Source organism: Thunnus albacares, chromosome 15 (assembly GCF_914725855.1).
Source record: "Thunnus albacares chromosome 15, fThuAlb1.1, whole genome shotgun sequence".
Lineage (NCBI taxonomy): Eukaryota > Metazoa > Chordata > Actinopteri > Scombriformes > Scombridae > Thunnus > Thunnus albacares.
In genome coordinates, this window is record NC_058120.1 from 2,593,998 (window position 1) to 2,666,086 (window position 72,089).

At 38.1% G+C, this 72,089-nt stretch overlaps 2 long non-coding RNA genes across 2 annotated transcripts; one reads left to right on the forward strand and one right to left on the reverse strand.

Moving 5' to 3' along the window:
- Positions 1-18,430: 18,430 nt before the first annotated feature.
- On the reverse strand, positions 18,431-30,019 carry LOC122997800. The gene is made up of 3 exons (XR_006407273.1): positions 29,801-30,019; positions 21,052-21,057; positions 18,431-18,440 (listed from the first exon to the last, which is right to left on the reverse strand). It is a non-coding gene; the product is annotated as an uncharacterized LOC122997800 (long non-coding RNA).
- A 15,874-nt stretch (positions 30,020-45,893) lies between these two features.
- LOC122998782 lies at positions 45,894-53,374 on the forward strand. Its single transcript, XR_006407503.1, has 3 exons — positions 45,894-46,171; positions 47,843-47,928; positions 52,072-53,374. It is a non-coding gene; the product is annotated as an uncharacterized LOC122998782 (long non-coding RNA).
- The last annotated feature ends 18,715 nt before the right edge of the window (positions 53,375-72,089 follow it).

Genomic DNA, 72,089 nt, shown 5'->3' on the forward strand with positions numbered 1-72,089 from the left:
ATTACATTATATACATTACATTATTTAACCGTTCACTGTTCCTGAAGTGGGCGCCGGTTTTTCAATCTTGTGTCACGCTTAGTCACATGTGACCAAACACTCAGTGAATCCTCAATGTCTTAACAGCAGAGGCAGAACCAAACTTTTGTATAATATAAGTTTATATTTAAATTGTCTTAGCAACATATCTTATAGCTCACACAATATCAAGCTATTTAATATGCTATTAATGAATTTAGCAGTCAGCATATTTCCCACCAGACATTTTGGCCATTGATATTTTCATCTGCTAGACAACTACATGTGATTCTGGTAAAAAGCTGGCATATGCCAGCTAATGTAAACCCTGCTGCAGACAGGCAAGCGTGGCTCTGAGCAGCTGGATGAAAGGAGAGGTCATTATATGTAACGAAACATCCTCGTATCTGAAATACTAGAGTCCAAAGTCTGACTGAAACTAGAATAAAGTAGCCGGTAGATGTCTCAATGAGTCAGTTTCCACCCCTGAACATCTGACTGTTAAATTCAGACACATATGCGCTGTGAAGAAGACTCCGCTCTGTCTGTCTGTCTCTCACTGTGCTGTCCGGCTGCTCCGACACACGGTGCGCTGGATTTATAACACAAGACAAAACAAGAGCATCATTGCAAAATGGAATGTGACAGAATAATCGTTTCATCTCGATTATCTTGTTTTCATAATCATTGGAAGCCAAAATCGTAATTGGAAATAAAATTCAATTAATCGAGCAGCCCTAGTTCATCCTAAGAAATATTGAGAGATTAATCAAGGACACCTTGTAAATTTCAGACGAATCGTATCAAGGAAATGCTACAACTACTGAGTCTTATATAACACTGATGACTCTAAACATTCAAAATCTATAGACTTCAGATCATTTATCATCATCGATGAACCTGATTAAGATTATATCATTTTTACACAGTACTTGGCCTTAAAAATCATCACAGTATCTAGTGGTTTTCCCTTTATCTGTGTGCACTCCTGCGAGGTACCTGCAGTTTTCAGCAGGCAGGCAGAGCTTAGTATAACACTAACCGGGCCACTCTCTGTTCTATGAACTGCTCCATTCATTTCCCATGCCAGTGTTTTCTCATGTATGTGAGGTGAGGCGTATTTGTCCAACACTCTAAAGCCATCAGAACTGTGATCTATCAACCACTTTGTGCCTCTATCAAAAATTAGCGCAATTATGAATTTAACTCATCATCTCTCTCTCTCTTCTTTTAAAATTTAAAAATTGTTACATGGTTTTGATGCACATTATTCAGTTTGAAAGAAGTCTAGGGGAAACATTGGATGGCCACTGATAAGCTCACTTTTGGTTTTTGTCAATGTTAATGTTGGAAAAAGTCTATCATGTAAATTTATGTTAACAATATTTAAATATTTTCTTTTCATTGTTACATTGAACAGATCCATCCCCAGACCATCTATCTTATGAAGAGTGACAGCGGTGTTGTATTTATTCCATCACATGAGTACTTTTCCAATGTTGACCTCACCACTGGGGCAACATATCTTATTGAGGGTCAAGAATTGGCACCAGTTTCGACTGTGCCGGTACCCATATCGGGTGCATTCTGCTCTTTCTGCCCATGTCATTTTTGAAGTGATACGACTCATAATCTAATCTTTGGCTTTTGTTTCATCTTAGGCCCTGTTTTCAGCTCAGTATAAGCATCACACTTACTACTCCATATGTTTAAACTGTCACCATTCCCACAATTTTCAACATACATACTCATAAAAATATAAACATGTTCAGCCATGTTTCATCTAACCTCAGATATAATAATCTCAGTGATACCATGTACAGAATGTGTTGTATTCTTCCAAATGACACAACCAGCCATTCTACAGCCCTGTTGCTGCCCTCCTCCATCTCTCTCTTTCTCATACAACCATCTGTAGTTTTACTATTGCTCATACTGCTGCTATGTTAGTACTGCCATGACATTAATAGTTTAACATTTTTTGATTATTATGAAACATTAAATTGTTTAAGCTTCAAATATTTAAACTACTAGGCTACAACTACTGCTTCAGATACTTAACCTACTTGAACTACTTCAATTACTGATTCAGCTTCTTCAAATAGTGCTTTATCTTCTTCAGTTACTGCCAAAGTACTTCAACTTCTGCTTCAACTACTTCAAGTACTGCTTCACCTTCTTTAATACTAGAACCACCATGGGGTAAAATTTACTCATGGTGGTTTTTCAATTGTATGTTACCATGTTTTAATAAAATAATTATCTCCCCCAGTCTTTGACTTTCCCTAAAATAATGTTGTGTAGCACCCCCTGTTGTTAAAAATAGTGAAGATGAATCCAGATTAAAAACAGATGTGTATGCCTATAACCGCCACTGGCTCAAATTTACCCCTATATGAAATGCATTAATTTTGCCAGGGCTCATGGTTAAACATTCTAAGTTGCTAGGCAACGGCATTCAGTGGAGTGTGGGATCTGACAACTAGGTCAAGTCATAATTAATTTACAAAAAGAGCAGAGGAGAATGACCTGCAAAAAAAACCTTCACCAAGTGGCTGAAGTGCAGGAAAGCTGTCTGTGGAAAATGAACAGTCAAGGAGCTGAATGTCTGCTCAAAGTGTGTTTGAAGGACACTTATAATCATGTGTTAAAATGACGATGATTTAACCTACTCACAAACATTCATTGCGTGTAAAACGTATTTTTAGTTCACTGGTTATTCATTTTTGTTTTGCCATGTTACGGTTTATTGTTTACAGGCTATTTAGCCTAATTTCTCCATTGCCTTAAGGCCCAAACGCACTGGGAACGATAATTGACACGCGTCATCTGACAGCATTACGTTTTTTGATTCACATGAAAAAAAAAAAATTGTTTATCTTGTTATCAAACAAGTTGAACAGCTTTGGATGGAGGGTTCAAGGACCAGGAGGAAACAATGCAATTCTTGTGTCTAGTCTGCTGGAAAATAGAGGACATCAGTTGAGTAGGTGGTCCTTCAATGTGGTCCAGGACGCATTGGGTTACCCACTACTAAAAGAATGTGGCTACATGTGGCCCAGAACACCTCTGAATGTGGTCTGAGTGATCAGTCCATCCTCAATGCGTCTTGGGTGCATTTACACCTGTATTTAGAGCTGCTGTCCACTTGTTATCGGATCACCCGAGACAGATATTAATGTAATGTGTAAACAGGGCCTTCGATGATCTGTTTAAATGACTATATAGCATGAAACTTGCTACTGACCTGCACTGAGACACCTGGCTGGTTGCATCTCTTCAGTGAAATGGGATCAGGGTAACTGCCTCTCTCCTCTGTCCAAGTCACACTGGACAGGATGTGTAACTAACACATTGTTCAGATTCAAATTTCTTAATATCTTATCACTTATTGTAATATGTTTAACATACTTTAAATCTTTCTTCTGGTAATTTACATTGAGTTGTATTTATATACAACACACATCTGATAACACCTAAACAATGTGATGACAATTATGTGATACAAGGAATTCTGAAAGCAGCAACAACCTCACTATGACTGTAGTGAAAACTGAAGAGCTAGATATGGTTTTCATGTGGTGAATGTAGCCATGTTTGATGTGCTGTGTTCAGAGGATTCGCCTCAAACTGAATCATTAGAATGTAAATTGTTAACCTACAGTTCCTTTACAAGACAATGTCAAAATGCATTAATGTGTTACTGAGTTAATCCAGTGAAAACTCCAAATTACAATAAACTATTTGTGTACTTACTGCAAATGTATTGCATTTAATTAGCTGCCTTGATTCACAAGTTACAAGTTAGCAGGTATTCATAACCCCCTCCACTTATTTAAGACATTTAGCATGTTAATAGGCTTTTAACAATGACAGGAGGGGGCACAATACACAAGCAAATTAACTTTATATCATGAATTGTTGCATTTTTTACTGAAGGAATTAGACCATGTTGTTTACACCATCACTGATGAATACAAATCCAACAAAACAATACCACTATGATTTATGATGAATACATGTTTCATGTGTGCAGTGTACAAAGATGAACCATCTCTGATAATCATCTAGTAAATTAAAATATAAATGTACTCTTACACATTACAGCATTCAAAAACACTCAAATTGTCTTAGATTTCTTTCTTCTTGTTTACAGTTGTTTGTACTGATATCACATATCTTGTCATACTTTGATAAGACGTCATTAAACTGTGTGGTGTTTCTCTGGATCTCTGCATTCTTTCCTACAGAAGACTCAGGCCAGTCTGTGTATGTGATCACTGATTAATACAAATTGTAAATTCATTTATTAAGTTTTCATTAACTGTAAAGACCCAGCACCATGTGTGTCTTAGTCATTTGGACCGGAAAAAAAAAACTATGCTTCGCTGTGAAAGCCAGTCTTGGTAGGTACAGTAAGGGACTCAGAGAGCAGACATGTGAAACCACAGCAAAAGCATCCGAGGTGAGCGACACTCCATCCACAGCTGTCTTCCCTGGTGTCTCAAACTCTCTACTCTGGTTCTCACGAAACTGTAATAAAAGAAAATGTTTTGTTAAGTTTCAAACAGATGTCTTAAATAAATTAAGTAAATTCAGTGTGAATCTGTTTACTTAACTTTTACTACACATACCTTCATGCATCTTAAAGCCTGAGTGCTGGTACATCTTGCCAGCCTGCGACAGGTGAACAAGGTGAAAGAAGCCAGTGCGGTGGTACGAGCAAGTAAACCTGGAAAACATTGAGGAACAAATCCCTGAAAAAGAATTTGTGAAATAGTCACAAAATTTAATCTACTGATTCATGTCCACGGACACGAATTTTCAATTTTTTTTGTGCTACTCAGCACGACTTTCAAACTAATGTATTTCAATAGGAAGTACCTTTCGTGCCTGCAACATGTTTTTTCCAACCTGATCTCACAGAAATATGTGAAATGACCATGACCGCTTAACACCGCATTCCATGGTGGCGGCACGTAGAAACGTTTCACAGTTGAAATATCAACAGGATGTTTCTGAACTTTAAGATTGTGTCTAAGTTTCCTCACAAAGTAAAAGTAATTTTTCCAAATGTAGCTGGAGGTCCTTAGCTTAACTTTAGCACACTTACAGTGTCCTGCTTTGCTCATCATCTTGCTGATATGAAAAATCTGACTACAGAAGTTACGAACGCAGCCACTGGCTGACTATCTCAGTTGGAATTCTCCTCCCCTTCCACTATCTGCATGTTACCGTTTTCAAAATCTCCGTTAGTATGTGTAACAACAGCAAACTTCAAGCTAGCAACCTACATGCTGAAAATGTCAAGCTATGTTTGTCTTTTTAGGCAGTGAAAGTTGTAAACTGTTTTATGTGGCATTTCTTTTGCGGAGATTTTGCCATTTTAATGCCAAGGCTCAAACAAGCTCCCCCCGACACTATTTTGCAAGGGCACCAGTGCTGCATCCTGAGCGTCACACCACCCAAGACAACTATGATTTGGTTTAAATGAATACAACAAGCCAGAACTGTACTGGAAATGTACAGGACAAATCAAGACCAAAAACTGTACAACAGATAATCAATATGTGCATAAGTGTGCATTCCATGGTTATTAAATAAATGCAATCTCACCTTCAACCATCAATTTGTAGATGGCGTCCACATTCTCAAGGCACGTCTTAGCAGATGTGCTAAGGTGGGCATACACTGGCATCATCACTTTTTAGCCATTTTGTTCAAATATTTGCTGTATCTGAATTAGTTCTGGGCTAACCTTTATCTTTTCCATGACTAAATTCAAACTAAAAAAAAAAGTATCTCTGGATATAAATTTCTAGAACTATAGTTGCGTCATCATGACTGTTTTTTTTTTTTTTTTAAGTCAAAATCTGTAGTGAAGTGTACTCTTCTCATGGTGGATTAACTCCAGAAAAAACTGAATGAAGCGTGACATGACATCAAATTGGGTTTACCTGTCCATGTTGAGTGTAAACTGAGCGTCCCCTACAATTTATCAGCACACACTCCCAGCAGGGTGGGACATTTTTATTGCTGCTACTGTAATTAAAATTTGCATCTGCTGTGTCAGACTGTAATGCCAAACAAACACTATTCTAAAATAAATTTAGATTTAAGTTTTTGCATTTTCAAGTACATTGCTTTTCATTTTGACTGGGGCCACAACAGCTGATTATGTTCATTATGGAGTACTCAACTTAGTAGATTTGATTTTTCAATTCATGACCCAATGAAAAGCAATACATTTAAAATGGGACACAAAAAGATAAAAAATAGTGTAATCATGTCATATGACAATAGCATATGACATATGAAGAAGAGACAAAGTCCTTTGAAACCCGTAATTTAGAGTGTATACATAACAGAGGTAAGTATAATAACTGACCTTTGACACACCAAAGCACACTGGGAAGAACTAATGTAATTGTCAGGGACCAAGCAGTAAGGCTCAAGAACACCAGGTGTGTAACACAAAACATTGTTATTTATTTACAATTTAATTCAAATTCAAAATACAAAGATAAGGGCACTAGAGAAAAGTAAAACAGCAACCTATGATGAACTCAACCTAACTGGGTTGGCAGGAATAAACAATTAACTATATCAAAAATGAACCTTAATACCAACAAAGATTTAAACCAAAGATTATTCTCTCCCACTTGCCTGCTTGTCACTTCCACTTCCTGGCGCCGCCTCTTTTGCTGGATCCATGAGAAACAAAAAGTTAGAACATAATTTCCTCTGTACGTGACTGAAGTTACGCTACATCGGGCATGTGCTGTTACAACACGGTTTCGTTTTGCCAGAAGCTAGATGAAAGTTGGAAACTATAGCTAATCAGCTATCTTTGAGTTTTTTTTTAAAAGAACACATCAGGATGAAGCATGTTTGGACCAGGCCATGCTTTAAAAGTGACGTTGCAGCAGGATGGTTGTGAGACATTTGTTTGCTCTAAATGACCTATTCATTCACCAAATATGGTGTAACAATAGATCCAGATGCGTCTCAGATCATCCATGTTGACTGGACACCTGAAAAACTTGACATTTTTGTCTTTTGAAAGAGAACTAACTGACACTTTGGGTTACAATGACATAATCATCCTTTTCAAACTCAACTGCACTTTGAAATCATGAAGGAAAAAAGGAAGTAATTTTCTCTCAATGAAAAACAAAGTCTCCTTGAAGCTTATGACAAACTGCCAAAAAACGAGCCAATGAGATGCAGCAGTGAAACAACAAGCATTTGAAACAGCTGTACTGTATTTAGAAACAGTCAATAAAATTCAGTAAATGGCGAAGCTGCCTGTTTGTTATTTTATATTCATGTAATAAATATATCAATGCCAATTAGATGGTAATCTGCACGTGAAGTAAAGGAAAAAAAAATCGGTTCCAATAATCATCCACTTATAGTGATCAATTTGACCTGGACCTTGTGTTGTTTCTTCTTTTCATGCTAGCCATTCATTTGGCTCATTTATGTTACACTACCAAAAGAAAAAAGAGTCCCATCTCTGACCATGTAAAAAGGACAACCCTGTGCCCCCTTGCTGATAATTGGTGTGGTGCCGGCTATGTCTCTACTATGGTTGTCTGGAAACTCTGTAATAACAGAAAATGTTTTTTTAAGTTTAAAACAGATGTGTTAGTGAGAATCTGTACACATACCTCCATGCATCTTAAAGCCTGAGTGCTGGTACATCTTGTCAGCATGCAACAGGTGAACAATGTGAAGGACGCCAATGTGGTAGTGCGAGCAAGTAAACCTGGAAAACATTAAGGCAAAATTCCCTGAAAAAGTCCCAACATATTGTCTACTCCAGTAGAGCCACATATGTAATGCTAAGTTGTGCACCAGCAAAGGTTTAATAAGGGAACTGTAGTAGGACTACTAAAACTACTTAAGAGAGACTAAATTGACATTGACATTTGTTGCTTCTGTTATAATTTATCTGTACTTCCAGCCATTGGCTTCAAAATGAAACCATGACTATGAGGTTAATCTTTCCTGTTGACTTTAATGGTGTGACATCTGTAGATGAACAGTGTAGGAATTGTAGCTTATATTAACATATGCTCCTTCAATGACGTACTCTGTTGTTTATCTGGATACAAAATGTAAAGTATATGTTGAACATAAAGTAAACATAGTTCATTTTGAGCATTTGAACAAATGATCAGTGCTGCACTTTTCTCAAGAGGAATCTTCTATGACAACATCTGGATGTTTTTAGCTAGGTGAAAAGTTTTGTTGTTCTAATGATGTTTTGTCTGCCCTCTGTTTGCTCCACACACTATAAAAGAAAGTCTTCCTATTGTTCCCAAGGCAGTATTTGGCCCAAGAAAAAAAAAAGTTGTAGTGTCAGTGGGAGGACATGACTAAGGAAGCTGGACTGAATATCTGCAGCAGTCTGGGAGTTGATATGTGAAAAGTATCTGCATGCCTTGGCACTCGCGTCTTGAGCACCACTGTGGATAAGAGATTACCAAGTTTTGGGGTCTTTTGTGGCCATGACTGAACTATATTTTTATTGTGGCTGAAATCTTTTCACAGCTGCTGCCCAAGGACAGTCTATCTGACTGTAATGATGTAAATTCCAAATGAAGCATGAAACTGTAAAATATCCCTGGGCTCCTGGCAGTGAACACTTTCACAGGCTGGAGGCTTGGTAAGTCTGCCGGTGCGGAGAATGAGGCTGATTCAGGGGGCAGAGCTGGGTGTCATTACCTGCAACAAGTAGGTCTCCTCTCTGTTCCTGCCCACTAAATGCATGCAGGGATCTGAGATGAATCCCCCTGGGCTTGATATATCAGCTGATATTAGTTTATTGCAGATACTACATATTGGTATCTACATATGTTGGCACATTAGTAACAAGAAATTGCGATACAGGAATGTCAAAAGATATGTTTTAAGGTAATTAAAATAGATGGTTTTGCACAAATGTGCACTGTGAATGTTCATGAGTTTGAGACTGCGATCTACGTGTATTCAGTTTTACTTACCCAGCTCCAGGGAAAGCCCTCCATACGCACACTGCCAGTGAAGGAGAGCTCATAGGTGCAGTTCTGCTGTAGGATTTCTATGAAATCACCATGATCTTGCTTACAAAGTATATACTTTGGCTGTGGTTCAATCCACCATAGATCAGTTGTTACAGGCCTCAGACAGAATGCAAAGCACATTTAAGAGGCAGCATGACTGCATAAAAAGTCAATGGAAAAGAACTAGTAGAAATCATTCTGTCCATGTAATGTGAAAATTTTTCAACTTGAGTAAAAAATTTGCGTGTAATGCCAGGGGTTTATGAGTCTTCTTCATAAACATACAGAATTGGCGTTTCTGATGAGTTCTACGTTGAGTCAGAGGCTGATCTAAACACAAACACACTCCCACAGACGAGGTCAATGCGTCTGTTGCTAACCTTGAAGTTGGCATTCTGGCTGTTTGGGGTGAATAAATACAAATGGTCCAGTGGAACAAACTTGCATGAATGACACAAGGTGAAAATTTGCTTTGCTTTCTGTCTGAACACCTTTAGGCTAACTGTAAAGGCCTTTACACACTGGGGACGTAATGAATAAACGACACGAAAATTCGAAATAATCGCCTGCGAATAATTTGCATCAAAACTGTTCACACCGGCAGCAATACGAATTTGCCACAGAAACACAAATTTGTGAAAGAATTTGCGACAGCTCATTCTGCTGTCAGTCAGCCTGGTGAAGGCAGTCAGACGCTGCTTCTGTGGACAGAGACGCTGATCATGGGTCACAGTCGGTGTGGATTGAACGGATATAACGCTCTCCTCTTCTTTTGTCGAGTGAGGAGAAGAAGGACAGGATCATCATCACAGGATGATGTTGACATCATCCTCCAGTGATGATGATGATGATCTTCAACCTACATTCAGCCTCTCTGTCCACAGAAGCAGCCGTCTGTCAGCTGCAGCTCCTGAGGAGCTGAGAGGACAGCGGCCGGACAAACTGCCTTCACCAGGCTGACTGAGAGCAGACACTCTCATGTCGGCGCCATGAGAAGAAATCCACAGTGTTTGTATTTATAAATATATGATGATGATGCATATAATGATACATGATACATTGATTCATGGGCTTTATTTCTCCGTCCACTGTAGCGAGTGTGCGCACCTGCCTGCCTGCAGTGAAACAGGCGAGCTCACAGACAGACTGGGAGCTGATCAATCGATGTAGATACGGTAAATAAATTCAAAACACATACAGCAGGATATTCAACACCCCATGTGGGCCTTCGCAATAGACAGCTGTCTGTGTAGATTACACTTTGTGATTGGTTAATGTTTTTATTCGCTGTGTGAAAACTCATCCCCGGTGTGCAAAGGCCTTTAGAGAGAGTGAGAGAAAAGGACAGAACAGAAGGTTCAGCAGATGAGAGTGGAGCAGGTGGAGGTGGAGATGTTGGTATGGATTTTAATTCTGAGGTAAATGCAGCCAAACGCACACTTCAGTGTCTTAACAAAAGAAAGAAATGTTTAGTTGCAGCCTGCAGTGATCATTGTTGGTCAAATTCAAGTTTAATGAACAAACCAAATCTCCCTGTCCACTATTCATTTGTGTTACAGTAATCAGATATTCTGTTCATTAATAAAACCCTAATTTCTTCATTTTTGTGTCCAATAATCATTTGGCTATATGTAATGCATGTTTATTTTCCCTAATAGGCTACAGTATCTTAGTCAAAATTCATAAAGAAAAGACATTTAAGGCATCCTTATCAAATGTTTGCTAATGTTATATGTAAAGAACTGAATCAATGTTTTAAGTATTTAGAGTATACCAAATCAATTCAATTTTATTTATACAGCTCAAACTTGCAAATCACAAATTTTCCTTTACAATCTACTACACCCTGTACCCTTACACCCTCTGTACCTACACACTTTTATGATGATGAACACTGATTTTTTTTATCATTTGATGTTGAGTCACTGTTCACTAATGTACCTCTGGAGAAAAGAGTGTCATCTTAATCAGGATCTACAGTGATGATGTCATATCAAGAAACACCAAGGAAAACATTCTGAAGAAATTAATCAAAGATACGTATACTAAAGCAATATTTTCCAGTAATAATTCATGTTACATATAAACAGATGGGATCACCTCTTGGGTGGGTCCTTGCAAATATGATTACAACTGAATTGGAACAGACTATAATTACATTTCTTGAAATGAGTCATTAAATTGTCTGCCTGTTTTGCAACTTTATCTCTAGAAGAACATTGATATTGGACTATTCAGCAAAACCCAATTACAGTTTCAAAATTCTTGTTTTATGTAACATCTGTGTATGGCATAAAATATGTGGTTTAGGTTAGAAAAGGATTGCAGCTATGTCAAATAAATTATGATTAAAACTCCAGCAGAACAACACGAGGGATGTGTGGACTGGAAGAAAGGGAAAACACTGGGTTCAAGGTGAGAGACAGACGACCAGTAGGCAGCCTGGAGAGGGCAAATGAGCTAAACTGTTTCTTCAACAGGTTTAGGTCACAGCCCTCAGCTGTCTCCCCCTACACCACACACCACACCTTAGAGGCTTAAAAGCTTTTAGAGAACTGCCTCTGTCTTTCTTTCAAGTAACTCTATTCATATACTATCAGTGAATATACTCTTTCAGTGCCTCATCATCACTTGAGACTGATTTGAAATTGGTACATTTTGTTTTCTATTATTTTTCTACAGTATATATTCAGTGTAACATCTGCAAAACTGTAAGTACTTAAGAAGACGTTTGAAGTTGTGTGGTTTCACTAATTTTCTATCTTTGTTCATCAGCAGCCTGCTCATTATACTATGAAAAACAGCAGTCTCACAAAGATGTAAAAAAAAACTGCTAAATGTTAGCATTGCCACTTCCTCTTGAGATGTTTCTAGTCAACTAAAACAGAAAGCTGTTGTATACAGTACATTTATATCCTTGTCTCACTCCAAGCTTACCCACAGTGGCTCTGTTTTCATTTACACAACATGAGCTTTCCAGTGATTAACCCTGATTTTTGCAGATTCAATACAGTAAACAAGAAGAAGATCAACAGGCACAATAGAACAGGTCAATATGGGGCCAGTATCGACTGGTTAGGACATTTACCTTGGCTTGAAACCATCAAGCAGTCTTTAGTGCTGTTTGTGTGTTTGTGTAATGCCATTTACTCTCCCTGATTATCTCCCAGCATTCTGCATAATGCTTCCTGTGCAACAGTGGTCATGAACAAAAGCATTATCCAGCCCAGCACTTCAGCTACTCTGGATAATCAAATCACATTTATAGCAACATAAGACCTCATGTGTCTCTTTTCAACAAATCAAATCAACAACAAATCAATCTTGTCATATTAGTTCTTTTGAGTTTTTTGTCTTTCTTTCTTTTTTGTTTTAGTTTTGATTATTAGAGTATACATAAAAAAATAAAAGAAGACATCTAATGATGACATCATCTTGTGCTCTAGGATATTGTGATGGACATTTTTCACTCTGATGTTTTGTAGGCCAAAAGATTGATCAAGAAAAATAATTGACAGATTGGTTGATAATAGAAATAATAATTGGCTGCAGCCCTACATTTAAGTCTTCCAGTGGCTCAAAGGGCAGAGTCAATCCCATTCTTAGAAAGACTTTAATTTGAAACATCTGCCGGAAGTGTGGAGTTTGATTGATGATAGCTTGATTTTGCTCAGTAAAATGGAAAAGTAGACTCAATTGGAGTGAATTATTGGATAAAAACAGTATTTGTGTTAAAAGAGAGTGTGAGGACAGTAAAGCTGTCAGTATGATGAGTCCGTCATACTGATGGAGTTAGTGATGTGGAAATTTATCATGTGAACTAATAGTACAGTTATTCCACAATCCTCAGTGTTTTTTTACCCAGCCTTTATTTGTTTGTGCAAGCCATATTTGAGTACCAGCTCTTATTTGGGAAGTTACAGTACACACTTTTTAAAGCCTCCTTTCCTGCCTTTAAGGGGTAAATGTTTGATATTCAAGAGAGATTTTAGGAATAGTATCATTTTGAGGCAACACGTGAGTTTCCTCTGCCGCTGAATAGGAGGTGGGTCACTTGCTACTTAATAAAACCCATAGCATGCAGCATGAAATGAGCTGTCCACACGCCTGGAAACATATTGCTCTTTCTCCACTTGTTAATATAGCAGCATGGGCCCTACAAACAGGCACCAAACTAATTACCATTCTCTATGTGTTGATGTGTTCCAGCATGTTCTGCCAGCCAAGAGATAACTGCTGGATAGCATTAGCAACTCCATCTGTAACTCTCCTTTTATATTAGCACTAGTACTATCAGTCCTATTAGCTAAGCTAGCCTCTGGCAGCCTGTGCTATTGCTGTGGATTCAAACAGCCAGACAGCCGTTTGCCCCCCATTTTCCGTGATCTGAATGCAAACACAAGCTTGGACCCAATCACGGGAAAGTGATATAGTGGCAAGACTTGACACACAAAGGCACTGCTGTTCAAATGAGTACAGGACTGTGTGTAAATAGTATCCTCCCAGCCAGGCAATGAACCTTTCCTCACCAAGAAACCTTAATCACAGAGGTGAAATGCCAGTGTACAGCTATTAACCTCAGCCATCTACAGGGTGGACAATTTTCCTTGCCTCGCTTTATTCTTATTTTCAGAGAATGCAACACTTCTTCCTTCCTTCAACTCCCAGCCTCATATTTCATTTCTCTACTTCCATCACTTACACAAGCTGTCCTGCGTGACAGCTCCCAAATGGTAGAAATATGTGCAGACAAAGCACCATGATTCATTTTTCCTGACAGTCCTCTGGAGAGTTAGCAAAGGAGCATGCTATTCAGATTGAGAGAGGTAAAGTGTCAACCCCCACCGCCACCACCAACTCCTTCCCTCTCCCACTGAAACTGATATACCTTATTGTTTTCTTATGAGAATCTGACATAAGAACATCCTGATTGCTTGCTCGAATTCTGCCGTGTTCGTCACTTCTGTGGCTCTTCAGGGACTTGATATGATAGCTCCAGCCCGGATGTCTCTTTTTCAGGAGAGAATAGTGTTTTTCCAAAAGGAAGTCATACTCGCGAGGGCTCCGAAATCTTTGAATTCAGACAGACTCGTGATTAATTAGGCCCTGGATCCGGTGCTGCCCTTGGACCTCAGGGGGGAGCCTTGCTCCTCATCCCCCGGAACAGACTTTTCTTCCTGGGTTAGAGACTTGAGTTTATCCCCTGACAGACTTACGTTTGGCCCCGAGGTGCCTGTCCTACATTTCACACAGCGCTCTGTTCTTACACTCTTTGAATTGGACAAGGTGTTGTGCATATTAAAGCACTCTGGCAATCCTCACATGGTAGAACATTCAGAGATGGTGACACTGTGAAACATTTTTGATGAGGAATCATGTATGAGAAAATGACAAGTTGTCATTCAATACATATAAAAGCAAACCTCAATCACTGAAATCATCTGAGCAGTTGAAGACTTTCGCCATGGATAGCTGCCCTTAGCAATTTCCTCTGCTACATCATACATTGCAGGGTAATTTCACTGACTGAGCTCCAGCTCTTGTCATGTCTGTGTCAAATAGACTGGCAGACATTTCAAATTACACTTGCCACAGTCTGTACAAATGCAAATTTGCTTGCAAACACCACAGCAGCAGATAATGAGGGCAAACTTCAAAGCCTGGACTGTGATGTACATTGAAGCGGTTCCTTTGGATACTCTCCTGCACTGATAACGTTTGGAACGACGCTGTCGCTTCTATATCAAAGTCCCCTTGATCTCAAATCCTGCTGTTAAAGCAGACATTTACCCCAACTCATAAGATGAGAATACATACAGAGTGCATATGCAATACTCTGCAGCTGGGTTGCACTGATGAAACTAAAGTCTTAAATCAGTTTAAATGAAAGTTTAATCAGGGTTTAAACCCCAAAGTGGTTAGGACCCTTCTGTGTTTGTGCTGGTTTATTATTATTATTTGTCTTCTGCTGCAGCTCAAATTGCCGTGAGCTGGAATGAGCGAAAACCATGAAACTTGGCCCAATTACTGGAAATCATGTGCATGTGCTTCCCAAGAAATATGAGCTCAATTGACTAGATGCTGGTGCTGTAATTAAAGCCCAAGAATTCAGTTTTAGAAAGGCCGCGCCCTTCACACCGTAAGTCCAACTGACTTCAAATTGGACACAAATGAGATACACATTTCTATTATAAATAAACAAGATTGGTATAAAAACAGAGTCGCCATCAACCAAAGTATCTTCACAAAAGGGGAGGCTTAGTAACTATTGGCCATAACTCATTAACGATTTGTCCAGTCATCATAAATCTTGGTACATAACTTCAGTCTGTGGTTGGGAATAAGACTACCAAAGCATTTTAAGCATGACCCATAGGTGGCTGCAAAAATGCCACAAATGCATATCTGAAAACCCAGTGGACAGAATTTCACCAAAATCGGTCTGCATGCTCTGTGGGCAAGTATTAACCAAAATCTGAAGTGCCATATTGGGCACAGCCTATCACATGTTTGCTCATAACGATGCCTTTGTCCAGTCCTGATTAAACTCACTGGAGACATCCTGTGTTGTGTCCTGAAGATACACACAGAGTTTTGTTCAAATTTGATGAAGGGGGGACGAATGGTCTCACTCCTTCCACAGAATTAAACTAGCTGAAGTGACTTTACTCATCTTCGTGAAGCCTGAAACCCACTCGTTGCCATTTGCGACTTTAATTTTGTCCGTTTGAGCTGCTCTCTTCTGTTGAGCGCAAAAAGGTTGCCAATTGCCACTTGTGGCTATATTTGTAATGAAGTCTAAACCAAATGAAATAAAAATGACAAATGGGCTTCACCAACCTTGCTTGGAGATACCTTTGATTTCAAGTTTTACCTGGGCCTAATTATTATATTTCAGGTGTGAAATTATTTGTTATTTGTTTCATATTAATTAAAGCCAGAGGTATTCATTATGGTAAATTATATACTTTTTGCTAGACTGGCTGACTATGAGATGCCACAGATTTTGGATTTGTAATGTAAGAAAGTCTCAGCCTAATCATAACCAAATACTTGAAGCTGCATTGATTAATATTTGTATATGAACAATGGATCAAATGACAAAAGTTGTCACTTGCAGTGACAAACCTACAGAGAATTATCACCAACTCTTCAGTTCCCCTCAGGCCTACAGAGCATTTTCAGCTCATTATTTTGGTGTTACTCTTGCTACTTTACTATCTTGGATCAGTCTCAGTGCTCTCATCAATCTTGTTTCCAGCAGCTGTAATCATTAAAAAGTACTGATAAACCCACTGTACACTACCTTACCATCACCAAACAGCGCACAGACACAGTTGGCGACTAGCTGGTGGACACAGTGAAGCTTTTAACATCTAAAGAGACTGATATTTTTCTCAGGGTTGGTGGAGACGAAAACAGAGCTAAAAGAGAGTGAATATTGGACTTACATCCATCAGGTGGACGCAAACATGACCCCAAATGAATGATAATGTTGTGTCTGTCTGTTGGATGTGTAAATAAGTAACTCGCTGCTAACATGGTAGCCATATCAACTTTATAAGGTGATAATAGGTGAATGGTAATGTGTGATTATCTTTCTGCTCTGCTCCAAAGTGGCAAAAAATCAATGAATGCAGCTTCAAATCACAATAGTTTTTCAGGGGAGCCTCATTGCAACCTACACAGTTATTACATTATCCCTGTTCAATGTGGTTCAATCTAGAATCTTGATTGATTATAATGCAAAGTAACACAATATGACCCAATATGACAGACTGTGTTAAGAATTTTATCATTTGATTCATTGAGAGAGACTGGAGGGAAATAACATAAAAAAACTTGAGTTTCTGGTGAGTTCTTTGTCCAGTCAGAGGCTGATGTGAACACACACACACACACACACACACACACACACACACACACACACACACACACAGTCACAAGCATATAAACACAAGCAGTCCAACTCTCTTTGCTTTCTGTTTGAACACACCTTTAGATACAAACCTTCCTTAGGGTATGATTGTTTTCTGCTATGTTCTTGTCATATTGAAAGACCAGGTTTTTGTTGCAATGACTAAAATATGTTCTTTAATCATTTTGAAAAATAAACAGTTTAAAAATTACCCTAAACACCATAGATGAAATATATATATCTATTGCTTTTGTAGGTGTGGTTTATCATATTTGTATTTATTAAATGTGAGCCATTGCACATCCTGTGCAGACAGCTTTTTTGAATAAAAAAGAAGCAAATCTTAGCCTGCCCACACTGGTGGATTCTGCTTTGTTTATGGCATGTGTTGACACACTTGCATATTTCATGATGCCAAGTAGATATGGAATATATAGCTGATGTGAAAGTCTATATCATGTTTAAGACAAATTCTGCATGACAGGAGAATGTCATCAGTGTTATCAAATGGATTACTTACAACTTACAACATTATGGCTGCATAATAAGCTAAGTTTCAGACAGTGAATAATAAGAAAATCAGATTCAGTTCATTCCGTTTGGCAAGTGTGTCACAATGTGTGTGTGTGTGTAGCATGTGTTTTGGAGATTGCTTTGGTGCTGTGGGTGTACATTGGATAAAAATCCAGAAAGTACCCAGAATTTTCCTCTAACAGCTAGCCAGAGAATACTGATTAGGTAGTACTTGTTATGACCATGGGTCATAATTGTGCTACGTTTGGCAGGCCTTTACTCTTCACTCAGGGCTGTGCGTGTGATGTCAGTCCCTATAGTATTCAAAGATTGGCTGGGATTGTGCAGGCAGATTGGAAATTACCCACTGCTGATTGGTTCCCAGTCTGTCCTCGAAAGATCTCCAGTTGACAGTGGGAGAAGTCTCCCAACACCTATATTTTTTCGTCTGTATATGGTCATACTAAACTTGCATTAATCGTGGATCATCAGTGGTTCATTCTCACATGGTCCATCCATCCATTTCTTACGTATTCCTGTTCAGGGTCACAGGGGAGCAGTAGTCTAACCCAGCATGCACTGGATGAAAGGCTATTACTCTGAACAGGTTGGCAGTCTATTAGAAGGCTGACACACACACACACACACACACACACACACACACACACACAGACATTCACATACATTCACATGCATAACTTTGGGGTAGAGCTAAGCCATTTGTAAGAAATCCTTTTTGCTGTGAGACTATATGGTAAAGAAGTTTCTGTTATGCTCCTCTGTCGATGTGAAGTACAGTCTTGATCTTAATTGTTACTTTCATTTTATTTCATATTTTTGTTTATGACCAGGCTGATAAGGTTTTAATCCTAATCCCAACCATTCTGTTTCTGCCATCAGGCATGTTGTAGTCACTTTGCTTTTATCCTGTGTAATTGTTCCTTATGCCACTGTGGCTTGTGAGATAAGTTTGGGGCCACAGTGCATTAACTTTTTTATCCAGATTGACACAGTTTGTTTCAAAACTTGCAACTCATTCAGATCTGAATACATTCACATTATACACATACAGTACATACAGTTGGAATCAACAGATCCTACTGTTCCCAGTGATAGTGATATTTTCCATCATGGGGAATCATGGGGGATAGGACCTTATGATTTTCAGATCTTGCTTTACAATCATCATGTTTGAAATGTAACCATGATTACAGGAACTGCTAGTGTTGCAGCATGTGAGTAAATGGTATAGGCATAAAGGGACATGCATTAGCAAAATCTCAAAGCAGCTTTGCCTTTAAAACAGCAGCAGTTCTCCTCGGTTCACTTTAACACAGTTTTTCATGGTAACTTGCAGGTAGGTTGTTGTAACCATCCTGGAGAAAGAATGTTCTTCTGTGGATTTATTATTTAGGCCATCTCAGGTGCTTCTTCATGTAATCCCAGATTGACTCCGTGATGTTGAGATCAGGGCTCTGTGGGGGCCAAACCATACCATCTGTTGCAGGACTCATCATTCTTCTTGTTGCTGAAAATAGTTTTTTATGACTCTAGCTGTATGCTTGGGGTCATTGTCATGTCATGAATAAATTTGGGACCAATCAGACACCAACCTGATGGTACTGCATAATGGATAAGAATCTAAACATCTTGGGTGCCTAAAACTTTTGCACAGTACTGTATATTAAAATAAATTATAAGAAAAAGGAAAACAATAGGATTGACAAAATATATGCATGCTAGCTTTCTTGTTTTGCATTATTAGTACATTTTTAAGAGTACTAAGGCTCAGAGTGTGCATCCAACTGGAACACTCAAGATCAGCTGGACCTTTCAGTGACAGGGAACAGCTCTTTCTGTTCAGATATTTGGAGACTGTCCTCCTGAGAAAAATGACAGAATCATTTCATCGAGTGCCCCAAAACAATATATGTTTACATTCAAGTAATAGCACCCTCTAGTGGCCGTAGTAATTTTATGATGGGAGCAAGAAATAAAGCAGTAAAGCAGCGACAAAGTCCATTATGGATTAAGTAAGGGTGGACAAAACATCAGACTTTGACACAGGAGATCACTGTTCAGCTCCTGTTTCCAAACAAGAGTTAACATTTTTTAAAAACCATGACCACGACCAACCCTTAACCTCTCCACTCAAAAATGTGTTTTTTATCTTGTTCCTACGGTTGAGTGTTTGAGCTTCACTGTACAGAATGATGTATGTGCAGAGTTTGACACTGGGAGGCTGTTCTCACATTCATCTGCTGAAAGTGGAAAGTTTCTCTGTGCTCGTTGAAAATCCATTTTTCAGGAATACAAGCATGATTTGTGACATCACAAATAGTTTTAAAGCCAACAGTGGTCCAATATTCAACTTAACACATGTGTGATGTGGACACTTGAAGCCTCCAGTGCACAAACACTGAGAATGGACTTTACAGTGAAGTAGGAGACTTCTTGTGTCCAGCAGTTAAACTTCTGAAATGAAATATGTTTTTGAGTAGGAGTTAACTTATTCTGGGATGCCTAGCTAAGGCATGTCCTGACAATACTATATGCCTGTAAATAACTGAGCATAAATTACTAACAGTCACTAATTAGAGCACCCCAATAGGTTTGTTGAACATCTTCCAGTCAGTGCCACCAGTTTGTAATCAAGTTTAGTGAAACTGCCTCCAGTTTAGCTTGCTCTCAGCCTGAGCTGCTCTCCTGGGACTATGTTGTGAGACCTGTGGGGAATCGGGAATGTCAGGAGGTTGGAAAGGTACCAACAATCACAGTTGCTGAGTTTGAGTGTCACAAAGTGCCACCCTCATGAACCAGTGAGGTGGTTGTGCTCAGTGTGGAGGAAGTAATGAAAAGGTCAGTTAGGGATTAGAAAGACTACCGATCACCTCAGAGGATATACCTTTGAAGGTTATCTCTGCTAGTAAAAGAAAACAGTAAAATGTGAAGTTTAGAGCCAAACGATGAAAGAAGGGAATATTCAGAGAGCGAGTGCCCAGGAGAAAGATGTTGACATGATTTTAACTCTGCAGGTAATGCCAGGATAAGGTTAGGACTGGCTAGCTGTTCATACAGTATATGACAGTTCGCAGGATGCTTTCTCCACATCTGACAAAGTGTATATGTTTTAGCAGGGAGAAGTTTTGACACTGTCAACATTTTAACTTGCGGAATTATAAATGTAGAGAGTTGAGGAGAGACAGCTCCCATAAAATTTGCAAAAATGTAAATGAATTGGAAAAGTTAAAAAAGTAAAAGTCTAGTAAAAGTAAAAGTGAAATGTAAAAATGTGTTAGCATTATCAGGAACATGTACCTTAAGTAAAAATATGCAATGCAGTAAATTGTCTCCTTTGACAGATACTATTAAATATAAGATTATTATTACTGATGCTTTCATGCGTAAGTAATATTTCATATTGTAGTTGGCTGAGGCAAAGCTAATTGTTTAACTATTTTAAATAGTTAATATTATTTATATTTAATATTGTGTATATGCAGATATCAAGTCTAATCCAATACTTAATATTTATGTAAATGTTGATTAAACATGTATCTGACACAAGCAGTGGTGGAAGGAGTACTCAGATCCTTTACTTAAGTAAAAGTAATAATACAGCAATGTAAAAATACTCGAATATAAGTAAAAGTCCTGCATCAAAAACCCTGTTTAAAGCTATGATATGTAACTATTCTGCATTAAAATGTCCAAAAACAACTGGACTTATGTTATATATTTTGTTGAGTTATGTACTTACATTATCCCAAATGTTTCCAATGATTTTCAAGCCCACAGAAATCTGTAATTTTAATCAAGGTAACGGTCCATTTCATTTGGTCGCCTGTCAATGGCATCATTACCCTTCTACCAAAGAGTATACGCACACAAGATGGTGATCATCTTGTGCGCATGCATCGACATTGTGGCTGTTTGCCACAATGGCGTCTACCAAAGAGTATATGTGTACAAGATAGTACATCAGTATTGTTTTTGTCCACCATAAACTCTGTCATAATTGACTTTTATTCAGTTTTAAGCAACATTTTTACAATTAAATTTTTAGAACTTGGTCGTTTTTAAGTGTATCTTTTAACCGGATGAAGGATTTTTAGTCGTCAGACGTCTGGAGCTTAAGTTATCAGATAAACAAGCTGAGCAAACGTTAGCAGCAGCTCAGCTCACACAGAGCTCCTCCCAGATGTCCTGTGTCTGCTGAACAGCCTCAAAGAAACACTGATTTTTAACATGAAATTGCTTTATTCACTGTTTTTACCAGTTGTAATTGACATGTTTGTTTGTTTTGGAGAGGAGGAGACCTCTGTGGATAATTTGGCTCCTGGTAAAAACCTCATGAACGATGAACACTGAAGGAATCCTAACCAGGAGAAGCTGACTGCAATGATGGCAATGGTGGTTGTTTAACAATGAAGACAGCAACTCCCATGATCCCACACTTCTTCACACCGTTATCAAACTCCATCTTTTGTTATTGTTTTGATAGAGAGACCCACAACGACAGAAATTAAATATTGTGCATCTAAGTAAAAGTACATAAGTATTAGCAGCAAAATGTAGTTAAAGTATTGCAGTAAAAGTAGTGGTTTGGTCCCTCTGACTGGTATATTATTATATATGACATCATTAGATTATTAATAGTGAAGCATCAGTGTTAGAGCAGCATGTTCCTGTTGTAGCTAGTTTGAACTACCTTATATACAGCTAGTTTAGTCCAGTGGTTCCCCACCTAGAGGTCAGGCCCCTCCAAAGACAAAAAAAAAGATAAAGTTCTGATACACAAATCTATTTTCAGCTTTTGGACTTTTTCTCTAATCTTTGATTTTTGGTCAAATATTGGATCATTTGAACATTTATTGAAATGAAAGCATGTGAGAAGTTTAGAGGTAAAAATCACTATTTAACAACTCATAGACATGTGAAATGTGACCCCGACTACGCACTGCTTTTTGTAAGACGTCAAAAGCCAAAAAGGTTGGAAACCACTGGTTTCATCTTTAACAATGTGTTGTATTTTAAAAGCTTGTTATATTATCCATTGTGTCAAATCTTCATCTGAAAAGTAACTAAAGCTGTCAAATAAATGTAGTGGAGTAGAAAGTACAATATTTCCCTCTGACATGTAGTGGAGTGGAAGTATAAAGTAACATCACATGGAAATACTCAAGTAAAGTACAAGTACTTCAAAACTGTACTTAGGTACAGTACTTGAGTAAATGTACTATGGTACTTTCCACCACTGGATACAAGACATGAAACTTGAGAATATTGAATGAAAGTGACACTAATTGAATAAATGGAATAAAATATGATCATTTCATGGCTGGGTTGCTGCTGGGCAGTGCCATCCTAATGTAAAAGCTAACATTTTAGCCCTTTGATAAAAATCATCAGTCTGTTTAGTATATACATAACAATTTGGGCACATGTCCACTGTTTAAAATATGAAATGAATTATCTGTCAAACAACACAAAGTGGACTGAGGTACTTAAACTCTTAATGAACTCTGTGCTGAATTCAGAGCTATACCACCCACTGATTATAGTATTACAGAAAATGCAGCATAGCTCAGCATGAAAGATGGGTAAAAGAGGCAAAGTAAAGGTGAAAGACAGATAAGAGGGGATCTGCAAGAAGAGAGGAGGGAAGGACACAGCAAGAGAAAAAAAAAGATGTGAGTTGAGAAGAGTGAGGCAGTGTGTGGAAAGAAAGAAACAGAATGACTGAGAGAGAAACAAAGTACAAACACAGAAGACAAAATTATAAGACTGAATAAGTCATGGAATTAATAATACATATAAATGGATACAAATGCAGACATGATAAATTACCATGAATTTGATTAGATTGAAATGAAACTCTAAAGATCCCCTAGAGGAGAGTGCTATGGATATGTTTAGACAAAGAAATATCACTGTACATATACTCAGTCATTTTAACAATCCTTTCATTGAGCTGTAAAGATCATACTGCAATAAATAAGGGATAATACCTGACATGTATGTCATGGATGATGCCAGGCCTAGGAACCAATTTTAAATATCCCAGCTTTCAAATATTGCACATGTAAAACCTGTTAGAAGAGAGAAAGCACTGCATCCTGCTACACAATATTATTATAACTCTCTTCAACTTCAAACTGTTATAGAGCTATCTCTCTCACATACACAGGTTGTCTTAGCTAAGCTTCACAGTTCTTGTCCTTACCTATGAATTAATACTGATACATTCATTTAGAACAGCAAACATCACCTTTGTCATATGTGTCCAGTTACACTGTCTGGATATTAAAAGGTAATCCATACTTTCCAGCTAATCAGAATCCAGAATCTTCAGTGGCCATGGTATAAGTTGTTTTAAAATCACTCAAAAAGTTTCAAAATATTTTGTTTTATATATCAAGTCATAAAATGTTGGTATGGCGGGCAGTTCTCATGAGGAAAAAAAAATAATGGTGAAGGATAAAGGGGAGATGAGATCTTTTGTTGACAGAACTACAGTACTCAAAAACTGCATTAAGTCAAATCTGTGCTGCTAAAAGTGTGGCATCAACTGATTTCTCCTCTGTCAGTCATGCAAAGTCACTATTTAGCTTACGAGAAAGACACACACACTCACACACACACTTGTCATGGGAACAGAAACACTCTAAAGGTTATTTTAAAAGCAGAGCTCTAGGATACAGTTTTCTCTATAATCTTACAACCCAGTCTTGGCAGAAGTAACACTCCACTGCATTGCTGCACTGAAACAGTAATTCCTGCACTTTCCAAATCGTGCTACCATTAAAGAGGTGCAGAGTCCTCTGCACTCTAAGCACTATGCCAGAGTGTAGTCTGGACTGCATCCAAACAGCCATTCACAAGTCATGCTGCTGGAAGTGAGGGCAGAGACCTTCCACACAGACACAGTCAGTCTCCTGGAGATTCACTACAGTCAGCACAACACGTCGCAGAGATGATACACAGGGCGAGGTGATGAACTTTATTTACTCCCTCTGTGTTATACTCTGACATATTTCTCTATTTTACTGAAGTCCTACATTTTGAAATGCATCCATCTCATATTGTCTTGGTGCTTTATTGAGACATTATCTAACTGAAGTTTTATTATCATGTGGATAAAAGTCCCTTTCTAATTAAACACAGTAGTGATTTAACTTAACCAGTATACAAAAGCCTCTCTCCTCTGCTTCAAATGGCGCATTTAGTGTGCTCACCAGAGGCAATAATAGTGTGTTTGGAGTTAAGAGAAGAACTCAGTTGTTAGGATGACCAGTCAAAACAAAACTGCTAAGGCAAGTAAACAGTACTCTGTGCTATAATTTCATTTAAACTGAAACACCTTAATACAATATAAATCAATGATTGCTGATGGCATCCCAGTGCATCATATTTATTATATTGTTTCACCATTACCATGCATACACAATAAAATATACACAATGTTTTCTGTAGAGATGTCCTGAGCCAAACTGGCCATATTCTAAAGGATCAGTGTCGGCTAAAATAAAGCTGATCATATGTCGATCCTGTCGTTACTCTCCTGTTTTGTTCACCTCAACCTGCAAGTGTTGCACTGCTGCTTTCCTTTACAACATCTTACAGTGCAGCATTTAGTACATACAGTTTATGCAAAGAAGTAACATTGATAAGATAAGATAATAAGTGAAATCTGATTGGTCGTTCCACTGCAACATCAGTGCCCAGCAGCAGAGCCAATTTGGACTGAAGACAACTATCAAAGAACTTAATGATGCCAGTAAAATGTCTACAAAGTGTTGTACAAAAGTAAAACAAAATTCTTTCTATTCAATTGTCATATATTTAATGCCTCTACTTAAATGGCTGTGTTTAACAATGAAAAAATATTATAAATATGCATACTATTATAACTATTCAGTTACTTATTTATTACATTTATGAAAGAATCAAAGCAGAAATTGGTTAAACATTTTATTCAGAATTTCATTTATTAAGCAACAAAAACTTTCAAATCACGGGTTCAGATGTACAAATTCTGTGTGTTCCAAATAGAAAGAAATGGCATAACATGACATGACATAACAGAGGAGCAAAAAGTGAGCAGTGGACCTAAATGGAAGCTAGAAAAATCCAGCACTCTTGGGATTTTGAGAAACCACCCAATCTCAAACTTTTTCATGTCAAGGACCTCTAAAGTAGATGCACAAAAGACCACAGACCCGTGTTTGAGAGGATTTCGTCTGAACGAATCCCCTGGAGATATGTTCCCTGGAAGTCAGTGTAATAAAAGTGAAATCAATCTATTCATCCTTTTGCTGGGAACCCCTGCAGCCCTCCCAGTGACAACTGGTGGTCTCTGGATCCCAGTTTGAGAACCATTCTTCTAAAAAAACTCAATAACCACATTACAGAGTGGATACAATTAGGGCTGTCACAAGAATCAATACACAGATACCATAGACACATAGATACCAAATCAATACCAGCATTTTGAAAATTATACTAATACCAGCATTTTTAGTTATCTGTTGTAGCAACACCTCACTCTATAACTCAGTGTTATGATACTAATATAGCCAGAGTGTTTGTTTAAATTCTAAAAGACCTTTAGTGTTTTAGTCATACTTAGAAGATTGTAAACCGAAATGAAAGCACACAATCACCAACTCACCAATCACTGCAGATTGTGAAATCATCATAAAATTTAATCTACAGATTCACGTACATGGACATGAATTTTCCATTTTTTTCATGACAGTCAGCACGACTTTAAAACTAATGTATTTAAATTGGAAGTATATCTCATGTCTGCACCACATTTTTTTCTGTCAGTCAAGACTCCAGAGAACAGAAGCTGTTTTTTTTTCTCATTTGTTATTCATTTTTAACCATAAAAATTACATCACTCAACATTTAATCACAAAATTTTATCCCATTTTAGCATTAGTGAATTCTGTGAGATTTCATGATTTACACCTACCCTAGGGGCATGTGTGTAACTATTTAGCTGTTACCAGATTTGGCTGGTCAATGACACAAAGTTGGTGCAGCATCTGGACAACAAACCCTAGATTTTCATGATGCTTGCATATGCAGGTTTCTCTGTCTGCCATTGTGGAATGGACAACCCAGGAGGGACGCAGATTACAAAACGGTGAATGTGAGGTTCCTAGAAAGGAACTTGTGGTGCTGATTCCTCAGTGTGTCCATAAGAAACCTCTTCTGCTTCTTCTTCTTTTTGCTCATGTTATTGTTTCCCTTTTCCTGTTGTAGTCCTGCTGATGCCATCACAGAGGTAGAGGGACCTGATCTTTGCTTTGAGGGCACAAGCAATTCTGATTGGCAGCTTCCTTTGGTATCTGCTGATGTTTCCATCAGACAGGTGACGCCACCTCCGATATGAAAAGCCCAGGGACTTTTCTGCCAATTGTTGAAGCCTGTATTTTTCAAGATTTTCCCTGTTACTATCTTCACAATGATTTGCCTCACCCTGTCACTCTTGGATTTTGTGTATCTGCTTTTTACATTCTCAACTAACACATTATGAAACAAAAGTGCTCTTCTTAAATTTGCATTAGAGGATTTATTAGGTACATGTATAACATCCTTTATGGATAATTATACAGAAATGGTCCATTGTCTTTAGCAATTTAAGAAAAAAAAAAGCTATGTTTGAATCTGTTGTACAAGAGAGGCCAGTCTATACTATAGACAAGATTTTAAAAATATATAAATTAATAAATAATTCCCATAAAACAGATTTTAATTTAACTACTGAACAGAAATCACCAAGAAGTTGGTACAATACCTTCTGTCAGACACAAATACTCAATAAAAATTGTTTACTTATATTACATTGAAGAACGTGACAAATAAAAACCTTATTTCTAACTTGTTGTGTGTTTGTGTTTGTGTGAGTGTGCATGTCCATGTGCGGGCTCAGGTGATAAATGTGCATCTGACAGATGGTTGGTTATTGGGTTAGAAGAAAATAGTGGCGTCGCTGATGACGGAAGCAGCTCTCATCTATCACAACAAATTCTTTGTGACCAGCAAGACACTGTTTGCCCTTCTTTCTGTGTTGGTGTCAGACACAGACCTCTCGAATGCACCTTCTTGTGTTCTGGAGCTGCCAGCAGTATCATCGATCATATCAATCTATCTGACACTGAGCCTCATAACACACTGATAAGACTTCTGTAGCCATATGTGTACTGTGTGTATAAAGTATGTGTTTATAAAAACAATCTCATGTTATTTTCGTTGATACAAAAGCACAGCGTAGCACTTTTTTATTGTTGTGATATAATGTACACACTTCACAGTGTATTACTATTAATGAAATGACTTTAGCAGCACTTAAACATGCCTTACAATTTATGAATCTCTACATTAGAATAGTATTAGTAAGAATAAAAATAATTAAAAATAATGAGAAGGAAGATGAATGATGATGTCGATGATAATCAAAGTATGAGTGTAATGTTGTTCCATTCAATGACATGCTGATTGTCAGACCATATCACATACCAGATGTTTCTTCGTCACAGATATCATCTTCATCTTGTGGTGATAGTGTGCATCTGAGCTTCTTCCTCACACAGTGTTTCCTCTACAAACCTCATTGTCTTTTTGTTTGTTTTCCCTCAATCAGGGCCTGCAACTTCTTTGCTAGAGACATTCACCTTTACAATAACTACTTTTTTTTGGTACAATTTTATTTTTCATTTCACATGGACAAACAATAACTCACACTAGATAAAATAGACATTGCAAGACAGTGCAACAGAATCCAGAGAAACCATATATAACAACCAAGGTCATTCAGTGTGTTGGCCTACACAGTGAAATGAATGAGTCATTGGTAAATGGTGATGTATTTCACACTTTACAATAAGGCTCCCTTTCAGCAGTTACACATTTTTGTGATTCGTAAATAAATGGTCATAAAAATGAGATGCCAAGAAACATCAAGATGGATAGGGGGAGAATCAACTCAGTGAACAACAGATACCAAGGATGGTTTAGGCGGGCCACAGATATCTGAAAGTGGGACCAAGAATGGGTGAGTAGTACACCAAGGAAGGTTAACAACTGTGCCATGCCTGGAATGCTATCTATAAGAAGATACCAACCAACATGAAGCATCACATTATACCACTTTAATATCCACTGTGCATAACAACCTGATAACATATGTCATATTAACACCTGTCATAATAATGAGGATGGCTGCTGATAGTCTGCTGAAAATGTCAAGGTAAACAGTATTGCCAAAGCCTTGATGCATGAATCTGGTAATTTGATATGTTAATTTGATATGCCATAATTTGATATGCCAAATGAAACTAACATACTGACAGTGGTTAAATGCTAGTAACTTATTAACAAATATCTGATGAAGCTGACAGGTAAAAATGCTGGCTGATGGAGAAGACAAAGTAACCAATAAGATCTGAGGCTTAACAGTACAGATAAATGTGGCTCACTATTTGGCGAACAACAGGTCACTGTTGCCCTCTTGATCTAATGTGTTATAACAACAATTAACCCTTTCATGCACAGTGGTCACTACAGTGGACAGCTATACAAAAGCCATTTTCTTAGATATGCATAGGTTTTGATGGTATAGTTGCACATCAGCCACCACAGTGGACTCTAGTGTGTCATCCCATGTTTACAAAAAATAATTAATTTTTAAATTAGTAATTAATTTAAAAAATAATTAATAAAAAAAGTTCAAATATTGTTTTTCATGCTTAAAGGGGAATAAAAACAAAAAAACAAAACAAACAAAAAAAATCCTGACTGAGGTTATCATAATTCATTCATGAAAGGGTTAATGATTTGGTAAGTGTTAACAACCTAATTAATAAACCAATTATAAACCATTCATAATTCCTTTATAAGGATGGTCTTATTGTAAAGTTGTACCAGATAAACAAGGTATTGGTTGTGGGACTAAGGATGTGTGCACATTATTCTGCAACTCTGGGTTTGTCGAGGCTTTTTTAATCATGAAAAGCTCAATGTTTTTTGGTTTAGAGAATCTGTGTTTGCCCAGAACAAAGGGCAGTGGGCTGATGATATATGGACTAAACCAAAACTGTGTATTTTTACAATGATAAAAACTGAATATGGTACAGAGAATTATCTTGTGTATAATTTGTCTAAAATGTAAAGATCTCTGTGATCTGATATTTTACCTCTGATTGTTGAAACTGCACAATGTGTTAATCTAGCAAGAGGAAAGTGGATTTGTCCAATGTGCTGGATGATGCACAAGGACTGAGTTGACTGTTCACATATGAAACACATAAATTGGCCAGTTATCTGGAGAAAGCCTGGGAGAAGAGGAAAGAAGCTCTTTATCAAGACAATTCGTAGATATGTAATAGTTCTTCATGTGAACAGTTCATCTGGGATTTTTGTTTTGTTTTCTTTTTATTTTGTTTGTGTTTTTTTCTTTTCCATTATCCACATGCTTTTAACAGTGTATTCAATACCAGAAGATGTATGTTTTGTAAAATAGTTGTGTCTTACAATCTCAAGTGGGATGGACCAAATGTTTGGCATGACACAGAAATAAAAATAAAACTAAAACTAAAATATGGGTTGATAGAGTTATTATGACATGGTTTTATGGATTTGCCTTTTAAGTGTTGATTTGCGACAGGTGAGGAGGAAGAAGGAAGGAAGAGAGAGCACAGGCAGGAATGGTGGCCAGTGAAGCGGGTAGTTCAACACAACATTGGGTTTGGACCTTGGAGTGAAGGCTGCTGAGGTACCACACAGACAGCTGTGGATGAGCCTGACGTGATGTGGAGGCAGAAAGACTTGGTTAAATGACTGCTATAAGATAAGTAAAGTGGCTGCAGCAGTCCAAGTAAAAAGGGGCAGCGGTAGTGTGTGGTGAGGACAAGACACCAAGGAACCAAAATCAGAGAGCTTCTTCTTCACCCATTACAGGTATTTGGACTGTGGCATTGCCATTTAAAGCAAAGTCATTAACTGTGTTTTTTTTTTAGATTTTTAGACTCTTAATATTATCTTGTACCTGGGTACATTTTAGTTATATTAGCCATTTTAAATAGTCATTTTTTAACTTCTTCCGCTCCCCAAGGACGCAGGCGTCCACAGGTGACATTACTGTCTTTCAGAGGCTGTAAAGCTACAGTGAAGATACTGGTATATGAAACTAGGTGACCAGTAATCAATTGGTACCAACCATGGCATGCTAGCTTGTCGAGAATAACACTCCAAAGCTTGGCTAAATTTCCAGAACAGAAGTGCTCGCCATCCAATCGCCAAAAAATGCAATTCTTATAGATATCTCCAAATGTGAAAAGTTTTTGGATAACAAATCACAGCATGAAATTTTCTATGGTGTTCCACAAGGTCTTGGTGTTTTAATGTGTTATTTTGGAGGGATTTTTGAACATTTTCATCAATTCTCAAGTGGTCAAAAATGGCTAAATTTCACACCAAATCTGTGTAACAAATGGTATCAACCCAAAAATTGCTGCAACAACTTATGAGACATAACTGAGCATGTGAATGGCCATCATATACTTCCATCATAATGTTCTTATACAGTCCTTATACACTCTAAGCTTTCAAAATTTGAATAGGTGCCTAACCAAAACATGATGTTTATTACACATTTATTACTAGAAAAACTTTACATACATTGCAGAACTGCACCTCAACTTAATCTTCAGGCTCTCAGCTTTCAGATGATGTATACCACTTCTATGTGGCTATCCCCCCTAAACATCCCCTGTCCCCCCAAAAATGGGTCTATGGTAGGGGGGCGGGAGTGGAAGAGGTTAACTTGTCTTTTATTTACCATGTTTTATTATTTTTTAAGTGGCTGTCTTGTATTTCTTTTAGCTTAGGAGCATTTTTAATTCTGTAGTATTGTATCTTTTTTAATAAATTATTTAAAGTTCTCTCATGGCGTTTCATTTTTTAACAGAGGAAATACTTTTTGTTGCCGTTATATTAAGAACCTCACACTATTGTGTGTCATGTATTGCAATTTCTGTTATGGATAATGTATGGTTGAGGTTCAGCAACTGAATCAACAAGGATAGAGAGAGACCAGGTAGGGTCCTATTCTGTTGTTGTGGGTCTCCAGTCTGCATGTCAATATGTGTAATTACCAAGCAGACTCACTCTCTGCTCAGATCACATATTTTTGAGATAACACAGGAGGAGAGAGAGAAACATGAACTATAGGGAAAATCAGTATACTTGTGATGAATGTGATGAAAACCAGAAAGAAAACTAAATTAAAGATCAACTATTTGTCCTCTTTTATACTAATTGAAGAGAAAAGAGTCTGAGCTGTTGTTCTCTATTTGGGTCAGTTTGGGTCCACTGCATCTCAGTTCAGGTCACATTATCCTTGAGTCCATTTCAATCAGGAGAGACCATTGAATGAGAAAAGATAATGTTTATTATACAGATAGAACTGATAGTCATAGAGTCTTTGGTGCTTGGACTCCACAAGGACATCATCCCTGAGCAGCCGTGAGATAGATCCCCCATGGAGTCCAGACACTGGTGGTGTTGGTAGATGACTTGAGGCTGATAGCTGATGAAGTGATGGTACCAGAGATCCTGTGGAGACTGGGTGGAGATGGGGTGGTGGAGAGGCGCACATAATGGCAGCATGCCAGACTAAAGCAGAGAGAGAGAGAGACATATTTAAAAATACTGATAAACCCCTAGTTCAATCTTCTTCCTTAGTCTCGAAACCATCATATTTAAAAGACTATAAAGGCTTGCCATGTATTGTTTGTTTTTTTTAAGAGCAAGTTAGGCTATTCAGAAATGCCATCATTTTACATATGAGTAGTAGCAGTAGTATGCAATAGGAGACTTTTTGAGAGAAAAAAAAACAAAACGCTTAAAATGTAATGTTAAATTTTGTAATGATTTGCCTTTATGTCCAGAGGTTTTCAATACAGCACACATACCCATATATAAATGGATAGAGGAGATCGTCAGGGTTCCAGGGATATAAGAACCATATTGATGGGACAAAATAGATTCACTGATGCTTATCCTCAGATCAGAAAAGATCAGATCAGAAACATATTTGTAAAGGGCTCTGCTGATTTTTACAGCATGTATATGATGTTTGTGTGTTCTGGTCTGACAGAGTCATGATGTTGAGATTGAGGGCTATGAATTTTCATGCAAATTGTGTCCTTCAGGCACAAAGGCTCAAGTACAGATACACATCCATGAAATGTATATACATCAAGTGAAAAGGATATGATTCAGTATCATTTTATCTCCTGCTGACACAGCAGCTAATGTGAGGCTGTAGCTGTAGCCTGGAGAGTATTCATCTCAGTGGGCAACAGGTCAGCTGATTACACAAACAGTAAGTCTGTCTTCCCATGTAATACATCACAGAAAACAAACTTAATGTAACCACTGCAGGGGGTGCTCACAGATTTCATGATTTGTAGTTGGAATGGACACTTGTTTCTGCTAGGCCAGAGAGGAAAGCTGAGGTGCGATGTTTTCATACTCAGATTACTGCCTGTGTGAGGTCTTTTTACCTGACACTAATATTGTCTGCAGACCTCCATAAACCTGAGAGCGACATACACTATTATCTGTGACGTATAATCAGTTCACACCAGTGCAGGTGTTGTCAGTAACATCCCTTCTGCTTGTGGTGTCACACAGCTCTGCACGAATTAAAAGATTTGATTGACAATCAGAAAATATTTATTGTCTAAGCAGTCGTTTTGGTCATGTCTGAGCCATAAGCATTTGTGGTACATTATTAAAAAGTGCTGCTGATGTAATGACTCTCATTTATGTGTAATTTACATAGAATTAACAGTGTAAATAACATCTGCACTACACCCACACCACTGGGTTTTTATGTGCATGTCAATGTATTTACACACATGAAAGGCTGGTCTCTCTCTTTTGAATGGAGCTTGTCACACAAGACACTGTGGTGTGTCAGTTTGAAGCAGGGCATGGGTTTTCATAGTCAAGTCGCAGCATTCAAGGCTAATCAGTGCTTCGCAGCCCCTGGACCGAGAACCATTATCACGCCATGGAACTTTTGAAATGACATTACAGTAGAGAAATGCCTAAGATATGTTTGAGGTAATTTAGAAAACAGTATATCCATTAGTTTGTCTACCAGAGAGCACTGACGAGGTTATTTTTAAGTGTACATGGTCTCACTCAATACATATCTCAATTACAATTTTATAATTACCAAATGTAGTATATCCTTAAAAATTAAAAAAAAAAAAAATATCTGATCTGTTTATAAATCATTAATATCAGCTGATCTATTGTAACTAACTCTATACTGACTCAGTACTGAACTACATTCCTGTATCAGTGTGTTTTCACATTCATCTGCTGTGCTCACCTAAAATCTCGGTTTTAACACCTTTACCTACAAGATGATGATGTGACATCACGGCTAGTTTGGAGCCAGTCATGGTTCAGTATGTAACTTGAAGCCTCCAGTACATATACACTGAGAATGGACTTTTCGGTGAAGTAGGAGACATCTTGTGTCTAGCAGTTAAACTTGAAATGATTCATAGATTTTGGATTTACCGATGAGGGGAAAGGAATAGATGTCATTTTGAGAGCTTTTGACTAGGTAATTGAGGCTTTTTACTTTTAAATGTAGCTTTGGGTCCTGGATCAGGTTTCAGATTTGGCAGTTTGGATATGGGTATGAGTCTTTGCTTTAGGACCATGCAGAACTCTAGATGCATGTTTGCTATTACTGTTACAACAAGCTAGCTAACATGCCTCACCAATACTAAAAACTAAAAACAAGAGAAAATTGGAGAGAGCTTGTGAGTTTCTTTGAAGGAAGAAGTGGTAATAAAAGGATTAAAGTGTGTTATAATGTCATAAATAAGCTGAATATTTCTGGTCTTTATACACAACCCACCTGTTGGCCAGTTAGAAACATCATTGATGATGTGAAAATGGTTCACGTTGCAGAAAAGGTTGGGGGCCCCTAGCTCTTGTGGCTGAATGGTTCTTTAACAAAAATGGTGTCTGAATAGTCATTTATATTATTATGCACATACTGTACCTCTCCACCTGTTACCTTGACTTCTGTCTTTATCATCACAGGAGTGACTGATTAACTGCAGCTTCTATCACAGCCTGAGATTCTGTTTTGTCTCACAGTTCAAGTCAAAATGAGTAGCACCAATACCTGACTTCAAATGGTAATCCACTTCATGCTGAACATAAATTAAGTGCTAAGATGACGGAGGGGGTTATCCTAGAATAAAATGTATTGATGGTTATATGATGTTTTGGGACACTGGTTCACATTTAATAAAAGTGCAGCATTTTGATGCTATCATGTTAATACAAAGCTCGTTAAAGGCCATAGTGAGTTTCTGTCTGGGATTACTGTGCTTTCTCTCACAATACTTTTAGATTTCCCTCACATTACTTGTATGAAATTAGTCATTAGTCATGAATTAGTCATAATATTTTCCTACATTTTTTGACCTATAACTTTAAATGGCAATCTGGCCACTTCAGATTTGTAACATACCTGTTAATAACTACTGTATGAGCATCATTTAATTTGGGTTTTATTTAAGTTTGGATGCTGATAAAATACACATAAAATACACACAATGCAATACACACTGAGAGACTTCAGCTCATTCGAAATTCTGCAGCTCGGCTATTGAACAGAACCAAGAGGAGAGAACGCATTAGTCCAGTTTTAGCTGCTCTGCACTGGCTTCCCATAACATATAGAATTGACTTTAATGTCTCCTCCTTACATACAAAGCCCTTAATGAGTTAAGACCAAGCTACATCACTAACTCCCTTGTTAACTATCTGCCTTCAAGAACACTGCGATCATCTGCTGCTGGTTTACTGGAGATTCCAGCTGAAAGCTGAAAGAAAATTGGGGATGCAGCTTTTGTCAATTACACCCCAAAACTATGGAACACATTACTGATAGATATCAGGGAAGCCACCTTGCTAGATATTTTTAAAAGAAAGCTAAAAACTTATTGCTTCAACTAAACAACTAAATTTTACTTGATTTTATACATTCTATCTATTCTATGTTTTAACTTTGTTTTTATTTTATTTAACTTTTATTTATTTTATTTTATTGTGTTCTATTTTCACTTTATTTTATCTTATATCAAAATGTTTTATTTTCCATTTATGTCTTTCTTGATGTGAAGCACTTGGTGCATGTATTTTTTGTATGAAAGGTGCAATACAAATAAATGTATTATTATTATAATCATTATTATTCCTGCTACTGGCCTCATGTTGTGGGTGGAATTAATGGAAAGTAGCAATACACCAACAAATCCAAGGCAGAAGGAAAGCTGCATGTATGTAAACAATGGAGGATTTCAAACTCCACCAGGTATACTGAACTCAAGAGACTACACATGCTTCATTCTGTTTTGCCTAGAGCCCCAGATACCAACGTTGCGCTGGAATATGATTTCCTCCCAGGTGTGTTGTGTATGAGTTTGTTGGTGATATTTATGCAAGACTTGGCCTTGAGGTTAGATAAATGCTGTAGAGGTTTATATTTTTGTATGAAGTGGTAAAGTATATATGGACAATCTCCAGACACTTCAAGCAGCCATAGATTTCCATTTATTTCTGCATAGTGTGAAAATCTATTTGCAGACTCCTGTCAGTCACATTATTAAAGCATCAGAAAAGCTACAGTAGACCAAGCAGAAACTGGAGAATAAATGCCTCGGCATTCAGTTCCACATTCTACCTAAAATGTGCCCCAAGGCTGTGACACAGTGGTGGTTTACTTTGTTCACCAGCTAGTCTCTAACTTTGTATGTCTTGACTTTGCTGTTTTGTGCTGAGCAGGTAGTGTACAGTGGGTTTATCTGAGCTTTTTCACTGAAAACAGCTGCCTACTGCTGCTGGAAATTATGCTAATGAGAGAGAGAGGGAGAGAGAGAGAGAGAGAGAGAGACAGAGAGAGAGAGAGAGAGAGAGAGAGAGATTGAATTAAAACAGTAAAGCTGCTAGCCAGAAAACCAAAACAACCAAAACTTTTTACATTAGACATCGTCATTTGAACCACTGTGAATATCAAAATATTGATGAGAGCAGCTTTAAAAAGACAAACACCATATTAAGAAAGCAAAGGAGAAGCTTGTTCCAATGTTAGCCCAGACTGCTCAGATGAAGGGTGCACCTAACCATAACTATTTTATTAGGAGAAACAAACCTTTCAAGATCTAAATTGTTCAGTGAGTCTGTATCTTGACATCTATATCCATTTGTCCAGCTGGGTCAGGTCATCTTTCCCTCACCCCATCAAATGTCATGTCAGCTACATTGGCTCATCTATTCTGAGGCTGGAGGAGGTCAAAGTCAGATATGATGTCTGAGACAAAAGCTGACCTTCACTTCTGCTGCGTGTGTATTGTAACCTCCGGCCGATGATGGATGAAGAGCGATTTTGAGGGTTTACTGACACGGGATGTGGCTCATTATAAGACTAAAGGGCAGCATTTGGGCGATCATCCATCCTGGGGCGGATGAAATCTTTGATAATCACCTTTTTGAAATGCCTCACTGTGCTGCAGCTGCAGCGTCTGATAGCCTGCCTGGCTACTCACTGCATTTGTGCTGTCTGAATCAGTGTTCCTCTACGAGTGAAAGACCTTATTTACAAAGAACATACAGTAGATACAATATTATAGGTATACACTGTAATCATATTCAGCAACAGTACAGACGTACACATGACAGATTTGAACAGCCCTAGAAAAGAACAACAGTTTGAACCAGTGGATGTGAAGGGAGGGGAGTTGGATGGATTTATAATTTAGTGATTATAAAAAGACTTAGTGCAGTAATTACCATTCTGCATTGTAAATGTGTAGTGTTAAATCAACAGTCCCACTCTCAAAGAGATGTGCCATCATTCGGCCATTGTTTGCAAAGTGCTATTATTTTGTTTGGAAACTAATTATGACTCTGTAAAATAATAATGCTTGCTCTTTATATGCTTCAAATATATCATGAAGTGACTTGTTTATATTGGGGTTGTGACAGACTGGAATAACCATCTGTTGAGTCTTGAGTCCAACATTTTATTCCAGTTATTTTTGCACCAAATAAATAATGAATGGAGTGCTGGAATAAATATTATATGGGTAAAAAAGTTACTTTATATACAGTAGGTGGTTATGTACAGTATATACAGCCTGCTCAACTATACAGTAATGAATGATAGGTATACATGTCATTGCACATTTTGTATTTTAAATTAAAATAAATATATATAATTTGTAGCTACAGTGGATGTTTTTAGTGTGAATGGGAAGTCCACAGTGACTGACTCACTACATCACTATGTTTTTTAGTAGTGAAAGCCAATCAGGTCATTGGATTTAGGTTGAAAGAAATTGTAGGAATGAATATTTGGAAAATAGTAGCAGTAAATGCAAGCCCTCATACCAAGTCAAACTGAAATGTTTTTAGTATTCATGGATGAAAACCATCTGAGAAGTCTGAAGCGCTTGTATCCGAACCACTGATGGTTCGGACACATGATCTTGTGAATCCAGCTGCCTTTCAAGGTAATGAAAACAGGGTTTGTCAATAGATCTAACAGAGAAGAGGCCCCCAAGTAAGCGGCCAATTTTAGTGTCTCCCATCTGTATTTTCATGGCATTCAGTAATGATGATAACATTTTATACAGACATTGAATGAGTTTTAAGCACATTAAAGGTACACTGTGGGGTTTTTCATTACTTTCTTAAGGACACACATGCATGAGCATGTACATAATGTGATACAGTGGGTGGCAGCAATGAAATGTAGAAATGAATGTAGAAACAACTTTACAATAGTTGGATCAGCCTCAAGGATACACTGTATGTGCTTTTGTGTCCGTTTAGAGAAAATCCTGCAATGGTTGAACTTTTACACCTGAGCAAACATTACAGAGTGATGGTCTTTAAAAGTAAAAAGGACAACATCATTTGTCTGTGCCTTCCAAAACCACCATAACATATAAATCACTGTTTGAAAAATAAATATGTTTTACGATGTGACAGTGCTGTGGTTCAGGTTTGGTTAGGTTTAGGAAAAGATGGTTTGGTTTTAAAGAAGTACTTTGTTAAGGTACTTCATAGACATGTTTACAGTAATAACGAGGTTGTTAAGGTTAGGGGATGATCATGGTCATGGATTTTAAGAAACAATGTTGACTTATGGTTGGAAAAAGGAAACACTGCCACTTAAACATAAAATGATGTGGTTTTGGGGTACTTGCTAAAATGACTAATTCTGTTGATCTTCTTGCCCCTGCAGGGTCCAAACTGACCTGTGCTAGGAATAGAGGAGTTGTTTAACTTTTATAATATGACACCTCAATAATCTCAAAGGTTTTATAGATTCTAAAGATCATTAAGCTCCATACTGTGGCGTCACTGATATATGTTTGTAGTCTTGACACGGCATTTTAAAGTCTATCTTCTTCTGCAAGAACTGCTCAAAGGCTCAACATTCTGAGGACCAGCTTCCAAAATGATCTCCATCCACAAAAGCTTTTTAGCACCGTTTCAAAGATAATCTCCATTCATACCAATATGCCTGAAAATGCATATTACATGACCATTCACATACACTGGGCATGTCATGCTCGTGTGAACAGGAAGCAGATTGTCTCCTCTGTGGTTGGTTGCTTAGTTACAGACTAGACTTAAACATAGCAAAAGTTATGCATTTTAAAATCAAAAGGTATTAGTCTGGATGTAGCATCAGCGCTGCTTTAGTCATCTAACTGTACTGGTGTGACATTTCCTACATGTTTGTTAGCTTGTGGGTGTGTGTGAATGTATTCTCCTGACAGAGGCCAGGCGACTCTTCTTCCTTCTAACAATGAGTCTAATCTGATGGTATTTCTAAAGTAAAATAGCATTTTAAAAAATAATTTTCTAACACTTAAATCAATAATCTATGGATATACTTAGCTGAAAGAGCAATTCTAACCTTGGAACCTGCTGTCTTTCATTCATCAGTTTGTGATGTTCATTGCTTTCAGGCTGTTATTATAAAATGAGCTGTTAACTTTAATCCATCACCATGTGCATTCAGTAAACGGCCTTTGTTATAGCATGCTTCTGAAGGATGATATCACTCGCTCAACAGTCTATATGACATTTTCTTGCGACCTTTACAAGGCTGTTTCATAACCACAGGTGCATCACAATCAAATATGACTTTATTTCACTACAGAATAGATGTTCACATCTGTGAACAGCTGTGTTATAACAAGAAATAAGACTAGTAAATTGATGCTATAAATGTCAAGGCATTAACAAGGATATCGCTACCTAACAAAAATCTACCTATATTACATGAGGACCTAATAGCCCTGATTTAGTGTAAGAAATGTGTGTGTGTGTGTGCGCACAGATGCTTAACAAATGTTTTGGCAGATTGCTGCATTTGTGTCAGGGTTTCAATAGGAATGGTTTTGCAGAACACACAACACAAATCTGATATTTCTACATCACCAGAGGCCCCGTGTACACATTTCAAGTGTCTTGTATTTGGATAAAATCCAGATGAGATAAGTATATGCATGTCCGTCCAGATCACAAATCTGATTACAATCCTTCCCGGCTTGCAAATAAGGGTTCCACAGAGTGCTTAGTGACCTACTAACAATAGGGAGGAGTAAAGATTGTATATGCTGCCTCAGAAGCTATCAGACCTGTGGGAATGACAGGGGTATGTTTTTTCTCTCTTTCTGCCAAATGTAAAGTCACAGTGAGAATTATTTTTTCAAAATTACTTTTTCACACTTTATGCAGTTAGCTCCGACAGTCTACATACACTGGCTGTGACCACAGCTGTTGTGCCTAGCTGTGGTTTGAACTGTGATCATAACCTGCATGTCAGGCTTTCTTTGATGGTTTCCTATAATATTTTATACAGTATTCTGTAGTATTTAGTAAGATATCTGTACAGTGTCAGTGTGGATCTGTTGTGGCAGGAAGCTTTGCACAGGATTTAGACAGCCTCTCCTTAACTCCAGTGTAAACTAAACACTGAAGTTCAGGTGTACTTTTTGAACCAACAGCAGCACCTGAGAATTCACCTCCAAAATGCACTGAAAGAGACTGTCACTCACTGTTAACATTAAACAAAACAACAATTTGTCACTAGCCTTAAGTACTTTTGTTGACTATACCCATACACGGCACAAGGACATCATGCTTAGGAAGGCTACCAAATGAAGTGGTGGAACATAACAGCTTTTTTCTTCTTTTTTTTTTTTTAGCATTAACTGACACATTGCTGTTTTTTTTTAACAATTAATCAGTGCAATGGTGCTAGAAATGAATAATGAAAACATGTTTAGTGGAGCTTTTTATATGATTGCATTAAGCCAACAGTCTTAATTCTACTGTATCTTTTGTTGTAGGCTAAATTGTCACATCACATCACAAGATGTGACACGGCAGCAGTTTACACCATCATGCATTTCAAAAGCAATACATAAACCACTGAAAAAATGCACAAAAAAAGTTGAAAAGTAGGAGGTGACACACTTCATCAATAATGTAACTGTGTCCTGTAATCTGATGTCTCCAGAATAACAGGCGGAATACTGAGTTATAAGAGACCAGTCTTATGTGTGTGGAGGTGTGTGTCATTATTTCTATTTACTCTTGTTGATAAAATCCCCAGACTGATATTGGCGTGATGTTGTGGTTGAGGCAGACGTTCTGACCAAGACATCTGTTTTTAGTGCAAAGTCTAAGATTGCACAGTTTCCACCAAAATACGACTTGCTTTGCGCTTCTTCATTTGAGTGAACCTCCCACCTGTGCACCATGTGCTCTGTGCTGTGCACCAAAATACAACTCAGATAGGCAAAGTCAGGTAACTACCACACTGTCAGAGCACTGTTTGAGCAGATCGTTCCACTACCACTAAAACAGGTATGACAGAAGTACATTGCTACATGAATATGTAGACAGAGCTCAATTTTGATTAAAAATTCATTCTTCTAAATTCACTTCAACTTCAGAAATAAGCTGGCTAGTTGAAGTGATACACCTGTGATGATGAGTGTGGGTTAACCACAGACAGTGTACAGAGAGAGTGACAGACAGGACTGTACTCACCTCTCACTAATAGCCTATTGATGAATAAAAAGAGGAAAAAAAAACTCTCAACATGTAAATTTGGGTCGATTCATCACTGAAATAATAATAATCAGCAAGCGAAATAATTTATAAATAGCTTCAGCGCAATATTTTCATGACCATTTTTGGGGAGCTTAATAGCGCTGCTTATGCCTAAACCCAAACACATGTTACTCAGGATGCTAACCTCAGTGGACAAAAAAAAAAAAAGTGATTACATTTTGTACCAGCTGGGAAAAACAAATTAGAAGAGTATATATATAGAGCATATAAAGGTAATTTCTAGGAGACAGGATTGTACAGTGGTGTGGTGGCCAGGCCCTGATGTCTTTTATAGATCTTTCTCTCTTGCACCGAGTGTTATCTAAATCAATAGAGAGGCTTGATTACATCCAGTCTTTCATTTACGACTTCCATCAGAACATGGTTTAGATGTCTGCTTTTTATGATGAATTCTGCAGCCAGCTGATAGGAAAAATGTTCCACAGCACTGTGTCTAAGGATGCCTGTAGACATGATCTTCAGTCTCTTACATCTCAAGTCACTTCAGGACAAACTGTCTATCTTGGAGCTTTTCAAAAAAAGAGGACATTAAGTGCTGTTACACAGTTACTGTTTTCTGTATGTGAGACAGCAGACAGTGTTGCCGTATCATGGGCCAGTAATCAAACGGTATTCACTAGTGAACATTGTCTGAATGAAAAACAATCTCCATCACAGTGGAAGTCCACAGTGACATGGCTGCCTTTGAAAAGGAAAGCAGGTTTGAGATAATGCCAGTGTACTCACTTGTATTACAAGGACGCTTTATCACTATTGCTTCAAATGCAGGTGTGGCTGTGTCGCACCATTCATCATCTCAGGCTGAACCAATATATACCCAGACAGGTAATTCCAACACTGTTAATGCAAATGATTTCATACTGTGACCGGGCTGGAGTTAATTGTAGGTAACAGGTACATAATAATGTGGAAACTAATTGTACCTATGATTGCACTTAGGCCTAGGTCATATGGGTAATCACAATATTAGTAACATAGAAAAATCAGATGAAATAATCAAACTTTTGCTGTTCATGCAGTGAGATGTGTCCCACTATTTAAAATGATACCATTAGTTACAACCTAATGGCTTTTTGAAGTGTGACTTATCAGACAGTAGTACTGACAAAACGATTCACACATGAAAACAAAGACTTCAGTGGCTCATTTTTTTCTTGGAAAGACACATTTTTGTGATAGATTGAAGTATTAACACAAAATTATCATATCACAGCAATATACTGTAATTCAAGAGAAGGATGGTAAAACAAAACAAAACAAACAAACTAATAAAAGGCCAATTCTGTTTTTACATGCATCTTCAAGTGTTGCCCAGTTTGGAGGTAAAATGATGTTTCAAAGATATTTCTTAGATATATTACTCAATTTTCTCTGGAAAAAAGGCAAATAACTGCCATTGTGGTAACATTTTCCTTTAAGTCCCCTATTTGTTTTTTTATAAGCAATATACAAATGTTTAATAAACTTATTTATAACAAGATTCAAGGTTTCAAAGTTCAGTTTTATTGTCATATACAATACAGGACTGCATAATGAAATGCAGTTGTAGCCCCTTCCATGCTAAATACACAGAAAATATATTAACATATATTGAAATATTTTAAATGAGAAAAGAATAAAACAATAACATTCACAATAAAATAGAAAAAAGTACATAAAAGTAGAACCAAAATAAGTTCTATATTATATTTGCAAGGAATATACAATTACATATATAGGCCTAAACACATATATTTATATATGTATGTGTATAAGGTGGCAAATAATTCATTTCATTTCACAGGTGCAGTTCAATATAGAACAATGTGCAATCTAGACATACATATAACATGTAGAACTGAGGTTTGTGAGAGGATTTATTTGTCTATGGTGATGTACAGAGGATGTGGTGGAGTTGAGGAGCCTCATAGCCTGAGGAGTTGCTCTGCAGTCTGGGGGTACGACAGTAGATACTTCTGTATCACTTGCCAGACAGCAGCAGGGTGAACAGGCTGTGGCTGCAGTGGCTCTTGTCTTTTAGAATCCTTTGTAGTAACTTCTGCTTTGAAAAAGGACCATTTGACAACTTCATGTCCAAAGATCAACTTTATCTAGGACAGGCAAAACCAATATTTACATACAGAGGCCTACACTGCACCATCCTGTAGGGCAGAGGAGCTTACACACATACACCCAGAAGACAGAAGTAAAACCCCACAACCCAGAAACCCAGAAAACAGCCTATCTTTATAAACAGCTACCCCTAGCAGGAGTATGGCTATATTACCATTATCCTAATTAGTATTAACTTCTTTTACAGTGCTCACATTAAAACACTTCTCCCTCTTTAAATTCCAATATTCCCAAATGTGCCTTTATTTTGCATACACCTTAAGTATGTACACTGGTGTTTCAGCAACAATATACCAATACAAACACCTGAAAAGCATGGCAGATTCAACCTTCAGTCTAACAAAATCTGTCCAGTCAAACATTCAGTCTATCTAGAGGTTTGCAAGTGCGCTGTGATCTGCGCAGTACCCCCAGTGACCCAGCAGGCACCACTGGTGAGGGCGTATTGAGTGGATCTAGTGTTAGGATCATGAGAGGGGTCTGTGTGTCAGTGTGAGAATGTCCATCCTCTTGAGGGGACACAGACACTTCTGCCTCTCTCTCTGGCAACAACTGGCAGCAGACATGCTCTCACAGTAGCCTGTCTCACCATTGGAAACTCCATAGAACTGTCTGTCTCTGAGCCTGTATCATGGCGCAGGCACAGACGGTCCTGATGTCTGTAGAAAACACGTCCGTCAGTCACCCTAACAACATAAAGACTGGACCACTGTACCTGAGAATAACGCCAGGTAGCTATTGCTGGTTGTTCTTACTGCATAGACATAGACATTGTCATCTGCTTTGAACTATCTCTCATGCTTGGTGATCATGTCCCTCCTTCTGCTATTCCTGCTTTCGCGCCACTTTTGCCTTCATGTCCAGGCGCAGCAGGTCCAATCTTGACATGGGCTTATCTCTGCTAAGGTGCATACACTGAGGCGGTATTTAAACAGGAAATGTGAAAGCCAATTACTAAGAGAGTCCCCTGTCATCTGCTTCAGGCCTTCCTTCACTGTCAGAACAGCCTGTTCAGCCAAACCATTTGAGGCTGGATGGAAAGGAGCCATCCAACTGTGAAGAATGCCGTTCTGTTTCCTGAACTCACTAAACAGCTCACTGGTGAATGTCGGGACCAGAGTGTAAGGCAACCTGTGGACTACAGATTGTAGCAGTATGATATGCTGCTGTGGCTGAATGCAGGCAAGTCTGCCGCTGTGTACTTTACCTGGTGCATTAGCCTATCAGTGCAGAGGGCGAGGGGATAAAAGGAGGCTGTGTCCCTCCCTCAAGCTCTCACTTCCTGGCTCAAAGGCCCTCCCACTTCCTGGCCTTTCACTTCCTCCTCTGCTCTCCATGTGGGTAGGTACGCGGCTGCATTGTCTGTAGCTTGTTGCTTTAGCTCTTGTTAGCCTCCATATTAAACAGCTCACCTCTGTTTGTAGTGGTCCATGGTGGCTAAGGTGATTGTGATGAGCCCCATTGTTTTGCCATAAGCAAGTAAAGCACTCAGGTATGGACTTAATGTTTTCATTTAGCTATAACAATAGCCTGTTAGCCCAGGTATTGGACACCTTACCTGTCTGTTTTTCATAGCGGATCCTGAACACATCACTGGCGCACCACAGATGCTCCGGTTAGCACTGGAGCAGGGTGTTAGCACTTTAGTTCTCTTTTAAGTCATTTTTAACATATTGTGACCAACTAAATAAATTTGTTAAATATTTGTTAAACATTGAACCACGTCTCCTGTCCTTCCTTGTATTACTTACATGCATGCCTCTCCATTACCATTTATATTTATTTAAAATTCCCTGGGTGAAATTCCCAAGGTTTTCTTTTTCAAATTTCATAAGCATAAATCTTTACCCATAATATTGTATCAGCCCTCGTATCACAACAAAACACTTGCATGAGTTTGTCTATGGTTTTGTAGGCTGTGATGTTGCTCATGATGTGGGTTTCGATCCATTTGGAGTGCACATCCACCATTACAAGAAACATCTGTTCCTTACAGGGGCCAGCAAAATCCAAATGCAGCCTAGACCAGGGGTGGTCTGGCCACTCCCATGGGTGCAAAGGAGCTGGTGGTGCCATCAGATGTAGGATCTTGCAAAGTTTTTCAGCTGAGACACCTGAATGAGTCTAATGTATTTCCACAATCTGTAAGGGCAATGGTGAGGTACGATGACCCTCGCACCCCAGAAGATGCAGCTATCCTGCAGACTCAGTTCTGTCTTTTATTTAGGATAAGGCCTCAGATCCTCTCCTTCCACAACACTGGGCCAAACAGCAGCAGCTGTTGGTAAGCAAGGCCCACGTCCAGCTTTGCGAATAGCTTACCCCTTGCCGGGGTCACAAACAGGTCATCCACTTGTGGAAATGGGTGCCCCTCCAGCTTAGATACATGATTCACAGTAAGCTTATAGTTCTCACATATCCTTGCCATTTTGTCTTCCTTAAAAACCGAGAACAATGGGATGCTCTGCTCCTGTAAATGTTCCAGCTCCTCCTCAACTTTTTTTGCCGTGGTTTACAGTGAGATAAAATCACTGTAAACCATGGCCTTGAGTGGCTTATTGCTTTTATAAAACGGTAACCATATATACCTGGAAATGTTTCATAAAATAAACACACAGCAACAGAAAATGCAATAATTTATTGATAACAAATAATCTTCTGCCAAGAAATGTAGTTCTTCAGCAACTTTTAGCAGAATGGTTGCCAAGCAACACACAGATGCAGTGGAAAGCTATGCTAATCAGGCTAGTCAAGTATGCTTAAAGATTGGGGTGATTATTAACATGAATCTGGATTTTGCCATTAATTGTGCAATTGTTGAAGTAGTTTTCAATTATGCCAGCACTCCTCTTTGCTGGTACAGGAGAGTTTGACTCTGGACAGGTGAACCAAATTTATATGGGGAAAAGTCGCTGGTCAGACCTCCTTACCCTTTGGTGCTCTGCCCCACGGAAAACAGCGTCAGCGTCAGGGAGAGCTAGGTAGGTTACGCTGTTTACTGACAGTGATTATGTGATTTTGAACAAAAAACATGATCTCACAATGTCTTTGTCACTTTCCATGATGCATGGTGGGTCAGGACCTCTCACAACACAATCTTACAGGGTCCCAGCTTTGTTTCTTGACTTTTCCAGCTCTAATTTCTTTCTCATTAATTTTAGTGTGCCTCCTTTCTTTTTTATCTTCCTCCTCTATCCTGTCCATCTCTTACTACCAATCATTCACACTTATCCCACCCAGTAAATTAAAAAGCACAACAAAATCTGGCATTTTGAAACAATTTGTATAGGTGACTAATTGGCACGGTAATACTGTTGAATTCGGTCACATGTGTGTGTTTATAGAGTATTTTACAACGGCTCTGAACGTGACTAATCCTAATTAAGGTCTGGAATTATCTGTTTTATATTAAGTATTGAACTGAATTGAATAATACTATGAGACAGCATTTTACAACTCTGGAAAGTTGTGACAGTGAGTCATTTGTACTCCGTCTCTGTCTTGACAATGCAAGACAAATGGTACAAATACCCTGCTCAAATTATAAAGTGTGTTCCTTCACATGAAAAGGTTACTTTTTTAACACAGAAGTCTGAAAGCCTTAGATTGTACAACAGAAATGATATCCATGAATGCATCTTGATAAGACACTGTCAGTGCACATACAGTATAGTACACTTCCACTGAGTTTACTGTCTATCCATAAATAATCCCAACCACAGCTCTTTGACTATTCAGTGCACTATAATTATGATTAAACTACCGACTACATTTGCAAATTAGCCATTAGAGGAACACTTTGATATTTTGGGAAATGCACTTACCCTGAGTAAGAATCAAAAATCAATATCAATTTAAACACTGTGTGCAGTAAAGAGATACAAACTGACTGGGTTTTTCCAAACTGTTGGAGTTGTCCGTTAATATTGTTTCAACAACTTGCTTTTATCTTCAGAAACTAATCCATCCTCCCACACGCTCCTGGCTGGACTCAGGCAGAGATGCTCCTATCTTACTATCCTGTGAGTGCTGGACTCCAAGGTGATTTAGTTACTGATTATTTGTCATAGTCATTTATGGTGCAGCTTTTGGTCTTCCAGGATCCACTCCGCAGCACTGCAACAAACTGCAGGGAATGCAAAGGACAGTGTGCAGTTTTAAACATTAAAGATGCACTGCACTGGAGTTAGCTCGAAGCTAATTTGCATCCGTAGTCCCCCACAATCAAAACATACAACAGCACAACAACAAACAGTACAAAGCAAAAACAAACAAACAAACAAAACAAAACAAACAAACAAAAACAACAACAACAACAACAAAAAACACACACACAGAACACACCATACAAAATACAAAGCTACACACAACAGGACATCACATACACCCACAATGTCAATTAAAAATTAATAATGTAAACTAGACTCAGTGGTCACACAGCTGATTCATCTTTAGTTGATTTTTTTAAATTTGGCCTTGAATGTATTGATAGAATTACATTTCTTCATATCATCAGGTAGGGCATTCCACTGAATTGTGGCTTTCACAGAGAAAGCTGACTGCCCAAATGCAGTGTGATGAAATGGTATGGTACAATCTTGTATAGAGTTGCTGCCCCAAGTGAAGGAGTTCAAGAATTTTGGATTCACGCTCACGAGTGAGGGTAAGGCAGAGCGTGAAGTTGACAGGAAGATTGGTGCAGAATCAGTGGTAATGCGGGCGTTGTACCAGACTGTTGTGGTTAAGAAGGAGCTAAGCCAGAAGGTGAAGGTCTCAATTTACCAGTTGGTCTATGTTCAAACCCTCACCTATGGTCACAAGCTTTGTGCAGTCACTAAAAGAATGAGATTGCGGATACAAGCGGCTGAAATGAGTTTCCTCTAGAGAGTGTCTGGGCTTTGCCTTAGAGATAGGGTGAGGAGCTTAGAGATCTGGAGAGAGCTCAGAGTAGAGCCACTGCTCCTTCGCGTCGAAAGGAGCTAGCTGAGGTGGTTTGGGCATCTGGTTAAGATACCTCTTGGATGCCTCCCTCTGGAGGTGTTCTGGGCATGTCCAACTGGTAGGAGACCAGGGCAGACCCAGAACACACTGGAGGATGTTGCTGGAGTAAAGGATGTCTGGGTTACTTTGCTCAGGCTGATGGCACCATGACCCAGTCCTGGATAAGCAGCAGAAAACGGATGGATGGATTTAATATAGATGATTGAGATATTGCTGATGATGATGGTTTACAGGTCCATGTGATGAATTAATAACATGGGCACTATAAATAACCACAGCCGTGTGGCTGAGACAATGTCGTGGTGCTGTTGGAGAACCTCGCCTTTGCAACAAAATCAGTGAAATTGACAGGTCTGTGGGAATAGAAACAAGGCTTGTGCATGTGCACCTGGTTCCACAATGATTAAGATTTATAAAACAGATCAACTAGCAACCAAGTCTTGTAGAGTTTTGTTTACATTCAGCAGCACAGAATGATATGTTTCTGTACAATTTTAGAGAAGGACATTTTATGTTTTCCTAAGGGAAACAAAGAGAAGGAGGAGAAAAGAAGGCATTATCTATTCATCTTGGTATATCTGCTCACTAGTTGACAATATGCTTTATCACAGGCACCCCAACATCAGTCACCAATGCACTCAGCACCAGTCTGCTGAATGACAGTCATCATCCCTTTAAAACCCTGTCTCCTAAATATACATCCATACACAACAAACTTGCATTTATGTTTTGTAGATAACCTAATGCTGCCTGGATTGCATTTCACACATACATCATATCAAAGACAGGTTTATTGGTGATTGATTTTTTTTCATTGCTTTGTCACCCTGTACTCTGTGCACCTAGGTGTTCATGTTCATAGTGTCCACATGCCTTCAAATTTGTGAATAGGATTAAAAGAGAAGGACTTATGTCTAACATTTCACTTTTAGCGGAATGATTTTTAGGCAGGCAGAACCCCAACACATTCTACAGGTTTCAGTCATTTCACCAGGTAAGATTCACTACATTCTGCTCATTCAGCTCTACCAAAACTATTGATGCACTGATATAATCAGTCGTTAAAGTCAAAATGAAATGTCATTTTTGGTTTGACTTTTGCAATCAAAAATAATGCTGCTTAAATGTACTGTTTACAGTTTTTCATTAAAAAAGGTCTTTGGAGAAATATCAGAAATGCTCCTATTCATCTCAGCCAGTTAGAGGGCCCTGTCCTTGTCTGTGTTTGATTGACAGCAGCAGACTGTTGTGTTACTCTGTATAGAATGAAAGACAAATTTAAGTAATTGGTAGATAGTGTGTTGTTAGCAGTGGTACTGAAGACCAATGACCAAACGAGCATCTAACAGGTCATAAGTGACATTTGCCGGTATGTTTACATGCTGTTTAATGTGCTGCAGCTGAGCAGCTAATTAGCTATCTAGTCTGTAAACTCTTGTGGTGGTGCACTTTTCCCCAGTGAATGTTTGTTTGGTGGCTCATTCAACAAGCTAACCAACATGTGTTCATGTTTGTTAGTTAGATAAGAAGGAGACTCTAGTAGGAAAGCTAATCTAGGTTGTTGATCAGAGTCTGTGGCTCTTGTGTTGTGTAGCAGGATGCTATCAGCCTCAGTGTGACCGCCTGCTCTGCCTATGATGGAATGCCACATTATTGCTTAATGCAACAATTTGATTGACTGTATAAAAACCAGGTCTCCATCTATGTAGATGAATACTAATGGTAGTCTGTCGAATTAATGCAAAACAAGGGGGCATCATCATGAAACCCTTTTGGTTTGTCATTTATTCTCAAGGGATAACACAGGACAAGTGATTTACAGAGCAAATGTGTATGCTGTAGTACACAACAATTCAATTTAACTTCAGTTGGACTTAAGATGCCATTGAGTCTTTCCAGCTCAGTCCTAGTTCAAACATCACCCTGCTGAATGTAATATCAGCTGATGCCTTGTTTCCTGTCTTTTGGAGTTAACCTTAACCCAGACATTCTCCATCATTTCAGCACACAGCAGTCTCTGCTGTGTGCTGCCAAAAAGCATGACTTTGCTGACCTTTTACATGGTACCATGACTTTTTTTGTGCCTTAGTTCTTTCTTTAGAGATTGTGCAGATTGTGCAGTGTAGGACCCTTCCTCTGGAGTTACTGTATCTCTGCTAACCTTGGACTGCGTCCAGGACTTTCTCCAGCAACCTCTCATCTCGTCTGCTGTTGAAGTACAGGACAAGGAAAAGGCATGCTTGCTGTTCTTAAGATGAATGAATATAGGCATACACACAGATACTAGGGTTTATTGTGTATTCCCAAATGTATCTCTGAGCAAAGTGGCACTGATGTCACCAGAGAAACTCAAACCACAGTGGCCTGAGGGTTTAGTTCCAGAAGAAAACTGTAAGTTGAGGTGTTCATTCTAATATAGTTCCCTATTTTTTTTCCAGTAAAAAGCGACACCATGGGGTGCTGCCCAGAAACAAATGGGTTACTATAGGCAGTTCACTCAACAGTGAAATTAGTAAACACCAGAGGTGCCTCTCAAGCAAAGTGTGAATAAAATTACCCCGAGGCTGACTTGGCTCTCGTTATTCGCCAGCCTTCCACACTGTGCCTGTCTTAGACGAAAATTAACCACTGCATAAATATGCTTTTTAAGGAGATTTGGCAAATATAGTGTGTGATTATAATACTACACAAAGGCTCACAATTAAGGGGTACGAAGAATGAAGTTGCAAATGAGTTTGCAAGGTTCTGACTCTTGTTTTACAAGAAGCAATTTTGCCATTTAAAGTTCAATGGATCAACCATCCACAAAGCATACTTACTGAAGTACTCATGTTTGCACTCAGGCACTCAATCTCATATTTTAGTGGGAGGGAATTACATGTACTGTAATGGCTCAAATACATTATAGAGTCATGCCATGCTCAGGACATGGTAGTCTTTTTAACAAAAATTCAGTTATCATTCACTCATATTAGCTCTATGAAGTAGTTGTTTTGTTAGCATCTTGTGCACGTGCATGAGAACGCAGATGCACATGCACAATTGTTTTTGGTCATAAAAACTAAATGTAAACATAACTTTGATTAACTTAAAGAAAACTCCACTGGGTGCCTTAAATTTCATTTGTGTTAAGCCAGTTGTGTTAAGTTGTCTTGACTCAGCACTTCCTGTTTTATGCTTTAGGTCTACCTGGAAATGAAGGGATCATGTCTTTTGAATGGCTGGAAGACTTTTAATGTGAAATCAGTGCAGAAAATGTGGACTTTGATTATCAGCAGTTTAACATCATCAATGACATCATCAAAATTTCAACCCCAGGTTTGATATCCAATTGACTCTATTGTTTTCTTTTGTTGTTAGTGAAGCTAAAACATAGAGGCTGACTGAGAAGTTTCGGTATTATTAATGTAAATACCACTCAGCTTCTTTTGGTGGATGCTAGAGGAGGTTAAGAGTTTGTTACACTTCCTTCATTGCTCAGTGCTGCAGTTCATCTCCCACTCTTCATCTGCCAGCCTGAAATTAATTGATGTGAAGGACCCTTAACCCTCTCTGACTCCACTAACCAACATCTATGCTTCACAATCCATCACTACGTGCAGCAAACCCTACCTTCTGTTGAATTGCAAATGCCGTGAAAGTGAATATTAATTATCCAGTCAGCTTGAGCTGGTGTGAGAAGATGGATGTCCCCGATGACAAGAGTCCTCAGACACAGAAGAACGTCAAGTGAACTGAAAGAGACAGATTAACTTTACATAACATAAACTGATGGGCTTCTAGGCATATCGGAGATGGGTTAAGAAAGGACAGTTTGACAACTTAACAAACAGGCTTCTGTTTATGACAAACATGCAGTGACAAGTGCATTGCCAAATGGTCAACAGTATTCTGAACACTGGCAAACAGAAGAGTTATGATAAGACTATAAGTGTTTTATTGTTTGGCTATGTTCAAATCCAATTTCACAGTGTTTATATTTTCTGTCTCAGAGAGAGAAGTGTAATTTGCCTCTGTTCCTAATCCTATCTTGTTTTAAATGAAAATGTTCATGTAGTGAAATTCATTCTAGATACAAATCTATTAGATTCTTTCATTAAACTGACACTGACTAGTCATTATGACAGAACTTCTGCTGTGGATTTGGTTACAGATTGGACACTGATCATGCCAACACTGTGCTGTGCAGCTAAGGCAGACAATCATAGCAAGGCATGTATGATGTAACACACTGCTGACACACATGAGCAGCAGACATGTTCAGCTGACAGACAGTTTTGGTGGATATCCAGTTACACTGTGATTTAACGTTTTATAACAAGATTTTACCTGCTGATAACTGCAGGAACAGACAGCTGGAGAGTTGAAGAGCTGCAGGATGAAATGCGAGGAGGATTTCTGTTTTTTGTTGTTTTTTTTGTGGCTGCCAGCAGCTCTTCGTCCAATGGACAAGTAATTTTTGGGAGCTAAAAATGGCACTGCAGTAGCAGTCTATTACATAAGAAATAAAATCTGAATATTGAAGAGTACTATTTAAAACATCAGCCAACAAGGTGTTGTAAATGTCTTCAGTTATTGCAGTTTAAATAAACTGTTCACCTTGAAAAACAATTTCGGAGAACTCCTCAATTTAATTTTGATTCAGCCATCCTAGCCCCCCTTGCAATCGCTCTGTGTTCTATCAGAGTGTTGTTTGAGATAAAGAGTAAAAGCAGTGGAGTTAAAGCCTGCATAGTAAAACAGAGTAAAGCTATTGCAGACCACAGCGGTGCTTAAGGACGTGCAGGGGAACAATGAAGTGATTGAGTTGCAGGGCTCCCTGAGCTAGCTCCCAGTCTGATTTGCTGCAATAAAGGGCAAATGATTATTTAGAGAGAATAAAGCTTCTATTAAACACAATTGACTCTGGGCAAGACTTTATGAGCATGGCACAGAGGTCTAATATTCCTCCAGCAAATGTTTAACTCTGCTACCTTCCTGATAAGTAGAGCCAATGAATATACATGCTGCAGCCTGCACAAGCTGAGGCAGTGGAGGGGCAATGGAAAAACTAGATACGTGTATTTTATTTAAGGGTATTATATAGAATTTACCCTTGCCTCTTGTACCCGACTTTCTCAATTCAATTCAATTCAGTTCAATTTGCTTTATTGGCATGACATTTGCCATGTGTTGTGAAAGCACAATAACGATTATGAATGACAATGTTAGAGAATGAAATAAACAAAGATAATGTGAATAACAATATTAGTTAATAAAATAGATAATGAAATAAATAAATGAAGTAATCATTGTTAGTATTGGTACATATAAAATGTGATTTTATCAATGCAAGACAAACAAAAACTGATGCAAAACAAGACAACTAAATCTACTGTAGATTTAGTCAACTAAAACTAGACAAAAACTAAAACAATTCAGATGACTAAAATATGACTAAAACTAAATGGCATTTTAGTCAAAAGACTGACTAAAACTAAATGCTGTCTACATGAAATCTGCATGGCTGGCCCTCACAAGCGACAGGAGTACAGAGCACACATGGAGCAACTTTGAAGTAAATCAAAAATTTGTCAAAACTCATTTGCTTGTTAAAACTTTGTAAGGGCATAAAATATTAGTAAAATTGACCTTAAATTGTACCTTGTGTTTGGGGTGCATGGAGAAATTAAAACTCACCTGGAGGAAAACATGAATGCTTTCAGTCCTAGTTAGAACATGGGTGAACAGTGGTTCACCTCAGCCTCTTGTGGCCAAAATGAGTATTATAACAATATACACTTAAAAAATGATTGTGACAGAAAAAAATACATGTAAAAAAAAAAATCACCTGCCAATTTTTTTTTCATCTATTTTACAGATGAAGAAAAAGTTACTTTTTTTCACCTGGCAAAACTTTTTTTGTTTCACAGATGAAAAAAATAAGGAACTTAGTAAAATTATCCTGGCAACTTTTTTTTCCACCTGTTCTTAAGTCATAAACACAGGAGAGAAAAAAAATTCAGATTTAGAAAATGAATCAACAGATTTTTTTTTCTCACTTGCCTCTCAGGGCTTCTGTAATAAGTGAAATTTTGAAAGAAAAAAAAATTAAATCATAGTGAAGGTTTCCCACTCTTCTAAAAGACGTGGAAAAGTTAATTCCAAAGTTCAGATCTTGAAAAATGTAGAACTAATGGAATTTTAGTTGGAGCCCCATTGGATCATTAGTTGGCTGGGAATCGATTCATTCACCAAGACAAGATTGGCTGTGTCCCTATTTATGGGATTTATGCCCCCCTTTGATCTATCTGTACCATGTTCACATCTGGTTGTGGAAATTTCAGCACTGGCCAAGAAGACATCTTAGTTAGTAAGTTTTGAAATTTTATTAATGAAAAAGAGTGGGAACTCTGATTGTTTTGTGCATCACTCTGGTTAGAAAAGGAGGATGTAATGCTGCAGTGTCTGAAAAAAGTCCTAGTCAACCAGTAATCAGTTGTAGGAGTTATAGTAAAAGTGGTAGTATCAGTAATAGTGGTAATGTGAGTACTACTAAGAGCAGTAGTATTAGTATCTGTCAACCCCTGCCTTTGCCAAATGTTTTTCCTTTTTTCTGTTCTTGAGTAAACTAAAACTGTTTTTGTGTGCATGTGTAGACCTATATAGTCACCTGACTTATCAGAGAGCAGCTTTATTGTTATGTTACATTGACACTTAACATTTTGTACTAATAAATTAAATTTAGATTAGTTTGTAAAGATGTTGACTGCATAATTTGTCTGGTTTCATATTGCTTATTGCTTATTTACTTTGAAGATGTATTATACTATATGGAATAATAAATACCAATATATAGGTAAGAATCCAAACCATCACTTTGAGGCTAATTAATACTTTACATGTGACCATGTTGCTCAACAATGTATTTTAACAGAAAACATGTTGCATCACAACTCATTTTTCAGTTGCAGATCCATTATTGGTGTGTATCACCATCTTCATTCTACCTTATGTATTGAATAACCACCTGTAAATATTTACCTGTAAAATGCCCTCCAATACACTTACTTGTTGGATGATGGGCTGTAGAATAGTCACATATAAAATATATCTGTGAAGATTCTCAGTCATCAAGGTCATGGTTACCCAAGGAGAGTTGAATCGAGGGCAACTGCACTTGGTTGTGGATACTTGATGACATTTCACCTCTCATCCATGGGGCTTCTTCAGTTCTCACTGCCTGGTGGGGAGTCCCAGGTATTAGCCTCTGTGGGGTCATTATCAAGGTCATTGATACTACTTGGTTCATTACTGCTCCTGGCTGGTGTAACGGCAGTCATTAGAGTTGTTGGAGACACTTGAGGCCAAGTGTAAATGACAGTCATTGGAATTGTCACATGAGGCCAAATGTGAATGGTTATTAAAGCCTCTTTCACACATAGTTCTTGGTAAATTACAGGGATAACATTTCAGGAACCACTAGTGAATTTCTGTCTTGCGCCTTTTCACACATGCCATGGAAATGCTGTAATAGGTGGGGCAAGGGACATCCAGCAGATGGTGGTTCAGCACTTATGGATGCCAACTGCCATAGAGGGCATAACTCACAAAACTCAAAACAAACTTTCAAACTAGGCAGTCCTAATCAAATATGAATCAAGATTTCGTTACTACATTTCCTATTTCTCACCTCAAATGTTTCCAGAAACATATTTTAGTGTGATGTTTAGCTGTAATATGAAAAAGTTTTTTCCGCCATGTTGAAACAGACGAGCTAAAACTAAGCACCGCCCAACTCGCAGAACATCACATGTCAAGTCTTGTGATTGGTTCGCTTGCTCCACGTGAAAGCCTCTTTCGTCAAACGGACATAGCCCTTTACATGCTTGTCCTTGTAATGTTACTGATTTCATTCATAATATAGCTGTACCGGCATTTTCCCTTAAATATTACCACGTCTTGAGGTGGGAAATTGTTGGTATAGATTTCCCTGAATATCCATCCCTGCTCCCATTCACACATGACCCCATGCAGGAAATGTTCCTGAACATTTCAGGGATAGATTGCATGTGTGCAAGGGGCTTAAGTCACCTAGGAAGGGATGAAAGGACAGCATTGTAAGTGGGGGATAAGTGGTGTCATAGACCTTTTCCTCTATTGAGGGATGGTCTCTCTACCTACGACGTAAACAGCCTCCTTCACTCCTCTTTCAAACCAATGGTTTGTAGAATAGTCTGTGAAATACGTACCTGTTGGATGGCGGCCTGTGGAATAGTCACTTGGTAAATACCTACTTATATACTTACCTGTTGAGTATTGACCTGTGAAATACTCACCTGCAATATAAATAAAATTGTCTAGTTCCTTCAAGTTAACCTTACAATTGAACCCTATATGGTGGAGGAGTCAGATGATCCAGACATCACTGATACTCTTGTTGCTCTTGTCACAGTGGTCACCAAGAGCACTACAAGTCCAGTTCATTTCAGTCCTCTAAGCACTGCTATTGTGGTGGAAGATGATCTTGTGATGAGCAATATCCCCAGGTTGGCTGACACATTTGCATTGTTTGGGTTGATGTATGCATTGCATTTGGACTACCCCAAGAAATTCATTCACACTTTTACCTTCATCCAGAAAGTACTGTGGGTCTTGATGATGGTATCATAACTTGACAGTATGTTGTTGAACACGTTGTTGTTTGCACTTTTAATAGTATAACAACTTGGTGATCTAAATCCTGAAATGATGTGAGATGTGCCTTTGACAATAAGTAATTATTATTACTTATTTATATTTTAGGTATTGTTTTTGTAGGTCTTTACAGTGGGATAGACTTTATGTCTATTAATTGATCTCTTGTTTTAATAAGTTTTTTTTTTATTGATTCATTGACTCACTCATTTATTTTTGTATGTTTTCAGTTTTATTGTCAGTTTGATAGCCATGGTTATAAGATAATTTTAATTGCTGTTTTAAGAAATCAGGCCATAAGTTTTAGATTAAGCACTTTAAGTTGCTCAGTTCCTGGTTCTCTTGTTCCTGTGTGTTTGACCTGTAGAGATACACATACGTTCACACACAATCACACTCATATACAGCCACATACATACTTGCACAGAGATATACACACAACCACCCAGATTCACCCACAACCATTCACAAAATCATGTGATTGGGATGTTGTATGTTTACAGTTCCATTTAAGGCTAGAGCCGGGGTGTCTAATCATGCTATGCCTGTGCCGGTTTTCCTTCCAACCAAATGCTTCACCAGGTGATTTCACTGATTACCACACTTTCAGCCACAGAGGAGGAACTAATCAGTCAAATCACTCGAGTCTTTGGTTGGAAGGAAAACACTTGGCCCTCCATGGCACATGGTTAGATACCCCTGAGCTAGAGCAGTGTTTTTAAAAAAATATTGCTGTTACATGTTCAGACATGTTTAGATAAAAGCATTTTAAGACTGAATAAAAAAAACTTAAATTGTACAGCAGAAGTTGAGTGTGTGTTTTTTTGATTGAGTGTTCTTAACTTAAATTTCAAAAAAATAGCCTATGAGTTATACACAAGTATATTTTTTGAGTTCATACATTTTTATTCAATTAAGTACTATTATATCAAAATAATTAAGTGTGGAGAAACTAAAAACATTACATATGTTAAACAATATTTTAAGTACAGTGTACTTAAAAAGACAAAATAAAATGTAAACTTTTAAGTTTGAATAAATTGTATTTTTTTAATATTTAAAGTTAGTTGACTTAAATACTTTGATGTAATCAGTTTCAGCAAACGTTTGGGGTATTCTGAACTTATTGGATTTTACAGTGTACCAGTTAATCCAGTATACAATATACAGTATCATTTAGGGTGTTTTTAGCCCTGCGCTTTTTAGGCTGGTTGAATTGAATTCTGGTTATTTTTCTCCCTTGGAGTGATTCATTTGGGCAGGTCTGAACACAGCAATAGTACCAGCCCAACTACAAGTCGTACTCTGCAAGTTTGAGCTAAATGGCATAGCCAGGTGCACTTTGCATGCTGAGATGCAGATGTTATACAGCTGTTAGCAGCTAACCGGGGAATGAATGTTGTTATTTATGGCCAGAGGACCATTTTTAGGACCTTCCTCCAGTGTTTACATTTTTGCTCCTGCCCCAGACACATTTGACCAATGAGCTGAGTGAGCTCACCTGGCTTGTAGTGATGCATTTTGGTTCTCCTGGATTTTTCTCTGTGTGAAAATAAACCGAACCAAGAAGAAAACACATCAAGTTTACCAACCCATCCACTGATTCGGACCAGAGCAAACCATGTATAGATTTGAAAAGGCGTTAGATACATGAAAGACATGTGATACCACACATGTTAGCATAATGGGCAAAACTATGAATTTCAAAAGGAAATTACTGTTATTAAGACTAAAGCTGTGTCCTTAATCTATATATATGATTTTATACTGATCTTACTGTTTTGACAGTTAGTATTCAAGAAATCAATGTGCTTTACTGTTTTGTACTTTGTAAGATGAACACTGACACATAAATCAAACAGAGAACATTGCTGCCAATTTCAAATGTCAAAACATCATAAAGTGAAAGCAATCTTGTGGAATGCAGAAATAGTTTTCTGAGATAGTTCTGTAGCTGTTACAGCATCGACAATTTAAAGTTTTCTTAGCTATGAATAGCTTCAACATTTCTATTGCATTGTGAAACAGTGATGTCCATCATAACCAAGACTGTCCTCCCAAGAACAACAACAGTGTCAGTCTTTTGTTCAAATGCCCACTACAAAGTAGACCATTTTAACAGACATGGACCTCTAGCTGCCATGTGAATTATAACTGTTGTCTGCCAGGAGCAAATGCAGAAGTAGTAGACATTGATATACACCCTGAAACATGGAAGCATGTTGTGACTTTGACATGGGAGACTGCGGCTGCCCCACCTTTACCATGTTATTTTAACCTGAATCACAAATAACAAAATGGGTTTTGTGCCTAAACCTAAACAGACCTCAGGGAACAGTCATTTGAATCCTGCTGCTATGGGGCATCAGATTAAAAACACTCACACGTGTCACATTTAAAGGCACTGACAAACAGTACATTTTGTCATTTAGCTTAAAGGACTTATGCCATTGGCCCCCCAATGTTTCATAGAGCCACATTTTAAGGGTTAGGGTTAGACCATATTAAAACAGGAGAAGTAAGTAAGTAATAAATATAAAAATCACAATATTAAAAACAATGCTGCTAATGACATAACATGCCCAAAAAATTTGCTATGAAGGAGTGCCATGGTTTAAAAATGTTCGGGAACCACTGCATTACATCTAACAATTGGAGAGTTAAATGGGATAAATAACATATTAGTAAATTTGGTATCAAAGAGCCTTACTAGAAAAAAAATACATGTAATATTGAAGGGAAAAAAAGGAAAATTTGTTGATAAGGAAAGGCCATGGGTCCATTACATCAAATGGGAACATGATAGTGGTTAGCACCTTTCATAAAATGCTGCCTTCTGGATTTAGAGCAAATCACATGGAGAGTCATCCTCTAGGTACAATCTGGTGTACAAACCAGAAACCCAATGACCACTGATGTCATCTCTAACAGGAAAAAACACATTCTGGAGTAAAGTTAATCTTATTCATTTAATAAGCTGTTTTGTGTCATCCTGATGATGATAGTATTTTGTAATTAAATGTGAGTTGGGAGAGGCTGGACAGACATTAGTATAAGAGAACTTATCCCCATACAGAAGGGAGGAAGGAGAGATGAAGAGTACAGATACCATCTATTTCCCATCGGCTCTGCAGGCCTTGGCAGTGGCAGGGCTATGACAATATCTCTATTAGGAGTGATGGAAAGTGTGTCGCTTCCACATTATTAACTGTGCTGCAGGTCTGAGATCAGCATACAGTGGCTGAGAGTAATGCCAGCTGCCATCCCCTTAATGTACACCCCAGCACTGCCACCAGCCTCTCCTTCTCCACACTGCCAAGGTCATTTGACCTGATTGGTATCAAAACGTATTAATAAACCATTCGTTCCAATTACACAGAGGGCGTATTGGCAGAGAAATGCTGCAGGAGGCAGGCTGAGGAGAAGCTTCAATGGACATAATGCACATAGTGGTGACTGCATTGTGCTACAGTCACTGACAGAATATACTGCATCACTGCAGCTCTGTCCTGCAGCACTAAACTGACAGCTGTCACCTTTACATATACATATAGGACAAATACATTTAAATAACTTTCTTAATTTTTTTTTTGTCAGATTCAAATAGTAACTAAGGGTATTAGGGCCACATTAGTGAGAATACATCAGAGATCTTGAGACTAAAGTTGTAATATTTTGAGAAAAAAAGGTGTAATTTAAAGGAAAAACGTATTATGATGAGAATAATAAATAATAAATAAAATAATATATTACCAGCTTCAAGAATGTAGCCTGCTTCTCTGATATTTCCCCTTTAAATACTAAAATTTCTTGTAGAATTATTTTTAATTTTTACCAGCCCGCATCGCTAGCTAGCTGGCATGGCTAGCATCATTACCATAGCTGTGCCATGCTGTGTGTAGCCCATAGACTGTATAAAAATAAGGGATAGCTGCGGTGTCTCCGGTTAAAAAGCACCATGCTGGGCAGGTGACAGATGTGTTTATGATGTTTGTGTGCTGTGAAAGACATCATAGCACAGATATGAGTCACACAGCTGATGGACTGTTAGCCTAGCATGCTAATCCTATGTAAACATATGGATGACACCATATGTTTACAGACATCTGTGGATAGAAACAGATAAAAGAGCAGAGGGAGTTAACAGATAATTAGAATAGTTATAATTAAAATAAGTTGTCTTTCAAATCAAACATCCCAAGATATGAGGAAAGTATTGCTCTTGCAACTGCATTTGTACCTTTTTTGTTTTTGTTTTTTGACTCAAACATTGCTTAACCTTGTTATGTGATATTCTACTTAAGTACACTTGAACACCAAATATTAGTGAGACCACTACAGAAAATTGCAATTTATTATTCAGGAGTTCACATTATACACAGTACCACTGACTATCTCTGTAACGAACTTGCCCAATTTCACACATTGGCCACACAGTCCAGCCATACACTAGGTTTTGACCTAGTCTTATTGAACCATACTAGGGACTATAAGTCAGGATATTTCAGCCTGTACTTCTTCACTTGTGACCATTTTTTAAAATTAGTTTTTGACAGGACCCCCAACTTTATAGAAGCGAATTATTAAATCACTGGAGGACCTAATTAAAGTAAAAATATAAGATATATTATATTAGATATTTTTATTACACATCTCATTTTATGGACGAGAGCAACGTCTAAAGCCCAAGAAAACAGCAATACATGTACTGTGGTAGAAAGTTTAAAAACTGCTGAATCACTGTTGAATTATTTCTGATAGAATTTTACAGTTGCATTATAACTTTTGACAGGGCAAATGTGCTGGCAGTAAAGATTAGACGGCCTCGGAGTGCCTGAGATATGGTTGTGAGAAACTGGTTCTGGCTAGAATTTGTTTGCAGAGGAGAAAAGATAGTCAGTAAGAGCATAAAAGCCCATCTCTATGACCTTGTTCCTATCACTGAGTATGTTTCCTGGATTAATACATATTTTCAGTTTGCACATAAAAAACCTGGAAATGCTGAAAATTAAAAAATTTAAAAAGTTGAAATATCGCAAAAAAGTTTTTATGCTTGGCTGAGGTGTAAAAGTTTGTTCACTGATAAAAAAGAAAATGTGAGCCAAAACATCTTGCATCTCTTAATAGGCTACTTTCTGACTTCTCTACCCTGTCTGTGGCTCTTAGCTCCAAGCCCACTGGTTCCTACAGAAGATATATGTTATTATTAAAAAGGCTCAGTAATTTCCAGTTAGTCACTGTAGTTTTTAGGAAACGTTACTCAAACAGGGGGACGTAGTGCATTTGTTGGGGACTAGTTTCAGTGGTGGATTAATCCACATTTGATGCTCTGGTGAGTATTTCTGGGATTGAATCAAAATAAACTACAGTGTGTGTGTTCCTGGTAATGAAGGAACATGTTGCAACAGTGTGACTCATTGATGTGTTTTTAATAGTTTTTGGACAACGACGGAGTTCTATGACGCAGAGGAATAAGATATACCAGACTTTGATACACACACGATACTTGTTAGTAGATCAGTACGCTGTTGGTTTGGTCTGTCCGTGAGATTTGTTCACAATAAGAAAAATGTAGAATATCACCAGACTTATAAAGCCACAATTTCAACAAAATGTCACAACTTAAAACACGGTTAAAAATGCATCACCTTAATGAGATAATACTTTGGCTCATTACATATTTGTGGTTCATTTGGTTCATTGATAATTGTGTTCATATTTCAGATGCTTGCCCACCAGTCTGGGGACTTGCCAATCAAGTCTCTTCTGGCATTCAGTGGCCTTTTCACATTTTCTCTGGGGAGCTGAAATAATAAATCCCATGACTTCACTGACCCACAACGCACCACATGAAAAGAAGAGGCAAGGGAAAGGCACTTTTGGACATCCTGCCTGATTTCTATGCAAATGGATCATCAACCGCAAATATAGCATTCAAATGTGCTCACACACAGATGCCGAACAGAAATGCACAAACACACTGTGACCCTCAATTAGAGGGTATCCAGGGAAGAAAAGAGAACATATAGGTGGGTAATGATCTGTCAGTAGGTGCAGGGCTTTTTCCAATATGTCACTGCACATTCTCTAGCTGTCATCAGCATGTGATTATTGTCACTAATGCAACACAAAGTCTAAAATAGGTCGTAATTGATCGGCATACTTTTTTTTTTTTTTTTTAAATTTACTATCAAATGTATCCTGTAATTATTTGGGGGGAATAGGCTCATCTTTGATGATTAATCATAAGTAGGAAAAAAACTACAAGACATAAAAGAAACATAATTCCTTCATTATGTTGAATAACACTAAAAAATCCCAATTTTACATGTATCATTTCCCTTTCTAAAAGATTGGTAATATGCTTCATGCATAGTTACACAGATGCCTTCCTCTCTCCCTCAAAGAGGACAGAAGAAAGGATTTAAATGAGTAGGCAGGACGTGTCTCATTAGGATCCAATAATCCCAACCCGTATGGGAAATACATCAGAGTGGAAGGAAGACGGGAACCTATAGCAATCCACAAGCTGCTTGATATTGGCACATGCACACATATATACTGCGTACTTGACACACAACAAACACACACACTTGTATTTCCATTAGAGGACACTGACTTGCTCTATTTATTAAAAGAATTTGCTGTACCAGAAGTAGGGATGTAACATCATTTTCTTATCAAAAAACATACAGTTGGAACACTCAACTAATTGCTGTGTTGTTCAAACATTCTTGTGGAGGGTTCTGTTGGCTTCAAAATTTGCAGTAATTATGATTTTGCATGCTTATTTCAGTGAGTTTTCTTTTCTTTTCTGTGTCTTGAAACTGAAATTGTAAAGCTTTTCCAAGGACTGATCAGACTACATAACAAAAGAACTTTTATTTCTTTCCATTTAAGTTTACAAAATGTTCATCAAAAAAAGTCAGTGTTCAGAGAAACTGACATTCTGTCCTTGACAGAAGTCAAGTAATCCCAGATTTGTGATGTGAATATTACAATCATTTTTATATCTTCTACAGTTAAAAATGCACTTTTCTTAAGGTGATTGTGAAATGTGCTTTCATGATGGATTTGTAATATAAAAAATCAAAACTAAAAATCAACTTTGTGGATTCTTCTAAAATTAAAATTGAATGAACTTCCTACGCATGGCTTTAATAGAACAATAATAGAAAAAAAAAACAATATTAACCAAAGTTATTTCAAGTATTTTCAAGTGTCATGAAAATAAAAGACAACAACAGAACATAAACAGTATTAAAACATTTGCATGATGTAGGATACAATTGTACACAAGCAGAAAGTGAAGTAAACTCACAATAAAAAGAAAAAAAATGTATATACACAGTAGCAGTCAAAAGTCTGGATAAACTTTCTCATTCAAGGGAATGGGAAGGTGTGTCCAACTTTTGACTGGTACTGTATATATACACACAGTATATAAATAATATATATGTAAAGTCTGATGAATCAATCTTGGTTAAATATTGAAAAAGTGCACATGTACTGACAAAAACTAGAAAAAGAAAACATATTTCTCCCATATTAGCTTCTTGGCACTGGCTCCCCAGAATTGAATTAAATATCCTTCTTCTCACCTACAAAGCCCTTAATGGTCAGGCACTATCATATCCTAAAGAGCTCATAGTACCCTATTACCCCACTAGAACACTGCACTCCCAGAATGCAGGCTTACTTGTGGTTCCTAGAGTGGGAAAAGTAGAGTGGGAGGCAGAGGCTTCAGCTATCAGGCTCCTCTCCTGAGGAGCCATCTTCCAAATTCAGTCTGGGGGGCAGACACACTCTCTATATTTAAGAGTAGGCTTAAAACTTTCCTTTTTGATAAAGCTTATAATTAGGACTGGTCCAGGCTGGCCTTGGACCAGCCCCTAGTTATGCTTCTACAGGCCTAGACTGCCAGATGACTTCCCATGATGCACTGTGCTCCTCTCTCCTCCTTTCCCTCTCCTTCTGTACACATTCATGTACCATTAATGCATCTTACTAACTTGGCATCTTCCCCGTAATTTTGTGCTTTCTAATCTCACAGGTGACCCTTGGTTGTGGACCGGTTGCTGACTGTGGCTGCAGACCAGCTGCAGTCGTTCTGAAAATACCCTTATAGGTTGTTCTGGAGAGTAGATACAATCAACCTATGTGATCTTGTCCCCATTCATCCTTATAGAGAGTACTGAAAACACTCATATATATTATTTTGAGAGTCAATGGCAATATACGCATTCTGTTGTTTCGGTATGAGGACTGTTGATGCAAACCCCAGTGTCCAGTGTCAATGTTTATTATGTTTCTTGTGAAGGTAGTGGTGTGCTCGAGGACTGTCTTGATCATTTAAAACTCAAGAAAAACACAGGTGCTCTTGAAGATAAATATAATAAATGTGATTCAAACAAAGACATTTACTGATCTGAAAACAGGAAGTAAGTACAATCAGAGAGACTTTATTAGCTGTAACACTACCTTTGTTGTATAGTCTCACATGCCCATGTAACTGTTTCTATATAGGATGCACCAAAAGACGTCTTAAGGAAAGACTTTCAGAACACAAATATGCAATCAGAACTATAATCTTAATGTTGTTTTGGCCATTTATTTCTCATTTTTCTGCAGGATACTTTTTGAGTACTTGAAGAGGCGTGCCATCTTAAACATGACTTCTCATTGTGATCCAATTGCTGTCACCCACCTGCATTCACTCAATAATCAGGATTGGGTGACACCCCCTGCCAAGTTTATAAAATGTTTGCTTGTTGTTTGTTCACCTTTGTACCCTGATGAAGACCTCTATGGTTGAGACCGGTTGGTCTCAGACCACTACTCACAGCCATAATGCATACAGCCCGCTGCTTTTCGACTCAAGACTCAAGTTAAAGACACACCTTCAAGTGGATACCCCTGCCGAGTCAAGCCAAGCCAGCACATGTGTATGGAAAAGTGTCAGTGGAACAGAACAGATTTGCTTCAGTTGTAATTGTTACATGCTGTCTTCACTGGTCATGTAGCATCTTTTATTTTTACTTTATTTTTACACACATGTGCAATCAGAAGCTTTTTACACCTGAAATCTAATGCGACTTACATGTGTAACTACACTGATAATGCATTAGGCTGTGAGTACTGTCAAAACACATCCAGTGTAAAGACTAATGGAGGACTGAAGCTGCTGCTGCACCGCTAACAAGCTGCTTTCACTTGAATCTTAACTAGACTCAAAAAGAACTGAGCACTGGTAAAAATGTCCTCATTTTGCATTGCTGCCTTTCATAACGAGAAAGTCAACTCATGTCTTGATCAGTGCTGATGCATGACACCCTCAGCAGAGCATAATATTTTCTGAGAAGGGCAAAGACACTGAAGATCTCTCTTTGAGGCAGAGAACCCAGACAAAATTCAGTGCATCTGCTTCATCTTTTGACCTCATCTTGGTTGTCAGAAGTGTAGAAATTTGCTTATCACACTGTAAGTGTTAGAGAATTCCTGTCACACAGCGAGTTGCCAGTGTCGAGTTGTGATGTTATCAGAAAGACAGGTTGACACTGCCAGGGGCTGGTGTATTGACCGCGTAATCCCTGACAATAGACTTTGCCTTGATCTGGCATTGACACGGATTAACAGGTAATTACTGCTTCTCAGCCAGCTACAGATACCAGAGAAAGAGAGCTGGATGTACCCCAGCCAACCCAAAGCTTCACTGTCTCTCTACAGAGTAACAGCCGTGTACATTTCCCATCAAGGATTAAATGAGATCCTTATTTGTCCCCAACCTTTCCTTTAAACATGCGCTACTGTGGTTGAACTATTGTAAGCTACTTGTTTGGTGTGTCAATCTCAGACAGGTTTTAAACAAGCTAATTGTATAATTAGATTCCAGTGGTGGTGCGTAGGATTGTTTTTGACTCATGTGATCCAAACATTTCCAGAATTTATTGGAAAAAAAAGATAGATGTAATCATTTTCAAAAATAATAGCTTGTTTGGTGTTTGGTGTCTCCTGCTTGCCACACACAAAGGCATGCACCTGTATTAAAGGGGCGGTCTAGCAGCAATCTAACAGCACCCGTGGCTTTACCTATCCATAGTGTCATTCAATAAAAAATGTAACAAAATAAACAATACTTAAATAATTCAAACCATACGGTGTCTGCATACAAACAATATAACTAAATTAAATGATTTTACATATTAACATAACCACAATAACAAAAGATCTATTTTGGCTCTAACCCTCTGGCCCTTAATTGTCAAATTGATGAACTATTTCACAATTACCGAATGAATTCAAAACAGAGCTGCTAAACAGAATTACTCTGTAGTTACTATGTAATACACATATTATGGAACTTTGTAGTATTTGAGAGTCCAAAAGTCTGTCTTTCTGCAAGGTTGCAACAGGAACTGAAAAAGGTGCTTCATACTGAATGTCCATTTCAATTACTTAGTCAGCCTCTAAATGCAGAATAACTTAGTTATAGGCCTGTCCAATATGCTGGTGCTTGTTTTGATTTTCACCTGCCATACAAGACCTCAGGAGTCTGGAGTTGCACTCAGGACATGCCTCATAATGACCCTAAAAGGCTTCATAGCTTTGGGGACATTGGTTCCAAATAGTAAACCAACTCCTACTTTGATATGAGAGATGCTGGCATCTTTTAAATTTGGCCATTTGACCACATCACCTTGCAGTAGAATGTTTTCAGAACTGACTGGGATTTCCTTTTGGCTGAAGGTATGAGGAAGGTCTATAAACACATTCTCATTCAGGCCACTGATCTCTAAACCAGAGATGGTATTGGAACCATCAGATATTACCATCATATATTATGTGTACCATCGTTCGCAGCAGAATGCCAGTTCTCCTTCCACACAACTTTAGCTCTCTCATCAGGGTCTCCATGCAAAACATTGCACTACTGCCTTGGTCGAGGAAGACATATGTTGCAATTGTTTTACTACCTTTCTTTAATTTGACCAGAACAGGTACAATAGGAAGAATGCAGTCTGTATCACTGGCCCCATTCTGCCTGTTGATTAGATTATTCATTGTTACCAGTGTGCTGGTGACTGGTTGCTGGTTGCCTTGCTCCCCATTTGTTGAGCCTTTTTCCCCTGTGATATGCATCAGGGTAGGATGCTTCCCTTGGCAGGTTTGACAGGTTATGAGCTGCTTACAGTCTTAGTTTTAGTGATTTTTTTAAGCACCCAAAGCAAAGTCCTTGTCTTTTTATGAACTTAACTTTGCTGTTGTGTGGCTGTGCTCCAATGTTGTTGCACTCCAAAAGATTATGTTTCCCCTGTGCAAAATATGCATGAGGAACCAGGATCATTGTTTTGTTCATTCATTACAGAGCTATTGTCTTTTGTGAAGCTTTTGTCAGTATCAGATACTATAGCCACTGCAGTGTCAAAGCTGCTTCTACTGCTATTTGATTGCTGTTTGAGGTCTGTGAACTTGGGTTTCAAAATCCCTTTTCCAGACATGGGATTTTGGTTGACACCAAAAAGCAGATCTAGAAGTATTTTAGCCTGCCTCTCCAGGAACTCCACCAGGTCCCAGAATCCAACCCTATGTCCCGTTCTCTCCAAGATGTCACAGGAAGTTGTTCTGAATCTTTCACAAAGCTTGTAGGGAAGCTTTAATATGATCATTTTCTGGTTTGATGGACTATCAAGCTCTGCCATGTATAGCAAATCTTGCATGGTTTTATAACAGCCCCTGAGGTGTAATGCATAGGCGTGCAGTGCTTTTCCATCATCTGATCTGATGTTTGCCCAATTCAAGGCCTTTTGCATGTATGCATGGGAGACTTTAATTTCATCACCAAAGTATGCTTTAAGTAGCCTTTTAGCTTCATAATAATCTTGGTGTAGGTCCATATGCATGCAACTGCGAACTAACTCCCTTGCTTGACGAGATGTGTATTGCTCTAGGAAATAAAGTCTGTCTTGACTTTTGCTTGTCTTGTCCTCAATACCAGATTCAAAAGCTTACATGAATATTCTAAAATTTAGTGGGTCCCCATCAAACATAGGTATCTCCCTAGTAGGCAATAAATATAATTTTTACTGCATAATAATGAGGTCTGCAATACCACTCTGTGTTTGCGAGACATTAGGATCTGATTTGGGATCTCCATACTGTTGAGGTCTTAGAGTAAGTCTTAGAGATGCGTGCTGGTGTGGTTGGTTTACCACTGGTGCTTAAGGAGGTTGCAACTTTAAGTGTTGTTGTGGTATACTTTTCTGAAATGGTGTCTTGGGAACAGTGTCAGCCTTTGCATACTCCAGAGGGGATTCCATCTTTGTCTGGCTAAAGGATCTTCTTCAGTAATTTTCTAAATAGGAGTCCATGTCATGTTCTTGCTTTGTTGGCCATGTTGTTTGTCCAACCTGAGAGGACATTTCAAAACTTTCCATGACTTTTAATTTGTAACTGCAATATCTGTTTCCAATTCATTTTTTTCCTGTTTTGCTTTCAGTTGTGCTTTTAGTTGAGCTTCTTCCATTTCCAATTTGTGTTTCTCATTTAATGCTGCTGCACGAGCTAATAGAACTGCTCGTTCCATTTCCACCTTCATGCGCGCAGAGGAGGCAGATGATGATGTCCTTTGAGTACGTTTTACCTTTTGGATGTCACAGAAACACTATCCCCTGGTTTTATAAGTAATTGTGTGTCCATTTGATGTGCATTTATCCATATTTCCACATATTTTAAAACTCTGTAAAATGCATTATCTTCAGCTCATACCATGTCAAATGACCATCTCCTCAGGATAGTAACATATGGACTAAATCATGTGTATCCTTAAAATTAGAGCACATTTGAATGATTCAGCTTGGTCAATTACATTCCCAATGTCTTTGTCATCCATCAATGATTTTATTTCATTCTTTTTGCGTGTGCACACTCCAAGTTTACCTCTGTGGGGTCCAAGTAGAGCATTTAAATGAGCCTCTGCAGCAGCGTCTGCAGCAATCTGAGCAGGATGTGTTTCTTTCTCCATTTTCAGAAGTTCAAAAGTTTGCATTTCCATTTTTCATTTGCATCTGTTAACTCACAGTATCCACTTCGATTTAAGTCATTATGAGGCCCCTTACTTTTTCCTCCATCAGCACTTCATCCGATCCAACTAATGTCTTTTAGAAGCATAGCTCAATCCCTTCCAACTGAAGAAATCGATTTTCATATAATCCTTCAGATTGAGCAGTTTTTCGACAATTGTAGAATTAGATTCCAGTGGTGGCTGTGTAGGATTGTTTCTGACTTGTGTGATCCAAACATTTCCAATAACTGCAGAGTGTTTTGAAGTCCAAAAGTAAAAATTTACTGAAAAAAAAAAGATAGATGTAATCATTTCCATAGTTCATAGGATGTTTTTATCTCATAAAATATTCTGCCTCAGTCCATATTTGTTGGTGTTTAGCCTTTCAAAAACCACATTTTCACTGTGGCCAAAAAAACAGTTTGCTGTCCTGCTTGCCACACACAATGGGAGGCACACACCTTTACTAAAGGGGCAGTCTAGCGGCAATCTAACAGCACCTCTGGCTATACCTATCCACAGTGTCATTCAATAAAAAATGTAACAAAATAAACAATACTTAAATAATTTGAACCATATAGTGTCTGCATGCAAACAATATAACTACATTAAATTACATTTACATATTTCTATAACCATAATAATAAAAAAAACTATTTTGGCTCTAACACTAATAGTTTTGCCTGATTATCTAAATTTATCTTTATTTTTACTCCATCCATTGAGGAAGTCTGTGATAGGTGGCTGAAATTCTAAACTACTAATTCTGAGGTCAATAATGAACATTCACACTAAAGAGTATGCTATGGAGTATGAAACAACATAGGCAACATTTTTCTTTCAGCCATAAATCCATCAGCTGTCAGTCAGAGCTCATTTAGGGTTGAGGTTATTAAAAACCTGTTAATGTTACTTGACTTCCTTATGGCTCTGCAGCCATAGCTTCATTCAACTTCTCCTTTTTTATTAAATATGTTTAACAGTGTTTAAACATGGACAATGTAATACATCATAATTCAAGGATTGTATGTGGACTATAGTACAACAGTAAGTGAACACATCATTGATTAAATGCACTTCAGTTCGTACATCACTGAGTGAAACATGTTCAATTGCAGTATATCACCATGAGACAGCGGTTCCCTCACAAAACTAAGAACAGATCCAAAACTGACCGAACCTGATCTAAACTCTGAATAGACTAACTACAACTAAGGTCTTGGGGCACTATGGTCACTGTTTGGTTCATCTTATTCCAACCTACATGTAGAAACTAAAATCTGCAAAACCTGTGGTCAAAACAGTGAAGAAATGGACCAGCAAGGCAAAGCAGGAACTGCAAGACTGTTTGAAGTGTTTCTGAAGATGCAACTGGCAACCTGGACAAACTGACTGACAATGTGACATCTTACATCAGCGTTTGTGAAGACATATATGTGCCAAACAAGACCTACTGCACATACAA